The sequence below is a fragment of the Trifolium pratense genome, linkage group LG7, assembly GCF_020283565.1.
Source record: "Trifolium pratense cultivar HEN17-A07 linkage group LG7, ARS_RC_1.1, whole genome shotgun sequence".
In the NCBI taxonomy this organism is placed as follows: Eukaryota; Viridiplantae; Streptophyta; class Magnoliopsida; order Fabales; family Fabaceae; genus Trifolium; species Trifolium pratense.
The window spans coordinates 40410770-40481950 of NC_060065.1; the positions used below are offsets into that span (position 1 = coordinate 40410770).

General features: G+C 32.3%; 8 protein-coding genes and 3 long non-coding RNA genes across 11 annotated transcripts; 5 read left to right on the forward strand and 6 right to left on the reverse strand.

Moving 5' to 3' along the window:
• The first annotated feature begins 2545 nt into the window (after positions 1–2545).
• Positions 2546–4745, forward strand: LOC123898051. The gene is made up of 2 exons (XR_006805194.1): positions 2546–2700; positions 4539–4745. It is a non-coding gene; the product is annotated as an uncharacterized LOC123898051 (long non-coding RNA).
• Positions 4746–12252: 7507 nt separating this feature from the next.
• On the forward strand, positions 12253–13996 carry LOC123897866 (serine/threonine-protein kinase WAG1-like). Its single transcript, XM_045948659.1, has one exon. The coding sequence runs from the start codon at positions 12330–12332 to the stop codon at positions 13776–13778; it is 1449 nt and encodes a 482-aa protein (XP_045804615.1). The 5' UTR covers positions 12253–12329; the 3' UTR covers positions 13779–13996.
• A 2085-nt stretch (positions 13997–16081) lies between these two features.
• On the reverse strand, positions 16082–21527 carry LOC123897827 (leucine-rich repeat receptor-like serine/threonine-protein kinase At1g17230). Its single transcript, XM_045948614.1, has 3 exons — positions 17741–21527; positions 16487–16876; positions 16082–16249 (listed from the first exon to the last, which is right to left on the reverse strand). The coding sequence occupies exons 1-3, from the start codon at positions 20685–20687 to the stop codon at positions 16233–16235; spliced, it is 3354 nt and encodes a 1117-aa protein (XP_045804570.1). The 5' UTR covers positions 20688–21527; the 3' UTR covers positions 16082–16232.
• Positions 21528–28291: 6764 nt separating this feature from the next.
• On the forward strand, positions 28292–28809 carry LOC123898731. Its single transcript, XR_006805408.1, has 2 exons — positions 28292–28565; positions 28661–28809. It is a non-coding gene; the product is annotated as an uncharacterized LOC123898731 (long non-coding RNA).
• Positions 28810–29562: 753 nt separating this feature from the next.
• LOC123899387 lies at positions 29563–32765 on the forward strand. The gene is made up of 2 exons (XM_045950500.1): positions 29563–32388; positions 32425–32765. Exons 1-2 carry the CDS (start codon positions 32075–32077, stop codon positions 32750–32752), a joined length of 642 nt encoding a protein of 213 aa, XP_045806456.1. The 5' UTR covers positions 29563–32074; the 3' UTR covers positions 32753–32765.
• A 3186-nt stretch (positions 32766–35951) lies between these two features.
• LOC123899388 (probable glutathione S-transferase) lies at positions 35952–39571 on the reverse strand. Its single transcript, XM_045950501.1, has 3 exons — positions 39401–39571; positions 37140–38149; positions 35952–36652 (listed from the first exon to the last, which is right to left on the reverse strand). Exons 2-3 carry the CDS (start codon positions 37452–37454, stop codon positions 36308–36310), a joined length of 660 nt encoding a protein of 219 aa, XP_045806457.1. The 5' UTR covers positions 37455–38149; positions 39401–39571; the 3' UTR covers positions 35952–36307.
• On the forward strand, positions 38157–39407 carry LOC123899389. The gene is made up of 3 exons (XR_006805576.1): positions 38157–38435; positions 38593–38633; positions 38740–39407. It is a non-coding gene; the product is annotated as an uncharacterized LOC123899389 (long non-coding RNA).
• Positions 39572–41886: 2315 nt separating the features above from the next.
• LOC123896253 (probable glutathione S-transferase) lies at positions 41887–44204 on the reverse strand. The gene is made up of 2 exons (XM_045946665.1): positions 43723–44204; positions 41887–42657 (listed from the first exon to the last, which is right to left on the reverse strand). Exons 1-2 carry the CDS (start codon positions 44035–44037, stop codon positions 42313–42315), a joined length of 660 nt encoding a protein of 219 aa, XP_045802621.1. The 5' UTR covers positions 44038–44204; the 3' UTR covers positions 41887–42312.
• Positions 44205–46472: 2268 nt separating this feature from the next.
• On the reverse strand, positions 46473–48841 carry LOC123896252 (probable glutathione S-transferase). Its single transcript, XM_045946664.1, has 2 exons — positions 48443–48841; positions 46473–47071 (listed from the first exon to the last, which is right to left on the reverse strand). Exons 1-2 carry the CDS (start codon positions 48755–48757, stop codon positions 46724–46726), a joined length of 663 nt encoding a protein of 220 aa, XP_045802620.1. The 5' UTR covers positions 48758–48841; the 3' UTR covers positions 46473–46723.
• A 5310-nt stretch (positions 48842–54151) lies between these two features.
• Positions 54152–55348, reverse strand: LOC123896255 (probable glutathione S-transferase). The gene is made up of 2 exons (XM_045946667.1): positions 54927–55348; positions 54152–54798 (listed from the first exon to the last, which is right to left on the reverse strand). The coding sequence occupies exons 1-2, from the start codon at positions 55245–55247 to the stop codon at positions 54454–54456; spliced, it is 666 nt and encodes a 221-aa protein (XP_045802623.1). The 5' UTR covers positions 55248–55348; the 3' UTR covers positions 54152–54453.
• Positions 55349–56622: 1274 nt separating this feature from the next.
• LOC123896254 (probable glutathione S-transferase) lies at positions 56623–58639 on the reverse strand. The gene is made up of 2 exons (XM_045946666.1): positions 58197–58639; positions 56623–57160 (listed from the first exon to the last, which is right to left on the reverse strand). Exons 1-2 carry the CDS (start codon positions 58509–58511, stop codon positions 56816–56818), a joined length of 660 nt encoding a protein of 219 aa, XP_045802622.1. The 5' UTR covers positions 58512–58639; the 3' UTR covers positions 56623–56815.
• Between the last annotated feature and the right edge of the window lie 12542 nt (positions 58640–71181).

Consider the following 71181-nt stretch of genomic DNA (forward strand, 5'->3'; position numbering starts at 1 on the left):
ATAAGATGGTGTTGTTTCCCGAATCTGGAGCGAATGCAAGATTGGAGATGGCGTCTACTCCACAAGTGGAAAAGTTAAGGAAGGAGAACGCTCAGATGTTTACGACGTTCTCTACAATGGAAGTGGAAGGAGGAGTTGGAATCATCGACTTACCAATGATGTGGAATTTCTTAAAGGATATCAGCGATATAACGCCAAACGAGAAGTAGAGTTTACCAATTGCCTATCTAATATTCGACTAGTATTGGTGGTGCCCTAAAGAATGTTGCGACAGAGTTGAGATAATTGAAGAAGAAGTTAGAAGAGCCGTTGGAGAAGAAGTTCGTTTTGACCAAATGTATCATCGTGCGGAGCTCCAATGTTGTTGGTGAAGGAGAAAGATGGGAGTAAGAGACTCTGTGTTGACTATCATCAATTGAACAAGGTTGTCACCGAGGACAAATATTCCCTTGCGTGAATTGATGATCTGATGGACCTATTAGTTGGAGCATGTGGAAATGACTTGAGATCGTGATATCCTCATAACAGAGAGGCGTAGCAGAAGCGTGATAGAATAACAGTAAACTTGTCTAGAAAGTGTGCAGTGTTGCAGTGGGAAGCCCCTAAGTCATTAAGCGAGATAAGAAGCTTGTTGGGATTGGCTTACTATCGGAGATTCTTTGGAGATTCTTGGAGGATAGCTTTACCCCTGACGCAGTTTACCCGGAAATGACGAGCTTTCATTTGTTACGAGACGTGTGAGGAAAGTTCCATGAGTGGGAGCAAAGATTGACATCAGTGCCAATGTTAACTTTACCTGACGCGAATGAATCATTGAAGTGTATTGTGATGCATCAAAGATGATCTTAGGAGGAGTTCTGATGCAGAAGGATTAAGTAGTTATGCATGCTCGAGGAAGGTGAAAATCAACAAGAGGAACTACCCGACTAACGAATTAGAGTTGGCAGCCGCTGCGGTCGTGTTGAAAGTTCGGAGACGTTATCTGTATGGCTCAAGTTTAAAGTCTTCGGCGACCACAAAATTTTGGAGTACTCATTTAATTGGAAGGAGTTGAATATGAAGCAGATGAGGTGGTTGAAATTTCTAAAAGGTTATGATTTTGAGTTGAACTACCACCCTGGTGAAGCAAATGTAGTTGCAGACGCGATGAGTATGAGGACGTTGCATATGTTAGCACTCGTGACAAGAGAGATAAGACTAATCGAGGGATTTAGAGACCATAGTTTGGTATGTGTAAGTAAGCCAAGAAATGGGAAACTAGGAATGTGGGGGTTAACCAGTGCTATGTTGGAAGAAACCAGAGAAGGTCAGAAGTGAGACTTAGTCGACACCTGTTTAGAATTAATTAACTTGGGTAAAAGAAGTGAGTTACGAAGTTGCCGAGAATGGGGTCATGAGATTCAAGAACAGAGTTGAATAATAGAAGCCAATAGGATTGTTGAAGCTGCTGAATATTCCAGAGAGAAAGCTGGGATAGTTGCTTGTCGTTGATAGAGTTTCCTTACAATGACAGCTACCATTCTAGCAACGGAATGGAACCATTTGAAGCCTTGTATGGAAAAAGGTGTAGGACACCTTTGTGTTGGAACGAATCAAGTGAGCGAGTAGTGTTGGGGCCTGAAATGATTAGGCAGACTACTGAAAAGGTGAAAAGGATTCAATAGAAAATGAAGGCATCCTAGGATCGACAAAAGAGTTATTACGATCAAAAGAAGAGAGTAGTAGAGTTCCGAGAGGGACATCATGTGTTTATGAGAGTGACTGTGATGACATGTGTTGGACGAACTTTGAAGTCCAAAAAGCTCGCTCCGCGGTTGATTGGGTCGTACTATATATTTAAGAGGATATGGGGCGTGGCCTATCAAATTACATTGCCACCGCCATCAAATCTTCATGGTGTTTTTCAAGAGTTGCAGCCGAAGGAATGTATTTTCGATTTGTTGCACGTGATTCAATCTAATGATGTGCAAGTGAGAGGGTATCTGACCGTGGGATTCGTGTAGTTGAAATTCGAAGATAGAGCGGTGAAACACCTAAAGACCAAAGAAATCGTTACAGTGAATGTAGACTGGGAGGACCTACCAGTGTGGAATGCGACATGGGAGTTGAGAGAGTCGGATGAAAGAATCCTATCCAGCGTTGTTTCCTTCAGGCAATTTTCGAGGACGAAAAATCCTATAAGTGGGGGAGAGTTGTAACGCCCCAAAAATTAGGATTCATTTTATTTAATTATTTAGTTGTTGTGGTGTTGATTGACGATGTTTATGTAGTGTTGATTGACGATGTTTATTTAATTATTTTGTGGCGAATAATTAAATAATAGATAAATAAAAATAATGATGTTGCTAAATAAAAATTAAAAGAAGAAAAAGAAGTAGAAAGTATATATAGAGGTGTTGAGAACATAGAAGGGGTGTGGATAGGAAAATGGTAGAGAAAAGAATAAAGAAGAAAAAACACAATTTTAATTCCCATTAAATCATTTTAAAAATAATAATGCTATTGTCCCTTGTAATTAAATGGTTTAAAGGGGTGGTGAAGTTGAGAAGAGTTGGTATACTCATACAAACAAAAGAAAACAAACATAAAAAAATATAGTGCTAGTGGGTGAGAGAAAAGAGAAATAGCTCATGGCAGAGTGGAAAGAAGCAAAAGAAAGGAAAAACTTAACCTCAATTTAGGGAGTTCACTGCAATCCAAGTAAGGGAGCTTTATACTCTTGAAATTCTGAATTCAATAGGAATACTTATTATTTATTATGTGTGTTCAAGTTGTTGCTCTTATGCATGTGATGTTGTGGTTGTTGTTGTTTGAATTTATTTGAATTTGTAATTTGGATTTTACTATGATGATGATGATGATGATGATGAGCGTTGTTATTTGGATAAAACCGTGCCTTATTGGTTACCGATTATGAGTGAGTTTTGTTGAGTTCATGGTGTTGTGTTAAGTTATAAAAAGAAAATAACTATTTTACTTAAAATATGAATTTTGAGTTGTTAATTCATAAGTTGAGTTTTATATGAATTCAAATGTTCTAATCGGTTTATGAACGTTCTTGTGAAGTTTTTAAATCACTGAGAATCGATTTAGGGTCGTGTGGTTTGGAATTAAGAAGTATTGAATCACAAAAGCTTGAAAACTCACGTTGAATTCCTTTAGTTTCAAATACGATTTGGTCGCCGATTTTAAAAATAAACACTATATATCTTCCTAAAATTGAATGACGATCAAAACGGTATAAAGAACGTCGAATTTCGTAGATTATTAAGGGAGAACGAGTCGGGTCGGATTACCGGGTCGCACGACCCGTTTTGCAGGAAACCGGGTAGAAGAGATGATGAACAGTAACGCGTAGTCACGCCCATTCGCGCGTCTGGCGCGTGTTGGCGCGTGAGGATTCTATGAGACTCAAATGTTTTTAAAAGTTTTATGGATAAATAGAAAATAATTTTCTTGAAATTTTGGTACCTCTTTGGTAATTTTCGGACACCTGTAGCTATTTTTAGTTAATTATTTGGAGTAAAAAGGTGATTAAAAATATTATAATTTCATGAAAATTTCCCAAAATTTTATGTAGGGTATTTTGAATAATTTGAAACCCTTTGGTGTATTTCACTCTCCCTGATTTTATATGCTATTAAGATTTGAATTTATTTCTTAATGTTTATTAATTAAATTGACTTAAAATTCGTACGTTTCGTCGGTAAACTAAATCAAGATGATTTGAATTATGAGTACTGTTGAAAAGGAGTAATAGGTTGTTGTTTTGGAGAGGAGTGAATGATTAATTGAGTTATGGAGTTTTAGTTGGTGTTGTAAACGAAGTTGCTAATAATTGTTGTGTATCGGTGTTGTTTTAAGTCGTTGCTCGTTGATAGTAATTGTGTTGTTTGAATTGTGGTTTTGTTGAATAATGATGTTGAGCTATGTGGTTATAACGATGCTGAATTATCTATTTTAATGATGTTGGAGTTGTGCCGAAATCATGATGTTGTAATTGTTATTGTTGTAGTTGCTTATTGACGTTGTCTATTGATGTTATTATAATGATGATGAAGTTGTCTATCGAAGTTGTTAAATGATGTTTACTATTGACGTTGCTTATTATAACATGACATGCATTCATTCATTCATGTGTTCAATGATGTTGCTTATTGAAGTTGTATAAATGATGTTGAAAATGACGTTGCTTAATGAAGTTGAAAATGATGTTGTTATAATGATGTTGATCCTCCATGATGTAAAACTGGAAATGACGTTGTTATTGGTACCACATGCATGTAGCGAGTCTAGGCGCATTGCATGCATTTTAATTATATTGATCATTTAAATGATGTTGTTTATTTCTCATTATTTAATTGTTAATTGATGATTGTGGTTGACTGATGAATGCGCGCGGCCATCCGCTTAGGTGGTCTTGTTGTTTTCTGATGTTGCTAGTTATTACGTTGTTTTAATTCAGTTACTTTCTTGATGTATTATCGCTCACCTTTACATTCCCCCTTCTGGCTTGGCCCTACGGTGTGCAACCGTAGATTTTCAGGTAGGAGATGAATCATAGCTGATGTGTTCGGATAGCTGTTGTCTTGCTATTTATTGGAGTCGCTCTGTTAGGATGTTGTTGGGGAGAAACTTTATTTAATTATACTGCTAAATTTTTATAACAATTGGACTATGTCATTTGATTCAGTATTTTCAATTCGGACTTCGAAACTTATATTATTTTTCTATTTTCCGCCGCATGATTTTTAATCTTTTGAAGAATTAGTTAATTGGAGTAAGTGTGACATCCTTATTAAATAAATGAAATTAATTTTTTTGAAAATAAAATAAAAGGGGTAAATTAAGGGTGTTACACTAATTCTTTTCTTGTGTTTGTTGTGTCTATGGGATGCATGTGCTTTTTTACTTTTTCCCCAATGTCGGAAATTAACAAAGATATATATGACCACATAAGAATCCAAGAATCATAAAAAATTAAATTCAAGTTTGTAAGAATATAATATTCTAACGAGATCTCACAATTTGAATATTTGGTATTAGTCTGCTTATGTTATTGGACTTTATGTTAATAGTCTAGTCATTGGGTATTATTATATATTGTCTTGCAACCTTTTTAAGTTGTAACGGCCTTAGTCGTTATTTGGTGTTTCTTTCTGAATTTTTATAACAATTATTAATTGACTGAGATAAAAAAGGTTGAATCTTAATGAATTAGCGTCATGACATGGAAGATTCGGGCTAATGCCTTAATCCATGTTCTAAGAATAATACTATATAGTAAAAAAAAGCTCTAATAATAATATTAGAGCAACTTTTACTTGGGATTAAGGTTAATATAACATCAAGCCACATGTCTTTGGGCCATCCCAATATATAAACATACATTATGTCATGCTGAATAAATGGTTGCATTGCATTATATGACAAAACAAAGAAAACAAAGAGTCATCGAGGCTGTAGCCAAATGAAGTTTTAGGATCTTCAACAGGAATAATTTTGTTATATACAAATTTTTTATTGTGACATGAAATTTGATCTAGATGGCTTTGGAATAAAATAAATTTGATCTAATATATATTATATAATATCATTCGTGTATTGATCACCGTTCCAAAAAAAATAAATAAATAAATGTGTAGTGTATTGATCACAATTTGTGTTAACCTTCTGTTTTTAGAGAAATCAATTCTTAATAATTTAAAATTCGGTTGTGAATTATTTAATTTTAAAATTAAATTTGAATTTTTTCGAATGATTATTTTTTAAGAATTATAAATAGTTTTGGATATCACTAAACACTTGCAAGCAAGTTGTTGAGCCATTAATTATGCTCTTAATTTCAAATTACTATAAGTCATGCCAATCCACGTGCTAAGCACATTTATAATTTGCATATGCAATGTTCTAACTATTGAACAAAAGTCAGAACTACAGATCGATATTATTCATATATTCAGAAGACTTTGTATAAAAAGAATCCGATGTCATCTTCATAAAACATCAATTGGATTCATGAAAAGAACACAAGGTTGTTTAATTTCTAAGCAATTAAATAGCAAATTATTATTATTATTATTATTATTATTATTTGGTAATAATCTCCGGGCCCTAGTAATTCGGAGTTTCGGCGATGAGGTAATTAAGTAAAGTTTGACTAAGAAATTGTTCCATCCAAAAATCAAATTCGGATTCCCTCGAAGTTTATATATTGTGACCACTCACCACCATCCGCCTCACCTTTCAACCCCATTATTATGGGTAATGAACCTTTCGAGATACTTTAACCGCCGATTCTCAGTTTGTGATTTTCGATTTGTGTTTCTCTTGTTGTTAGTTTTTTCGACAGCTAGGTCGGTTTGATATGCATTAGTGGGAGATGTTTCACAGGTTGATTTATGGTGGTGCTTTGCTGTCGGTGACCGTTTTGCTTCGACGTGCTCTTGTTTCTGTGGCGACATTGTTATGTTGCTTAAAAAGGTTATGCCTTGCAATTTGGTGCTTTTCTTTAATGGTCGCTTGCTCGAAAGGGCTAGGCCTTGCGAGTGTAGGTGCTTGTTCTTGTTACCGTGTTGGCAGTCGGATTATTTTGCATTTATCTGACTATGGTATTATCTCATTCCAAGATTCTCTGATAATTGTTCGGGTCTGTTGAGAAATGCAGGTTTCATCAAGACTTCAAGTTTCTATCTTTATCATCATTGATTTGAGACTGTTTTCACTATCCTTGTTATTCTCGAATTTGACATTAGACTCATTAGTTGTAGTGTTTTAGCAAAAATTGACATTAGACTCGTTAGTGACATTAGACTCATTAGTTATAGTGTTTTAGCAAAAATATTGGAATATACTACAATGTAATCGTTGAATGTGATATCTATAATTTCTTTTTGCCATAAACTTTTTTTTTTCTCAAAATAAATTCATAATTATATAATTGTGTAATAATTTGTACAAAAAAAAAACTTATTGTTTTTTCGACAATTTTAGAGGAGATCAGATTCCCTAAATAAATTGGAGTTGACTATAATGTGCAAGTCAGGCAAGGGAGCATCGCCCATTCCTTCAATTCAATTTTGTTTGCAATTAAATATTAAGATTTCTTAAATTTAACACAACCCTCATTAATGAAGAGCAGTTGGATCTTATCACTAGGGATGGCGGTTCATAATTTTTGTATACCCCTATTAAAAAATAAATTTATATTTTTTCCTGTAGAGATCACAAAATTAATTTTGAGTGAATTAATTATCTCAAATTAATCGTAGTAAAAATTAAGTTGACGATTGAATTTATGTTTTGATATATTCGTGTAAAAATGAGTTGAATAATAAATTTTACATCTTCAAAATGAATTTTTGCTCTACAAACATACTATCAAAAATAACTTTATTTAGTCAAATAATTTAGTGACTAAAATTTTACTCTTAAAATAAATAAATAAAATGTAAGAGTTCAAACTCCAACTTATATATAAGTTAGTATGTCTATGTTTTGTTTTTCTTCTAATTTTAAAAAAGACAAAGAATAACAATAAATAAAAAATGGTTTAACTACACATTTGATCCCTTACGTTTATTTTAGGTTTCAATTTGGTCCCTTACGTTTAAAAAGTATCAATTTGGTCCCTTACGTTTATTTTAAGTTTCAAGTTAGTCCTTTCCGTTAGTTTTGTCACTAACACCGTTTGAATAGTACACGTGTCAGCGTGTCCAAGTGCCACGTGTCAGTCCACGTATGCAAATTGACTGCCACATGTGATAAAATTGACGTAAAGGACCAACTTGAAACCTAAAATAAACGTAAGGGACCGAATGTATAGTTAAGCCATAAAAAATACACAAGAAATGCCTAATAAAGATACAATGAGTTTAATCCAACCATGATCACAATACTATATAATATATATAATATATACAAGCTCAAGGGAGGAAGGAAGATAATAGAATCTATGAGAAATCTCTAGCCATTCTACAAAATATTCCGATATTTGAAGAAAAAGAATGCAAAAATCTCTTCGCACCAAGATCAAGAGCGTATAAGCTAAAAATCCTCCGAGATACTACCATCCCTACCCGGCACACTAAAAATCAGCTATAAAATACACATACAAACAGCGGATCTGTCCACCATTGATGACAATCAAAACTAAAGTCTTTTTTTCTAATTTTAAATCACCAGCGAGAGATAGATCAAGAACACTGTGATAATTGAATTATGCTAACATGATGAATAATTTTTGTAACCTCCATTATTATTATTATTATTATTATTATTATTATTATTATTATTAGCAGCAATTTTAATAATATTGCTACCAAAAGAAGGTGAGCTCCATTATTTATTAGTGAACTGTGTATTATAGCCCACTCTCTGAAGTAATAATTTATTAAGAAATTAAGGAAAAAATGGAATATTGAATTGTGAATAAGCGACAATGTAGGTCCAATGTTGACCACGTGGCAGACAGCATCACTAATCCCTTTCCTCCCACGTAGGTCCCAAACCCTTCAAGAGCTTAAAACTCTTGTATACTGCCCCACCATATATATCACATGGGACCATCATCGTCACCCATTTTTCTCCTTAATTTTCTACTACCTTATGGTATTAAATTGAAGGCTAATGTTACGGTGGACCACCTTTATAAGTGGTCCATCGTGGATAAGTAATCTATCGAATATGAATTTTATGAAATTTACTATTTGATTGAAGGTTTATATCGTATAGATCATCCATAAATTTTTTAAAATTTTTTGAAAATCATTTGATATGTTATTGAGATCCATCAAGATTTACGTTATTTAATAAACCGTTAATCTTGATGTGTCTCAATAACATATCAAATGATTTTCAATTTTTTTAAATTTTTCTATGGATGATTTGTATGATATAAACTTTCAATCCAAAAGTAGATTTTATAAAATTCATATTCGTTGTAATGTTATTCATGACTGGTCCACTATGCACTTGATGAAGTGGTCCATATTAGAATTTACATAAATTGAATACATGACTTTTAAAGGTATTTTAAGCTGGTGAATACTCCATTACACATATTATGTGAACGTATACCGGTACATCGTTAAGGTGTATACTTTTAATTAGTCCACATGTAATGATAATTTAACATGTAATTTCAAGATTTATTTAAATATAAGTTTTCTAAATTACTCTTTTAATTTACAAACTTATCAAAATGACACCCACATGAATTATTGTAATTTTAGAATCTTAAAACATGTTTCAGTAATTTCTTCAAAAGCTCTATTCTATGTGAAACAATTTCTTTCTCTCTCGTGTGTCTCCGTTCTGTTCTTCAATTTTGGCCTCACTCCGGCGGTGGCATCTCTCTCCATGGAAGAACAACCGCCGAAATAATGCTTTTAGGGTTTTCTTGTTTCTCTTCTATGTTCTTTAATCTTCTATTTTTAGGGTTTTTCAATCTTTGGGGAAATTGGTCTTCTTCTCTTTTCTCTATTTTCTATATTTTGTTGTGTGAATTTGTGGAAGTGATATCATGATTATATATAGAAGGATATTATTTTTGTAAAAAATCAATGAAAGATATTGTTAATTTTTATTAGAAAATTAAGAAAATTAAAGTTGAAGGATTTTGTTGAATTTTGTTCACTGTGCGGTAGAACCGGAAGGGGTCAGGGATGCTGGATTTAAGCTCTTTCTATTTTTTTTTTATTTTAACAAGATAAAACACAAGATTAATATAAAATAGGCTTAAATACAGTTTTACCCCCCTTATTTTGAAAAAAATCGGAATTTTACCCCCTCTATTTCACTAAAACGGTAATTAATCTCTCTATGTAACTTCAAATTTAGTGGAGTTTGATTCTGTGGAAAGCTAACTCAATTACGATCATTTTGGTATCAGTTTGGTGGATTATTGATCAAAATGGAGGAATGGAGGAATGAAAAATAAAAAGGAATAAAAGAAATAGAAGTTAAATTTTTTTTATCCATTTTCACTATATTTCTTCTTCATCTATCCTCTCCCTCAGTGCCTCCATAATTGTCCTCCTCGTGGTACCTGAATATCATCATCTACCAATGGAACCGAAGAAGCTTGATTCAGTATTTTCGGAGTTTTTTTTCCTGTGTGTTTTGGATCGAAGTGATTTTGTAGGAGGAAAATGTTTATTGGAATTTGAATTGTGAAATTTGTTGCGGTGTTATGTAGTAGGAACTTACAGAAGATGAAAAAAACAAACCCTTTTGATTTTTCCCTTTCAATTTTATTAGCAGATTTTAATTCTAATATTTAACTAATTTTGTTTTTATGAAAAATAAAAAATTAATTTCAATGTGAAAAGTTAAATGGAAATGTTAATTAAAATATCCACGTCACCATAAAAGTCTAGACAGCATCTGCCAAATCATCATAAATTTGACATGTCAACAAAAAATTCAATTCAGGGACCTTTTTAAAAGTTTTGAGAATTTGCAGGGACTACAATCAATTTTTTTTTTACAGGGGCTAAAATCAAAACAGGGCATAATTGCAGGGACCATTTTCATATTTAAGCCTTAAATTTTTTAAATAATGACTGGATCTTTTGAATTTTTAATTTGTTATATTGTTATACATTTATTATAAAAAATTTACTATTTAGCCATGGTTAAATTGATCTCAAGTAAAAATATGGATTTACTATGGTTTAGTCGTGGCTAAAATAATTATCTATTTTTTTTTAATACGCGCCCTCCTCTTCGGTTCCCCCTCTTCTTTCTATTTTTACTCTCACTTTCCTGAACTTTATCTTCAACTACAGACACCGCCAATTTTCCATAACCTTCACTCCCAGTTTCACTAAATTTCCTCCCAATTTCACTAAATTTCCTCTCAATTTCTCGAAACATTCACTAGATTTCCATAACCTTCACTCTTCAACGACCAAAACTTTCACTCTAAATATCCTCAATAATCGCTTCCGCCATCGTTTTTCCCTTTCTCACTCCCCTCTCTAAGCTATTATGTGAGCCACCACTTCATATCACAGATATATAATTTTCCGTTCGGATATCACGGTTCGTCACATTCTGATTTCACCAAAATATTTAGTTATTTTCTGTTACAAAAATTTGTTGCACCGTTATCTTTTTAATTAAATCTCTCTATTATATATGTCTTTTTCATCAAATATCAATCATGATAGACATCGTCATTAACTACCACTGTGCAAAAAGGTAACAAATGTTAACCGAAAGGGATGCAACAAATTAGAAATATGAAGAACCTATTTGTTGTCTACAAAATAAATATCCATTTGTCTTGAATTATAAGATTTGTTTTTTTTACACTTATTAAAAAAATAAAACATAATAATTTGATGTATAATTTTTTTTTTGTTTTCTTTGAAATAAGTCATGTGAAGATGTAAAAATAATTTTTATTGATTATCATTATAGGAAAAAAAGAGAACTAAAATTAAATGCAATTTGCAATTAATTTATGAAAATAAGTAATAATAAATCTGAAAAATGATAAATAAAAAAAAAATGTAGTGATCATATACACTAGCCTTTATAGACGCATATGTGATTAATATATTAATGTATTATTTTAATGTGACAATGAAATATAGAAGGGTTATCTTTTATATGGGATAGTATGTTTGAGCAAATGAATATAATGTATTATTTTTTATAGTTATTTTTTCCAACCATAATCATAAGTAAAATTTATTTTTTAAATCTATCAAATAATTATATTTTTTTTGGCTTTCACGATCAGTTTAATCTGATTCAGGATCAGTTCTGACATCAAATAGTTTCAATCCCTTCCTAATCGCAGTTACGGAGAATTGAACCGTGATTCTCCCTACTAAATTTAGCGTCAATCACCACCAAACAACTAACGATTAATAAATCTATCAAATAATTTTATATATATATATATATATATATATATATATATATATATATATATATATATATATATATATATATATATATATATATATATATATATATATATATATATATATATATATATATATATATATGATCTATTTTGATTCATTAAATAACTCAAACTATGTACCAAAAATAAAAATTAATTTAATAACTTAAACTTCAAAATTCTAATTCTAATCTAATAGCTATAGCTCCACTCCAGTTGGTCAACCTAACCTCTGCATCTATCTCTCTACTGTCTCCATCAATAATATGGGTCAACTTATTGAACCTTCTGACCCACCTTCACTCTCTTCCTATCCCTTTATATACTTAAAAAACCAAAACCAAACACCAACGTAGTAACATAACATAACAAACACGTTACACATTTCATTCATTCATCATTCACATCAATGGAAGAACCAACATTTCTATTCCCACCCCCCGATTCCGACTTAGACCTCAGTTTCACCAGCACAACCACCGACCGGACCTTCACCTCCTCCTCCGCTCGCACCAGTTTAGCTCGCACAAGCAGTCTTGCTCTCAGCTTCAACGACCGTCTCTCAACCGCTTCCGCCGCTGCAACAGACACTGTTTCCTCTGCCATCATCCGCCGTCCTCACCGTAGCTCTGATCCAAACTGGACTGCTATTAAAGCTGCAACAAATCTCTCTTCTGACGGACGTCTTCATCTCCGTCATTTAAAACTTCTCCGTCACCTCGGCTCCGGTGACCTTGGCCGTGTGTTTCTTTGCCGCCTCCGTGATTACGACGGCGCAAATTTTGCACTTAAGGTTGTTGATAAAGATCTTCTTACTCCTAAGAAATTCTCTCACGCGGAAATGGAGGCGGAGATTCTTCACGCGCTTGATCATCCTTTTCTCCCTACGCTATACGCGCGTATTGATGTCTCTCATTACACGTGTCTACTTATTGATTATTGTCCTGGTGGTGACCTCCACTCTCTCCTCCGTAAACAGCCGGGAAACCGACTCACGATCTCGGCGGCGCGTTTTTTCGCTGCCGAGATTCTTGTTGCACTCGAGTATCTTCATGCGCTTGGTGTTGTGTACCGTGACTTGAAACCTGAGAATGTGCTTCTACGCGAAGATGGACACGTTATGCTTTCTGATTTTGACCTTTGCTTTAAAGCTGATGTGGAGCCTACTTTCGAGTGTTGTAGTGTTCAAAAACCGCATGTGGGTCCCACTTACTGTTGTTTCGGTTATAACGGATCAAGATCTGGCGATTCTAGTGGGCGAGTCGTTGCGGAGTTTGTTTCAGAACCAACTACGGCGTTTTCACGGTCATGTGTTGGAACCCACGAGTATTTAGCGCCAGAGCTTGTTTCTGGTAATGGTCACGGTAACGGTGTGGATTGGTGGGCTTTTGGGGTTTTCATTTATGAGTTGTTATATGGAACAACGCCGTTTAAGGGGTGTAACAAGGAGAACACACTGCGTAATATAGCATCTAATAAGGACGTGAAGTTCCACGTGGCGGAGAGTGAAGAGGTAGGGATGGCACAAGCGAGAGATTTGATAGAGAAGTTGTTAGCGAAAGATCCTAAGAAGAGATTAGGGTGTGCTAGAGGTGCGACCGATGTTAAACAACATCCTTTTTTTTATGGAATCAAGTGGCCTTTGATTAGGACCTATAAGCCACCTGAAGTGAAGGGACTATTGAGGAGGAAAAAATCGGATACACATTTGAGTCATGTGACTAGTAAGAAGAAGAGAGGATGGTGGAAGAAGCTTGGATGTGTATTGAAAAATAAAGGAGCTAGATATGATTTACTTTCAAACTATAGTAATAATAATCATTATTGTTATGTTAATAATAATAGTAAGGTTAGGTAAATAAAATTGAGCATTGGTTCAATTTTTGTTTTGAATGGTGTTACACGGTACAATCAACATATAGGATAGTCAATAGTGTGACAATAGTTTACAATTTTGGTGTGTAGTTTTTCATGTATACCAAACAGATCCACAGTTTGTATATGAGTGGAGAATCAATATGATGAATCACATTAATAAAACTAGCTAATTCATTTATTTGCTTTAATCTCTCTCCCTCTCTCGACTATTTGAAAATGAATTTTTACAAAATTTTATTCGATTAAGATTTTCATCTTCATACAAATATTTTCGAATCACATAATATCAACCACTTCATTCCTTCTCCTCTTCTAGTTTCTAACCCTAGCCGCCACTTCTCTTTTCTTCTTCTTAGTTTATTAAAGAGGGGTGATATCACCCCTCCAAATTGTTTTTTCTTTCTAATTATATTAAATAAGTGTGATTTTTCACATATTTAATTGTTTTGGTGTATTTTGTTGTCCCACCTTTGTGCGGTGTTGTATTTGGTTATCCCGCCTTTGTGCGGTGTTCCTTTGTTTCATTTTGAAGGATTAATTTCGATCAAGTGCAAATTCATTCAATGTCGACTTTTGTATCATCAAGGCATAGATATTTCAGACACTTCAATATAGCAATATTCGGAGGCTTATGTAACTAGCTGTTTTATGCTATTAACATGGATACTGTGAGTTTGTTCGCAGATGCATCTTTTTGTTTTTAGTGAATTTAAATTTGTATTACATCAATATACTCTGTATCAATTTGAATGAATGAATATCATTTAATTTTATTAAAAATAAAAAAAAATCATCTTCACTTTTCACAATCCAAAATTGTCGAAAATATTCCAACATTTTATTTAGTACTCGTAGTGCTCACTTCAAAATTTGTTTTGACCCCCCACAAACGACTCCACTTGCTAATAACAAGACAAAGTGAAACTAATAACAAAAATTTAAACCCTTAAGTTTCTATCGTATTTCCCCTTTTATGGTTATAGTGAAAAATCAAATTTTTAATTTCGTTTTTATGAACAGAACTGACATGATTCGAGTCGACCTTTTAGACTTTTTACCATAATTTGAATCAACCCCATACCACAGCCAAAAATCGAAATTTCACCGCATGATTTGAATCAACATCACTTGATACGATAAATCACTAGAATTTAATCTCGACCATCACTTGCTTTTTCTGAACCTTTGGGCGTGACTTCCTCCTACTATGCTGAACTTTGTGGAGCTATGCAAGTAATTGAAATTGTTTTTCATAAAAGATGGTCCAATCTCTGGTTCGAAACTGATTCTACTTTAGTGGTTACAGCTTTTAAGAACCCTACAAAACCTGTAGTTTGACCGTTAAGAAATAGATGGAAGAATGTTTTGGTAATGGTTAGAAGTTTGAATTGTTTCTCATATTTGCAGGGAAGGCAATCAGATGGCTGACCTCCTAGTCCTTGCTAACCTTGGATTGTCTTTAGGATCTCTCACTTGTTGGGTGGATTCTCCTTTGTTTATTTCCGATTGTTTGAAAAGGAACAAGCTAGGCATGCTTAATTTTAGATTTTGTTGTTCTTAATGGAGTTTTGGTTTGGTCCCCTCCATTTATGGTTGTTCTTTACTTTTAATATATTTTCGGGTGGATATAGCTCTTTGCTTCCACTTTTTTGGTTAAAAAAAAAACCTCCAAAAGCTAAGAGATTACAGATTTTACCATTAGTGCAAGTGATGGGAAAAGTACACATACATTTGGGGTAATATTTTTAGACCCCTACATTGGTCCTCCTACACCCACATTTTAACAAATAGGAAAATGTACCTCTAAAATACTCCCAAATTACCAAAAAAATTGAGTTTTACATAATTAATGTAAATTCTATACATCTAAGAGATACTTTCTTCTACTATCATGTAAAATTAGAGAAAATATGGAGTGGAAGAGTTGAGAGAATTCATAAAACTGACTAAATGAGATATATAGTTAAATTGTAAAGGGGTATCACTAGAATTTTGTAAATATATGGTGGAGCGTGAGAAAACCAACTAAAAAGTCTAAACAAACATCACCCTATACATTTTCATTCTCCTTACTTTGTCCGATACGAGACTTCTTCATTTCCCATCATTACCCGCCAACCCCGTGTTTAGATCCTCTATAGTCGCTGCGACATGCATACAAGTATACTACAAATGTCTAAGACGAGTAGACTTAGCATAGAAACCTACAATTTACACCAACTTGTGTAGTGTAAAATCATAAAGATAGTCATTGGACATTAATAACTTGCACATGAAGGAAACTTGGTTAGAAAGTGATATTGTGACATTCTTTTTGCTAAAGTTACTTATTCAATTAGATATGGGCCAAGATTCAAACATGTGGAAATGATGCAATATCCAAATAACTCTCCTTTGGACTCTTTGAGGACATAGTGAAGCTTCTTGTAATTCACTACTCAAGACCACCATCTGCATGCACAAACTATGATAAGTCAATATGTTTGTCACTCATTATTTATACCAAATTGTATGTAATTTTGTTTTTGATGCAATCTTATGCGGAATTTTGGTATAATTATAGCCCCGTCCTATCTCTCTGACGACTAAGTAGTCGTTAGATGAATCCAACGATTGAGATTTGACAGGAGGGAATCCAAATCTATAGATAGACAAAAAATTGCTTATTGAACATTTGAGCATTCTAACCTTTTGAAGTAGAACTTTTATCTTCATCAAGTGGAGATTCAGATGAAGGAGTGGTTGGTGATTGGTTGACATATTCCCTAGCATCAATCAACATTGCAATTACCTCTCTCATTGTAGGCCTATTAAGTGGAGATGAACTGGTGCAAAACAGTGCAATTTTAAGTATAAGAGACATTTCTTCCACAGTTTTTTGTTCACTCAAATCCAATCTCTTATCGAATAATTCAGATGTAGGTACTGATGCTTGAATTGATCTTCTCACCCAGTTAACTAAATCACCACCTTGTTCCAATGGTTGAACTGGTGACTTCCCGGTAACTAGTTCCAGCAAAACTACCCCAAAACTATAGATGTCACATTTTTCTGTTACCTTCATGGTGTAAGCATATTCTGAAAATATAAATAAATCAAGCAACAATTAGAAAAGTAGAAGCAATATAGTGACTGAATCGTAGTTCTAAATTGTGTTTGCAGCCGCAGTTGTGCTTACAGTTACAACCAAGGTTTTAAATTGCGGTTGCCATCACGTTTGCGGTTTGGCTGCAAACCTCTATATTGCGGTAATATGCGGTCATTGCAGTTTTAATGCCATTACACAGACTTCAGAGTCCTTTATATTGCGGCTGCAATTGCGGTTGAGGACCGTAATTTAAAACCATGATTACAACCTTGATATTGTGGAAAAATGCAGGCAAATGCTTACAATACATTCACAATTGTTGTTGCAGTTGTTGGTCGTGAGGGGATCCCGGAGGATCATCACATTGGGCGTTGAACAACCACATAAGTGGATTAGAGACCACATCTAACTCAAAATCTTAAGGCATTAGGTATATGGGTTCTCTCTCTTATATGTTGCTCATCATTCACTTTTCCATCCTATGTGAGACTTCTAACTCACTTGACACACCAACAACAATGTTATTACAGAGACATCTAAAATCTTTATATTGCGACTACAATTGCAGTTGCGGAGCACAATTTAGAATTACTTACTCAATAAGTGTGAAAAAATGTACTTAGCCACTACTAAAATCAACTACCTATAATATTGTACTAAACATTAAGTGAATGATAATCTTTTCTGCTAATACAATCTCTTAATATGCTTTCTAGATATTCTTTTCTCAGCTCACTTTATTATAAAAATGAACATCGGGAAGTAAATTATAACTAGATTAAAAATGAGACTCGATTATTATAACAAGTAAAACTACAATTGCTGTAGTACCTTTATATTGAACTTATTCTTACCTGGGGCAATGTAGCCATATGATCCAGCCACAGCAGACATAGATTTTGATAATGAAAAATCAATCAACTTTGCCAATCCAAAGTCTCCAACATGAGCCTGAAAACTTTGATCAAGCAAAATATTGTTCGATTTGATATCACGGTGAATAATTTGAGGTTTACAATCATAGTGAAGATAGCACAAGCCTTCTGCTGCTCCTAGAGCTATTCTATATCTAATGTTCCAATCCAGTTCACATGTTTTTGAACTTGAATTATGAAGCTTTTCACCAAGGCTTCCATTTTCCATGTATTGATACAATAGAAGATTAGAATCCTCATGATAACAAAATCCATGCAGCTTCACAATGTTCCTGTGCCTGATCTTTCCAAGAGTTGAAATCTCTGCGAGGAAGCTTCTGTCGACGCTTGTTCCTTCTCCTCCGCGTGTATTCAGTTTCTTGACGGCAATAACTTCACCATCATTCATAACAGCTCTGTAAACAGTTCCACAAGCTCCTCTTCCTATAAATTCACTTTCTGAAAAATTCCCAGTAGCTTCCAAGAGATCATTGTAAGTGAAGCCTTCTTTTGGAAAGTAATAGCTATTATCTAGAACATGAGGCTTTGTTTGTTCTTCAAGCGAAACAAAAGAATCGCTGCGGCGGCGCCTCATCATAGTCCAACATATACAAACTATGAAAATAAGAGAAACAAAACCAACCACAGCAGAGACAATACTCACTATCTTTTCCCTTGATAAACCGTCTTTCATCGGCTTTGCATGATGGGATGAAGTTAAAGATGGATGACAATGATTAGTACCTACACGGCACAAACCGTTGTTCCCGGCAAAATTTGTTAAATCCATCTTTCTAAATGGGGTTGTGTCAGGAACAGTTCCTATCAGCTTATTGTTAGATACATTGCATACTAAAAGACTAAGCAAGTCACCAATTGATGAAGGAATTTCGCCGACAAGTTGATTATCATTTAAGTAAAGTGATTCTAGCATTTGCAAGCTCCCTAAGCTATCAGGAATTGTACCAGAAAGATTGTTGTGACTCAAGTTTAGTGCTATCTGAATAGCAGAAAGTCTTCCAAAACGAAAAGGGATGCTTCCTGAAAACCGATTTCCACCAAGCTCCAAATCGGTTAGACGATTAAGGTCCCCCAAAGTGCCCGGTATTTCTCCAAAAAGCATATTATCAGAAACTTTTAGTAGCTCCAAATTCACAAGATTTCCAGTTGAATTTGGAAGCATACCAGTAAACTTGTTCCTGCTGAGATCAAGTCTCTGCAGCTGCACACAGTTTCCTAACTCGTGCGGAATACTTCCACTGAAACGGTTGGACGAAACATTGAATGTTACAAGCTGTGACAAATTTCCAATCTCAGAAGGTAGATAACCTGAAAAATAATTATCTGACAAGTGAAGCCTCTCGAGATTCGTAAGTTTACCAATTCCAGGGCTAATCAGCCCGGAGAATCTGTTCTGATGAAGCTCGAGCGCGGTAAGATTATTAAGTTCATACAGTTCAACAGGTAAACTTCCTGTCAAAAGATTATCCCCAAGCATTAACTGCACAAGTGACTTACAAGTTTTCAATCTATAAGGAATATTTCCAAAGAGCCTATTTGATCCAAGGCTAAGGAATTGAAGCTTCTGATATTCACAAAGACGGATCGGTATCATACCGACAAGATTATTTGAAGATATATCAAGAATAGTAAGGTTTCTAAAACCTCCAAGATGAGGTGGAATCACACCTTCAAGTTGATTATCAAATAGCTGCAAATCCTCCATGAGTTTAAGATTTTGAAACTCCAATGGAATTCTACCTGTTAAGTTGTTCAACGACAAATCTAAATTCCTCAGCAGCCTCAAATTTCCAAGCTCCTTTGGAATATGACCCTGCAAATTGTTTTCAAATAGGTGAAGCAAGGTAAGATTAGAGATTTGACCTAACTCCTTAGGAATGATACCAATCAAATGGTTTTCAGATAGATCAATCTCAATAGCATTAGTACAGTTTCCTAACTCAGGTGGAATTGTTCCATTCAACTGGTTTGTATACATGTACAACCTCTTCAACCGCGGTAACCTCCCGAGTTCTTTCGGGACATCACCGATTAATGAATTTTGATGCAAAGCAATTAATTCAAGGCTACTAATATTTCCAATCTCAGGAGGAAGCTCACCAGAAAAAGAGTTTTGCCATAGAATCAAATTAGTAAGGTTCTGAAGCTTCTGAAGCTCTTTTGGAATAGAACCTACTAATTGATTCTGTGCTAACCCTAATGTTTCTAAGCTTTCACACTCACTGATTTCTGAAGGTAATTTTCCCGAGAGACCATTCAAACCTGCCCGAATAACTCTAAGCCGTTTCAACTTACTGATCGATGCAGGAATGCTTCCTGTTAAGTTGTTGCTATAAATCACTAACTCTTCAAGTGATGTTAATTTACCAATCTCTTCTGGTATTTCACCATACATGTAATTTTCACAAAGGTAAAGCTTCCTAAGTGTTTTGATTTTCCAAATAGGCGTCAAAAATGGTCCATGAAACCTATTTGTACAAAGGTCTAAAACCTCGAGTTTATCACAGTTCACAAAACCATCAGGAATTGGACCAGAGATGAAGTTTTTGGAGACATTCAACTCAACTAACCATGGAAGATTACAGATTTTAGACGACAAATTACCAGAGAGATTAAGGTGGTAAAGATTAACAGAAGTTACTATTGAATCAATACAATAAACACCAGTCCAATTGCATGGAGTTAAATCAGAAACATTCCAGTTAACAAGATTATCATTTGAATGCAAAAGTGAAGTTTTGAACTTCAAAAGATTTGAACCCTCTTCATTAATTGAACTTACAAGAAAGATTCCAAGGCTAAACAATAGAATCATGTAAAAGTAAAAAAACACATTTTTTGAATGGAAACTTAATTCCAATGCCATTTTCTCTCATAGACAAATCAACAAACACATAAAGGGTTATCTTAAAAATCAAAACTTAACAAAACAGAAGCAAAATACACAGAAAGTGTGAACATGAGACAATTAAGAAATTCAAGACAAAACAGAAGATGACATAGAAAACTGAAATAGAAACAAAAAAGATACCGTGTTGTGAAAGAAAAAGAGTTAACTTTGGCGGTGAGAAGAAGAAAAATAGAACCAAATTATGAGAAAATAAAATGACCCTTTTGATTAGATAGAAAAATTAAATAGACCCATGAAAGCAATGAATACAGAACAGAGAGATAAGGAAGAGAGAGAAAAATAAAAAGACATAACATTGATTAATGAAAACATGAAAAAAGTTATGATAAAACGTGAAATGATCACAATTATACAACACTTTACAGCAAAGTGTCATAAACATAAACATAGACTAGTTACTATGATGTGTGGCAATGGAAAAATCAGAACCATAATGTGTGGTTTTTTTTGTTTTGTTGTTGCATGAACAGTTACTATTACTATGATGATTTTGTGTTTGACACATGATGGAGTTGACTAAATGGTGTGTGTGTGTGTGTGGAATGAGAGAGAGAGAGAGAGAGAGAGAATAAGGACGTGTTGATTTGTTAGGATCATACAAAATTTCCGCCATTGTTGCTGAGCCTACCAATATGGAAAATATAAACATTATGGGAGATTTTGATTTTGATTTTTATTTTATGGTGTGTTGTTTGAGTCATTGGTGTAATCATTTCCAATATGAATATGAATGAAAGTGTATGAAAGTTAGTGCCATAGTGCCTAATCACAGTTCAATTATCTATCTCTTCTGCAATGCTTTGTTTCTCCACCGCTACTTAAATTCTACTCCCTCGCTTGCTCTTGTCGTTTAGATATATCAATTTTACCATGAATTTAAACACTATATTTTTTCTTTATATATAAGATGAGATGAAGTATAAAATATATCTTACTTTTTGAATACAATATTAAGGTCTTATTTGTAATTTGAATATGACCACAATTATAAATTGTACTTCTTAAATTCATTAAATAAGTGATGTATCTGATCTATAATATAGATTAAAATACTATTAATTTTACTAAAATATTAATTTAGACTAAAACACTACTACCTCCGTTCCTAATTATAAGATCTTGTTTGACCACTGCACGTATGTCAATGTACAATTTTGATCACTAATATATTTAATTATGTATTAATAAAAATTATAAAAATTTAATATTTTGAAAATACTAAAACAAATTGAACAAAATCTTATATGCTAATATTGACATTTATATATTATTAAAAAATACGGTTAAAACAAGGTAAATGGATAGTACATTTTTGTCAAACAGGATCTTATAATTAGGGGCGGATAGTATTATAGACTTTTAAAACCCTCGTTTAACATAATTTCTAAGACCTTAATATGTACTCCACTTTTTAAATTCATTGGATAACTAATGTATCTAGTCAATAATTAATGTCACCATTTTAATAAATTATAATAATATCTTTAGTTAACGAGAAATTACAATAATTCATTAGATTGTTTTCAATGCATCTAAAGTGATATATTTTGAATTGTAAGGGTTGAGTACCCTTTGTACTCCTTATAATTCAATTTTTGCTTATTAAAAAAAAACAATAAAATTACATTAACCAAGACATTATGTTCAAGTGGTTAATGAACGCCCTAGGATAAATCAAGAATTTTGAAATTAATTAGTAATACCTTCGTCCCTAATTATAAGACTCTGTTTGACCACTGCATGTACGCCAATACACAATTTTGATCACTAATATCTTTAATCGTCTGTTATTAAAAATTATAAAAAATTAATATTTTGAAAATACACATCAAAACAAATTGAACAAGATCTTATATGCTAATATTTATGTTTATATATTATTAAAAAAAATACGGTCAAAATAAGGTAAATGAATAGTACATTTTTGTCAAACAGAGTCTTATAATTAGGAACAAAGGTAGTATATATAAATTGAGAATGGATCCTCTCCGGTGGAATTTACACCATAGAGTGTCCAATTTAAATCTCCACCTTTTATTTTTCTTTAACTTTCTCTGATAATACAAATCAATCATCATGATTCAATGGACCTCTCCTATAGCCGAAGATGATCTATTCTCAAATATAAAATTTAGGGTCGTGTTAACTTGTGTCCTAAGGGCACATAAATTATCTAAAAATAGAAATATAACATTTAATGATAGAAAGAATTTAATGTTTAGAGCCTACACCACAAGTTCAATAAAAAAATTTCACATTTATCTTAAGATTAGAGTAGTGTTATGTGCCCTAAGGTTGATCAGATTAGAGTAGTGTTATGTTAGTGTTGAAAGCGGAGGGGTGATACCTATATGTACTTTCACATTAAGAGAGTAAAATTAAAATGAGAGGATAAAGAGTGTGTGTACCCTACATTGATAAGAAGAGGAATATAGCGTTGTTTGTTTCAGCTTTAAAAAAATTGATTTTATTTAATTTTAAAAATTTACAAAGAAAAAAAGGATAGCAAAACATACTATTGAAGGGCGCACGATCTATAACTCTCCTCCCTATACTCCACAACAACCTGTGTTTCCGATGTTGTATAAATTATTGGCCAGTTTGTTTTGGATTTTTTTCAAAAATAGATTTTATAGTGTTACATAAATTTGTGTAAAAAAAATTTACAAAGAAAATTTTTATAAAAACATTGGTTTGGAGTAAAGGGAGGTGAGTTATAGATGTTGCGCCCTTCAATAGTATCCATTTTTTCTTTGTATATTTTCAAAAATACATAAAAATCAATTTTTTTAAAGCTGAAAAAAAAAACTATATTCCTCTTCTTATCATTGTAGGGTACACACTCTCTATCCTCTCACTTTAATTTTACTCTCTTAATGTGAAAGTACTTATAGGTATCACCCCTTCGCTTTCAACACCAACATAACACTACTCTAATCAGATCAACCTTAATATTCTATCCAAATCAGAAGTTAATAGTGCTTTTTGTTTAATTACATTAACAAGGGTGTGTCTCCCTTAATTTAAATATTTTATATAAAAAAATACTATCAATTAAATTAATCTTGGGAGTAGTATGACGTAATATATAAAATGTCACGCTAAATAGTGTTCCTGAGACACTTGTTATTTGTTAAGCATATATCAAAAATGAAAATAAAAGATAAAATTAATGTTTATAAAGTAACTTTTACACTTTTAAGGTGTTAAATGCATAAATTTTAAGATAATTTTTTTTTCTTAATAAGCTTAACTAATATCCAATAATATCCAATAATTTTAAGATAACTTCTTGTTATTGTCATTATTATTATGGTCTTCAATGTGGTACTCGTTCCATAACACTTTATAAGTAAAAATTCATTTTTTAGGTTCATTGTATATTTAATGTATTTGATCCATAATATAGACCAGATACATTAAATATACAATAAACCTAAAAATTGAATTTTTGTTTATAAAGTGTTACGGAGGGAGTAGTTGATAATGGCATAGTCAATATGGCATCATCATCACTAAATATTGTACCAAAAATAGATGTCCCCCCACTTCTACCCATCTTTCATAGAAAGACAGAAAAATAATGCAAATTCCTCATTGGGTGTTTCATATTGTTTTCTTAAAGCTCTTCCACTTTTCTGATATCTAAGTTGACTATAATTTATTTATATATAATTTTTAGTTTAACTTCTCTAATTTTTTCTACTAGAACCCAATCCTTAAAAGAACTTAATACCTGTATAATACAATTCATCATGAATTACTATAATAGTTAGAGAATGCTATTGTTTTTATAAATTTTATTTGTGTGTAATTAGAGAATGATAAAATTTGAAAGAGTTTGTAAGACGTAGCTATGGAATTGTGGCTATAATTCTACTTTTTTTTTAAGATGATTAAGAGAGAGTACTGAAATTCGAATCCTAGTCCCTATATATCATATATAATATGTTTCAACCAATTGAATTATGTCCACTCACAAAGTTCTCATATTAATAGTTATAATTGAACTCACACTCATGTGAGATAGAAATCAACGATCCCCGCCATCTTACCAACCATCTTGACTTCTAATATTTCCAACATAAAAAATAATAAAAAAAAAAAAAGAAAACTACATTTCATAGTCAAGACAACAAAAAGTTTTAAAGAGATTGCACTATAATTTCCCCCAATTAATTTCCTCTTGTGATTCTTTCGAAATCCAGGGTGCCTGGCTTATTCACATGTTAATTGATGTCTTCTATCACTTTGTCGTTATGTTCTCATGAATACTACATGATTTTCCCATTAGCTATATAATTATGGGCATGTTTGTTTTAGATTTAATAAAATGGATTTTTTTCTTTGTATTTTTGAAAATATATTTTTCTAAAATCGTTTTTCAAAATATTACAAGTTTTTTTTATTTGTTTTTTCTAAATTTAAACACTAATTTTGACATCGTATAACATAAACACACATTATTGAAAAATCAAAACATAGTCAAAATCACAATTTTTTCAAAATGTTGTATTTCAAAAATGATTTTTATGAAAATCTATTTGAAATAGCTTCATAATTAAATGATTTTTTGAAATTTTGATATCCAAAAAAAATTTCAATAAAATGATCAAATACCTAAAATAAAATTTTAAGAATAACTATTCAAACCAAATTTTCATTTGAAGCTTTTATAAAAAGTTTCTTTGTAAAAAATTTTTACACAAAATTATTTAACACTTTAAGAATCTATTTTCAAAAAATCTATAACAAACAGGCCCTATTACTACTTAATCATGATGGCCATGATGTGTTGTGTCAAAGAAGATACTCTTTCAAGAAGTTCAACATCGAGTAGTTGGAAGAAAAATAGATAGAAGATTATTATATGGAAAGTTATATTAAGTTTCGTTCACTACAACAACTCTAGTTTTTTGGGTGTATTGAAGCTTAAGTAATTGTGAGTGTTGAGAGGAGGCTTTCCAATTTTTTCGTGCAAAAGTTATAGTTGAGAGAGTTTGCAATATTAGTCCTTGTAAAACATTGCAATTGTGAGAGTTTAATAGGTTACAATTTCGTCTCATAAAAATTACAGATTTAGCAGTAAAATATTATTGTGAGTTGGTTTTTTTTTTTATTGTTTGAAAATTATGCTTATTTTATTTATTGTGTGAAGATTTTTTTCCTGATTATTTTTTCAACAAGTGCCATCAGAGAAAAAAATCCAATCGAGAGAGAAAGAGAAGTTGTACTAACGATTATTTGAAGAGAGGAATTGGTTATGATCTTATTTGTGGTTTTTCTCAAATAGTGTCATGACTACTTTCAAGTTGGATGTTCCTTTGTTTGATGGGAGGATGAACTTTTCCTAATGGCAATGCACAATTCAAGACTAAGTGAGATGAAAAATTTAGTGTGGAGTACAATTCAATAAAAGAAAGAGAGCATAATTCGATCGACACTTGCTCCACAGATTAAAATGACTGTAGTGAAAGAAACATGTCCAAAGAAATTGTGGGATTTGTTGGAATCTAAGTTTGCATCAACTACATTAACCAATCGCGATTGATATAAAATAAATTTGTACTCGCTGAAAATGGAAGATGAAGCTGAGGTAATGTGTTTGAACATATTAGTAAATTCATTGGGTTAGTATCAAGACTTATGAATGCATGCGACAATATCAAAGATGAAGAACAAGTGTTACTATTGTTGAGTTTGCTATCCAAATCTTATAAACCACAACTAGACGTGGTTGTGAAATCATTGAAAGAAAGTCAACAAATGGTGGGTGTTAATAAATCTTCCGAAAACAATTAAATACTAGTAACTAAAAATCGGCAAGAAAACATTATATAGATCAATAATTTAGTTTTTATGTGTCAGATTTTAGTACTATGTTATTTTGTAATCCTATACTCTGGTGAACGAATGACTCCAAACACACAAGGGTGTATTGTGTAGTGAAAAAACGACTAAAAATAAGCACTTAAAAATAATTAAGCCAAATAAAATAAAGTGCTTGAGAATAACTTTAAATAAAATAAGAAAGTACAAAATAAAGTTGCTGAAAACAATTACATAAAATGAAAATAACTTGCACAGAAAATAAAAGAGATGAAAGGGATAGAAAAAGACACAAGAAAATTATTCTGATTTGGCCAAAAACAAAGGGCCTACTCCTATAACGCCCAAATTTTTTGAAAATATTTATTTTATTAGAATTTAAGTAATTTTGATGTGTGTATGTGTAAATGGAATTAATTGTGGGGTAGAAGTATTAAATTAGTGACAGAAACCATAAGATAAATTTATTTAATTTAATAACTAAAATTGAGAGTGAGAAAAATAAGAAGAAAATAAATTAAGTGAAAAATAGAGATTTTTATGAGAAAATAATTGTAACTAAAAATGAGAGTTTTTAGGGAAATATTATGAAAACAAGTCAGTTTAAATAATCTTTTTTTTTTAGAAAAAGAAACCTAATTAAGAGGAAATTAGGATGGCCCAAAAAAAACAAAAGAAAAGAACACCTGAAAACACTCTGAAAATTATATTTAATATTTTTTAATTATTTATTCTGCAGTATATTTTTTTTAAAAAAATTAAATTATTAAAACTCGAATTTTAAAAAAATAATTTAATAATTTAATTATTATTTAAAAATCAATTGATTTTTAAATAATTAAATTATTAAATTATTTTTTTTTAAATTGATACAACATTACTGACGGCTGCGGTTCGCCAGGAATTCACCCTCGAATTCCGTTATTGGCGGCTGCAGGCCGTCACAAATGAGCATCCTTTTTGCTTTGACCGTTGAGTTGTCATGTGCATTATTGGCGGCTCCAGGCCGTCAGTAACGTTATTGACGGTCCTGGGCCGCCAGTAAAGATTACCGGCGAGCATTTTCCAGAGGGCCTTTGGCCGCCAATAATGCATGTAATTTTGACGAAATTTGTGCATTATTGAGGGCTTTTGGCCGCCAGTAATACATTGTTTTCTTGTAGTGCTCTAATCCGACTCTAAAGAAGTGTTAGCGTCGGTTTTTAGCCTTTAGAGTGGACTTTCGTCCGACTCTAAAAACAGCTTTTCTAGTAGTGACGATATTGTGAATTTATCTCATCATTGTTTTCAAATGAGTTTAAAAAAATCGTTTTTTATATGGATGTATATGTATAGGCGATTGAGACTAAAAGTAATTTCAAACTAGTCTATATATTTAGTGATTTAAAAGGCATCCTTTATGCGTTAAAGATCAAGGTATTACAGGGCACACCTCATGCAATTTCCACATTATGTGTTATCTTTTTTTTTTTTTGGTGTATATGTGTTATCTTTTTTATTATTACTATTTTGACAATAAAATATAATCTAATTATACTTTTAAATTTTAATCGTTAAATAAATGTTGTCACATCGTTAATGCATTAATTTCACAACTTATTTTTTTCATAATTAATAATCACCGTGATTTCTATGTTAATAATCCCTATCATGAAAGGCTAAAAGAGAAATAAAAATATATATTGAAAGTTTAATAAAATAAGAAACAGAATAATGAATTTTGATGATCTTCAAGAATTTTATATTAGTTCTTTAACAGTTAAGTAATCAATTGAGTGAGTTAAAGGGATGAACTTCAAGGTGTGTACAACAAAAAAAAAAAAAAAGGATGAACTCGACACATTGACGTTCCTTAGAGTCATTTAACAATAGATTTTTTTCTTATAAAGTGATAAAAAAAATTCTATTTGTTACATATACATACAAAAGAAGAAAAAATGGCTCGAAGTTTATTTTGTGCTTTGATTATATTTCTTTCGATTTTTCTTGTGGTTACTCATGGCGGTAAGTCATTTTTCACACAAATTTTAAATTTCTAATTTTTCTTATTTGACATCACCTTTTAAGAAAATTTATTCTATTCTTATTTGACATCACAGATCCCGAAGAACAAATAGAATTTGTTATAAAAGGTGTTCCCTGTGTTAGTACTTTTGATTGTCCAATAACTCATTGCTACCCTCCTTCAACTCCGCAGTGCATTAATGAATATTGCGGTTGCGTCTAAGTGTAACAATTATGTTGAAAAATAATTACAGTTAAATCAATTTTTTGGTCTAAAAAAATTAATTATCAAATTCTATCATTTGTCAACATAAAAAGTGGCATGTTTTGTATCTACAAGATTTTTTTTACATGCAGTTTTAGTCCATACTATTTTTAAAAACATAGAACTTTTAAAACGAGGTCAATTAAAAATGAGAATATTAAATTTCAAAAGGTTAAAATAAAAATTATAAAACATAAAACCTCACCCTAAAAATCAAATTTTGAGGTTTTTTTTTTACAAATGTTTTATAATATTTTAAACACGTCTCTAAAGTAATCATTCAAAAATGTACATTAGCTTAAAATATGGACTAAAACTGCATGCACAAAAATATTTTAGGACAAAAACATACATTTTTTTATAAGGACGAAAGGTGAAATTTGATAATTTTTTTTAGGCGAAAAGTTTATTTAATCCAGTTAATTATATGTTGCTTTTAATCATATAATTTTATTTGTAAGTCATAATGTATGCATATTGTTTGTGTTTGTCTGTTTGTGGAATTATATGAGATATATTTTACGGTTAAAAATACTTTTGGTCCCATTAAATATACAAATTTACTTTTTTAGTCCTTCTAATTTTATTTTTTTGAACTTTGATCCTTCTAAAATTGATTTTTTCAATTTTAATCTCAACAATTCTTTATAAAAATATCATTAGTTAATAATTTAATTTTTAATCTCTGTTAATTTCTCTTTAACAAATTATATATTAAACTATTAAGACAGAAATTAAATAGTTAAATTATTAAATCTCTGTTAATTAAAAAGTTATATATGTTGGTTTCCAATGCTCCTTCTTTGTAATCTTTAAGAAACTCTCTAAGCACCTTCACCAATTTTTTCATTTGTAAGGCTTTCAATATCATCAAAAACTTGTTTTGCCCAGTCATTTTGCATATACTTCAAGGACAAAAAGAAGAAAAATAATAAAACCTCAAGTTCTTATCCCTCTTGTGGAAAATAGTTATCATTATTTATTCTCTCAAGAAAAAAAATATAAAGAAAACCTTGGTTAGTGTTGAGAGAGTTCGAGCTTGGAGTTCAGGAGAAACAACAGATCAATACTTTTAAGAAAAAAATACAATGCTAAATTTTTTCTAAAAAGTACGCCACATATGATGCATTTCTCAGCTTTCTCTTCTCCATCCCCTCTTCTAATCGAAACATTTTTGAGCCACTTCTCTCATTATTTTATGTCCCTAAGATTTCTTAGTGGTCCCAATACCATAGTTGTTAAGTTACTTTTTGCCATATTTAAGGGTGTAATTCTAAAACAGATCATACAACGAACTAGGACTTGGGTACAAATTTAACGGACTGATTCATTTTAGGGATGTCCTGATTGATATTCTATTTGCACAATTTTAAACAGTGTCAATAGCATGATTGATACTTTGTTTAGCATTTTCTTTATTTTAATAGTGAAAATAGTTTAAACCATTAGATTTGATCTAGTGGTGAAAGATTTAAATAACATGAATAACGGAGTATTATATTCCAATCAGATATTTCACCCCTTTTCTACAAAATCAAAATCAATACATTTAATGATCACAATTTGAACCATTTGATCTCGATTATAAAATAATGAATTAAATATAAATATATTTAGTACAAATAATTTTACTTCCTAAGGACCTATTGTGTGTTGCAGTTACAATTATAGTTTAAAATTGTGTGTACACGTGTTTCATAATCGAAAGGGGTGTTGTTGACCTCAACCGACATCTACTTCTAGGGATATCAAGTTTTCCAAATTGAACTTTGATGAATTCAGCTAATGAAAGAACACTTGTGATGACCAAAGTCAGATAGGCCTAACTCTTTCAAACCACCACAACACCACTTGAAGCTAATTTCTTGCATATCCCATAATCAATTCCCTTATTAGCTCCTATTACTAATGCATACCTAGGAAAACAAGGTAACATTATGAGTCTTTATGAAGCTTGTGATTAATTGTAATATGAATATGTATATAAACTTATAACATAAAATGGTACTACTTTTTGTTGTTTCTGCCATTGCTTTGGAAAGAGTGAAGTGCTAGCAAGTATGAGTATACTAAAATAAAGATGATGATACAACATAAAGGATGAGATGGGTCACAGAGGAGAGATGAAAGTGTGAGATGTTGAGAAAAGAGAGAGCGTACGAGAGAGAAGAGAGAAAGAAATTTTACAAATGAAAAAAAAATCTGACAGAAGAGAAATATATATCTATTTGGGCCTCAATGCATGTGTTCCATCTGTTACCATTATTGAATGAATGGAAGCTTGTATGTGTCAAGATCTCATTTGTCTAGATGAAATGTCAAACCTAGCCAATTGTTTGGATAAACCATCAAATAAACCAGCCATCATACCAGCCAATTGTTTTGGAATACTTTAGGAGAGTGGTTCACACAAGATATTTGGCAAATAATTAGTGGATGAATGTGATTTGCTAAGCCTATAGATGTCTATTGCTAATTGGTCAATAGTGTGACACAAGTGGTGGATACTTGAGTCCTTAACCATTTGGTTCTGGGTTCGATCCCTGGCCAGTGCGTATGGAGAAATATTTGTTGAGAGAGGTCAACCCCTTAAATGAATCTCAGTTACCTCGAGGGGATTAGTCTCTGCAGTTGAGCGCAGAGGATACCTTTCATTTACAAAAAAAATAAAATAAAGATGATGATCTTCATTAAAATGTGTTTGCGAGTATGTTTATATCAATAAATCAAATTGTCCTTTAATAATATTCAATAGTTCAAATCAAAGTTGATGTTCAAACAATATATTGCCGGCCAAAGCAATACATTTTTAATCTATATACTTTTTTATTTTTAAAGTTTTTCCAGATTTTAATTATGTTGTTATCAACAAAATCAATCAACTATTAAGTGGTTAATGAACTTTCCCCGAGATAAATCGTGCAATGATATCCCTCCTTCAAAATCTCTTTTGGTTTGGAGGTTGATGCTTGACAAAGTCCCTACAGATGATAAACTTATGGAAAGAGGGTGTTGCCTTCCATCTATGTGTTCCCTCTGTAATACTACTTTTGAGTCTTCTTTCCATCTTTTCTTCACATGCAGGTTTGCCTTTACTCTTTGGTGTTGGCTAGCTACTGTCCTTAATTTAACTCTTCATTTTTAAAGTATAGAAGATATTTGGAACCTTTGTGAAAGATCTTGGTCCCTTCAGTGCAAGATTGTTATAAAGTCTGTCATTGGTAACATCTTAAATTCAATTTGGATGGCTAGAAACAATGCTAGATTTCATGATAAAAGTACTCATTGGAGAAATGTTGTCTCTTGGATATCAACAAATACTGCTCTTGTTGGTAACAAAACTTCAATGTGCTCAAACTCTTCTTTAATTGATTTCAAAATTCTAAAGCATTTCAATATCAACATACACCCTCCAAAAGTGTTTTGGTTACCTCCTTTGATTGACTGGGTGAAGTGTAATACGGATGGTGCCTCGACTCAAATCTCCTCAGCTTGTGGAGGCATCTTTCGAAATCACCTTGTTGAATTCATTTGTTGTTTTGCTGAAAATACAGGTATTAATACTGCGTACTTTGCTGAGTTATGTGGGGCTATGAGAGCCATTGAGATTGCTACTGATAATGGTTGGAGAAATGTTTGGCTTGAAACTGACTCTACTCTTGTAGTGCTTGCCTTTAAGTCAGCATCTTTAGTTCCTTGGAAGATTAGAAATAGATGGAACAATTGCATGTATAACATTACCAACATGAACTTCATGATATCCCATATATATAGGGAAGGTAACAATTGTGCTGATGCTCTTGCAAAAATTGGTCTAACTCTAGTGCACCTTTCGTTCTGGAATGAATTACCCCAAGCTATATTGGAAAGTTACTCTTCTGATAGACTTGGTAGACCTAAGTTTAGATTTTCTTATATGTAAGGAGGTTTTGGTTTGGTCCCCTCCTTTTTTTTGGTATCTTTCTCTTTTTTATCTATCTATATATTTTGAGGTAGTAGCACTTTCCTACTTCTCTTTTGGTCTAAAAAAAAAAATCAAATTTTCCCGAAAAAATTGAGAACTTTTTTTTCTTGAAAATCGAAACATTTTTCCCCGAAAAAATCCGAAACTTTTTTTCCAAAAAAAAAAATTCCGAAAAAATATCGGAAATTTTTTTTCCAGAAAAACTCCGGAATTGTTTTTATCTGAAATCAAAACTTTTTTTACCAGAAAAAATAGGGAACTTTTTTTCGAAAATTAAAATCGATAGTTTTTTATCGAAAAAATATCAGAAACATTTTTACGGAAAAACCGGGAATTTTTTTTCGAAAAAAAAAATTCAAAATTTTTTCCCGAAAAATAATCGGAAACTTTTATTCCGATAAAAACTCATAATTATTTTTCTCTGAAATCGAAACCTTTTTTCTGGAAAAAATCGGAGACTTTTTTTTTTGGAATAAAATATCAGATCTTTTTTCCCAAAAAAAATTGGAACCTTTTTTCCCGAAAGAATTCCGGAATTGTTTTTTTATCTGAAATCAAAACTTTTTTGGGGAAAAAATCGGGAACTTTTTTTCCGAATAAAATATAAGATATTTTTTCCCAAAAAAAGATCGGAAACTTTTTTCCGAAAAAAACTCTGGAATTGTTTTTTTATCAGAAATCGAAACTTTATTCCCAGAAATAATCGGGAACTTTTTCTATGAAAAGAATTGAAAAAAATTTCCCGAAAAAATATCAAAAACTTTTTTCCCGAAAAAAGATCGGATGCTTTTTATCTTGAAAAAACTTTGGAAGTGAAAACTGAATTTTTTAAAAATAAATTCTGAAAACTGGATTTTTTTTACTAAAAATCAGTATTGAAAAAAAAAAACCAGTTATTAAACCAAAAACCGGTTTTTAAAAGTAAAAATCGGTTATAAAAGTGGTTATGAACATAACCAATTTTATAATTGGTTTTGTAAAAACCAAACCGATTATGATATTTGATTTTAATATCCGGTTATGATATTTAGTTATGGATTGGTTATCAACGGTAATTTTTATTAATCTAATTGTCACATGAAAGCAATCTTATTTTTTGAACAAGTGAAAGCAATCTTATTAGTTTATCTAGTCCAATGGCTATTTAAAATTGACAAATAAAAGTGACGCAAATATGGCTATTTCTTGAGAGTCGCTCCATGACATAGGCTCTGTTTGTTTCAGATTTTTCACAAAAAAAATCTATTTTTTTCCAAAAAAATATCTATTTTTTTATCTTGTGTTTATTTCAGATTTTTTCAAAAATCATTTTAGTAAAAAAATTATTTTTCCATCAAAATGAGAATCTATTTTCAATAGCTTTTATCAAAATTCATTTTTTTTTATCATTCATCATCTCTCACCATCTTAAAAAAATAAATTTTAATGATTGTAAACAAACGGGAAATAGCTTTAGATTTTTTTCAAAATCTCTAAAAAAAATAATTTTCTTGAAATAGATAAAAGCTGAAATTGGCTAGAGAAATCAGGTCTTATATTATTTCTATTAAACTGTCCAAAGCTGAAATTGTGAAAAATACACAACATAGATATAAAATTTGGTGATTTATGTTATGAAGTTTTATATTTGCTATTGTACATTCTTAATTATGGATTAGAAGATTTGAAATTTAATTGGTCCTCTGTTTTTTTTGGCTTATGAAATTGAATTTTATCTTTGTTAATATATTTACTATGAATTTAATTTATATGCACCGTCAGTGTAAAATTATTTTGCACATGCGTCCAATAATATAATGACACATCATGTATGGTAATTAAAAACACATGATGTGTCACATTCATTAAGTGATGTGGCAACGCGTCATTGGATGTATGTGTAAAAAACTTTTACACCGACGGTGCACACCAATTAAACTCATTTACTATTGGGGTTGGGGTCCTCTGTTTTTTTAGCTTATGAAAGTGAAGTATACCATTATCGTATACCTTTGAAGTTTTGTGATTATTGTGCTTTTGGGGTTGTTTTGACTTTTTGTTACCTTATTTTAAGCTTTCAAATCTCCTAGTGCTTGGATCCTATAGTTTTGATGAATTTATTTGAGCTTATTTTAAACATTTATGCGACTCGTACACAAATCATAACTTAATTGATAGAAATGTTGAAATTCCTAAGTTGAACGCTAGGATCGGAGTTCGAACTCTAGTCCCTCCACATGTGTGTGTGAGTTTTTAATGATTTGTCATTTTTGTCTATCTACAAAAAAAAAACATTTGTGCGATTGAGAGAACTTATTGAAGCAATGTATGACATATCTATAAACTGTTTTCAGTTTATGTTTAAAAGCTCTCCAAAATAGCTTATGAAAATAACTAATATAGCTTACGAAAATAACTAATAATTTATAAGTATTTACACTAGTCGCACTTCAATTATAAAGTTTGGGAACTTGTTTAAAACCTTATGTATTATGAAGAGCAAAATGAGAGTGAAAAAATCATTCTCCTTAATGAATCAATGTACATACATGAATTTATAGTGATATACAAAGGAAATTCATTATAGTTAAGATGTACATTAGTGTAGGTGATTGTAGCTTGTATGCTAAGTAAGTAACATTTAACTAATCTTAACTAACTTCATATGCTTCTAGTGTAGTTGTTCCTTTTGAGCTTCTTGGTGTTTAAATAGAAACAATCATAATTGATCTTGAATGTTGGTGTATGATACTTGGAAAAAAAATTGGCTTTCAAAAGGAGAAGAGCATGAGGAAGGGAAGAAAGAGTTGATCTCTATCTTTAAGACACTAGAGGAGAAATTAGGAGACAATCCTTTTTATGGTGGTGACACTTATGAGACGTATGGTAACTTCAAAATGGAAGTGGAGTGTCCTAAACTCAAAACTCATTGTTTGGGCCAAGAGATGCATGGAGAAAGAGAGTGTATATATCAAAAACTCTTCCTAATCAGAAGAAGTTGTATGATTATGTTGTGAGTGTGACAAAAACACTTGGTTTGGATTAAAGAGGGACTTGTTGAATCAAATCAATTATGTAAACCGAGTATTCTCTACGCGCAACTGCAGAGACTAATCTCTCGAGTCTTGTACGACCCAAATGGACGACACTAATCTCATGTACTTTTAATTATTCCTTAAGTATGAATTCATACAACTTTGACTTGGACATTAATAGCTTGGTTAAAAATTACCTTAAACAATATTGCATTGAGAAATATAGAAATATCCATTGAGAAGATCATAAGTAGCAAAACGAATGGCACACCCAAATACCATTTTTGTTCTGCTATTTTTATTATTCAAAAACATGATTCTATAATTTATGGTCCATAACTCCTACAGCAGTCATAAACATCAAGGTTTCTGCATTATTCATTACAACATCACAAGTTTTCACAATATCAAAGATAACAATATAATCATAGTTGTGACTGCGATCGCAACTGCAATTTAAAATTTTATCGAGAAGACACATCCCCTTAGAACCGTGCCTCTAATGTCCACGTTGTGAAAGTCCATTCTCCTCTAGAAAACGTTTCACCTTGTCTTCTTTAGGAATAGACTTAGATACACTCTCCTTTTTAAGACACCTTTTTGCCCAAGAAGTGATATTAGGATATTTTTCATCATCAATGAATTTCCCAGCAAAAGTATAAGTATAGAACATGCAAAACAATGGAACAAGGGCCACATCCACAAAGCCAAAGTTGTCTCCACCAAAATAAGGTTTGTTTCCTAGTTGTTCTTCCAACACTTTAACAGCCTCAAGAAATTCTTTTTTTGCAGCTTCTTTAGCCTCTCCTTCAGCTTTTGAAAACTTAAACCCAATCTCATATATCTATTTTATTCATAGTAGTTAGTACAAAATTCACATTTTCCTAACATTTATTTATATAAAGATAAGAGTTAAAATTGTTTTTTTTTTTAATTTTAAAAAAGAGCAATTTTCGTCTCTTTATTTAGTCCCTGAAAAAGTAAAATAGGGACTAAAATTTAGCAAAATTTATGTATATACTAAATTTGAAAAACTGGACTAAAAACATATTCAATTAATTAAGTTAAAAAAATAAAGTTAATTATGCTAAACATTATCATGGTAATGAAGCACCAGAAGAGGAATTTGGATTTGTTGCGGCAAGCAACCACGTATTCATATAGTCGTGAACATCTATGATTGTTGGATTGAGATCGGTTCAAAAATTTCAATGCATATTTTAATATTGAAATATGGACTGTCCAATCTCGATCCAACAATCATCAATGTTCTCGACTGCATGAATACTTCATTGCTGACCACAACAAATTCAAATTGCTAGAAGAAATACCTTAGTGTCAATGTAGTTAGCCCAAAATTTAACTTGGGCTCTTTGGTAAGGATCAGAAGGAAACAAAGGAGAACGATCATTCCAAACCTCATCAATATATTCAACAATATTTAGTGACTCACAAATGGATTTGCCATTATGAATTAATACTGGTATTTTCTTGTGAATTGGGTTCATTTGTAGTAGTAAAAGGCTTTTGTTGCTGAAATCTTCTTCTCTGTTCTCATACTTAATACCCTTTTCCTCTAATGCAATTAGGACCCTCATGCCATAAGGACTTGGCCAGAAATTCAATAGGATCACCTCATCTGCCATTGCTCAGATAGAAGACTCCAACAAAAGAAAAATCAACTTAGGTGTTTAGGTTTTGGTTGTTAATATGTATAAATGGTTGAGAAGCATGTTAATGAAACAATAAACAATTCATTGAAACAAAGAGGGTGGTTCTTGGACGGATATTTTTATGCATATTGTTTCCTATGAGACAATGTACTTTGTCATATTTCTTGTTGAGAGCACTCTAAATTGCAGTTCAAAGATGATTCTATTTAGATTGTAGTGTAGTATCTATAATCTTGACAATAAGTGTCTAAAATTTTCCACTGTAGATTTACCAAAATGGTGGGTTGCATTTTTTCCAATTTTTTAATCGGTTTTGACAGCTGCCCAGTTAAAATGGTGGGCCAAGTATTTTCTATAATTTAATGTTTATTTTTTTGTCTTTGTTGCAAATTTTGTCATTTTGTAGGAGCCTATACAATAATTGAGTGCACACAAACTTGGAGTGCACACAAACTTTACACCTACACTTATATTTTTATGTTCAAACCTTTGTCTATAAATATCAAAGGATTGCCCATTATTTTTACACATCAAAACTGTCTATAAATACAAATTTTTCTATTTTCTTTCATTTTTCTTTATTTCCATTTCTTCAACAATAACTAAGCAGCAAATATTGATTTCCTTTGTCTTTATTTTTTGCAATGATGATTGATGATTTCTTGAGCCTGAAAATAGAAAACTCATTTGATTAGATCTCATACACAATCAAACTTTTTGTGAGGTATGAATATATGAACAAAGATTGAGACCATGAATTACTTTTCAATGCAATTTATTTGCTTTTATCGAGACTTATATATGAACAAAGATTGAGACCATGAACTATTTTTCAATGCAATTTATTTGCTTTGATTGAGAATTATATTTTGTCATTATGTTTGCTCTTTTTTTAGGTGAGGCTCACTTCATTCAATGATCTTGGTTCGATGATCTTGCTTCCGAGTTTCAAAGGTAAAGAGATCAGTTTTTCAGGAAACTCATTTCTTTCATGAAAATTGTCTTTAGTAATACCCTCTTAAATTACTAACTTCATAATTTTAGTGATGTCCTTTTTACTTCATAATTATCAGAATTTGCAATTTACTAACATTTACTTTTTTGCAAATAGACTATGTAAACATGGGATTACGAAAAACAGTTTATATATAGGTACATATTATTATATATGAACAAAGCATCAGGCCATAAACCATCTACTTATGTTACTTCGTTTGAAATAAAGTTTTGTGATTATGTTTGTTCTATTTTTTTATAGGTGAGCCTCACTTCTTACGAGGATATTGCTTGTCTTTCACAAAGGTAAAAAAATGTTTTCCTAAAGGTATTTATTTTGGTTGGTTTTTTCTACAACAGCATATCAGTACATAAAAATGAGATTGCATATATTGCTTCCACCTTTATAACACCCTCATTCAAATAAGGATTTGAATTTATGACCTTATTAAAAAATTCTTTCAAGGTTACTAATGTGTTGGCAGCTATGGTCAAGGAAGTAGTATTTGAGAAGAGCATACACTACACTACTAATGAAGAGAGCAAAGTTTTGAAGACTTTGACATGTGAATAAAGAAGCAATTTATCATGTCACTTGCTTAAATCAAATTCGGAAAATAACAAGGCATAACCAATCAAGTTCATAGACATATGATGCTAAGCGTATCTCCCATTGGAGCACTTATCAACTTATTAAGCTCAACTAACTCTTACTTTGTTTTCCCAATGGGAAAATGTTTATGTGGTAGGCATGATTATTTCAATTTGAGGATTTTTTTTAAAAGGAATTTAAGGACTGTCTTTGATTAAAGAGTGGTTGCTTAAAATAAATGAACTAAATCCATTAAATATGAACCTTTGGGGTTAAAAGTGATTGAAATATTAAAAGAGCTTTGGCATAAGTAAATGGAGGTGATGTTTACCTTGAGTGCTACTGTGATAGCAGCTATGGTCAAGGAAGGAAGGAGCATAATGATTTGAGAATATCCTACACCAACAATAGAGGGCCAAAATGAATGCAGATTAACTATCTTCAGTGTATCGATGGAGGTGATGCAATGGCAGAACCGCAAAGGGGGAGGATGATTCCAAATACTTTAGTAAAACATTTCAAAGCAAGCAACATGCATACAGAACTTGAAGAACTAAAAGACTCCAGATTTGTGCCTTCGATGATTTAACAGCATCCTCATTTCGTTCTCATAGTTCAACACATTACCATCCACGTTTCCAGAGTAATGTGTATAGATATATTTGTATCTAATCAATAGTCTGAATTTTAGAAGGATTATTAAAATTTAAATTTAATTAATAGTTTAGTAAGTAATGATACATCAACTATAGCTAGACTGACTATGCTGCAATTAAAAATAATGCAATCACTATAGTCAATGTAATAGAAATGTTGGATTGCTTAAGCTCAATAGAACAAAAACAAAAGACAAAAAACTGAATATAATAATAGTGACCTACATTTACATTACTTGAAAAAATCCTTGAAAAATTGGATAATTTTTATTCTTTTGAAGGAAATAAATCAGCGATTGAACATCCATTGAGCTATGAACTATCATTCTCGGGTTAATAATAGGGAACCACAACTTATATTTTATTTTTTAAAAAAGCTAATTTTCTATTGTAAAACATGTTTCTGCAGAGAAGTAGATTAATGGAAATAAATACTACCCTATCACCTGCAGATTTACAAAGAAATTAAAAACAAAAATGTTGTAGATCCAAAAATAAGCACACGCAGTAAAGACATTTTTAAAAAAAAAAACAAAAAGTTTAGATTTTATTACAAGCACATTTACAATATTTTTCGAAAATAACAAAAAAATTATATCCACAAAAATAGAAAAAAGGAACCACAAATCCATAAAACTAGAACCTTACCTCTGTTGCCACTGTCTTAAATCGTCTCCTTAGCTGTCGATAGCTGCATGTAGTGGCCGCATCTCACAATTTGAGAAGTACATGATGGGTTCATGGATTTAAAATCAGATGAAAGACATGTTTTATGGGTGAAAAAGAGGGAGAAGACAAGCGATATACAAGGAAAGACATAGAGAACAATGAAACTATTAGAGACGAAAAATGAGAGTTGTTTTGTGGATTGTTGTTACTCTGTAAAAGCAAATGGAAGAGAAAGGAAATAGGTGGCGGCTGGCAAAATAGAAACCCTAGCCAAATTAATGAGTTCTCAGTTTTGGGCTGTATTGGATAGTCCAAGCCCACAATGCTTATCTCACTTGCTTGATTTTTAAAATGATCTCTTCCGACCTCGTGTTTTTTTATATCTTGAATTTCCAGTTTTGCCCTTGCAAAAAATTTCGATTTATAGAAATCGAAGCTTTGAATTAAACCGTAACCGTACACCGGTTTAATTCTTCGTAAACTCATCCTTTGAGGAGAATATTACTTGAACCGTCTCCCCTTTACAAGTCTACATCAACTCATTCTTTTCACCCCTCAGATGTGAATCTCGCAGCAAAATAATAATAGAGGTTTTTTACTTGAACTGTCTCCCCTTTACAAGTCCACAAGATATTTTTTTTTGACAAAACAAGAAAAATAGTTTTAATCAATAAGAAAAATAGTTAAAATGAGGTTTTTTTGGTCAAGAGAGGACAAACTCACGCTGGATGTCGGGGAAAACGGCAACGTATGAAGAGGGAAAGAATGAAGAGCATTTGCTTTCAGTTAGGGTTACAGAATGAAAAAATGAAAAACACCATAAGCGTAGGATGTCGATTAATGGAAACTTTTTTTTAAAAAAAAAATATATATATATTTAAAAAAAAAAACCGTGCATCGCACGGGTGAAATCACACTAGTAAAGATACATTTTGGTATTTATTTATATTTAGTAAAATTTGTAGCCAAGTAAAAGAGGGTGGTTCTTGGACGGATATTTTTATGACATATGTTCAGAATCTATTTGAGAGGGTTCCATAAAATCATAGACTAACTTTATGGTTTCATACCCACTTGGGTTGGGGTTGGTGCATTGGTATTAGCTTGGAACCTGGGAGTGTGCTCCTCTTGAGGTCTGAGGTTTGATTCTCTCTGCGTCAATTTGGGTAGGCTAATTTAGCTTCTTCAAAAAAAAAAAAACTATGGTTTCATTTTGTCATCCATTAAAATGTGTTAAAAAATCTCACATCAAATATGAGATAACCCAAATATACAAGTCAGTTTTGTAGGATTAAGTTAAACCAAATTCTCAATTTCAGCATGATATCATAGCCTCTTCAAAATCCATTTGGCCCTTCCCCTATCACGTTTACGGCTTTGTAGAGTTGACTTAGGCCAAATTTCCAATTTCAACATGAAGCAAATATCATAATGACAAAAAACTTTTACTAAAAAAAGCACAAATTTGGGAAAAGGATCAGAAACAAAAGACTTACGATAGGAGAAATGAATATAGAGTAATCCAATCCAATTACAAAAGCAACTACAAATGAGAGATACAACTAAACAAAATCACAACCAAAATAAAAGCCACTACTAGAACCTAGACAAACATTTCACTCACAATTTGGTTTTAGAGAATGAAAGATGAAAGAAAGAAAAACATGGAAACCAACAAATGAACTTAGATTAAAGATTAAGGTTTAGTCTAGATTCATTCTTTGATTTCCGTATTTTTTTTCCTTCCACATTTCTTTCCCTCAAACCATCAAGGAAGGTTGACAAATTATATCATGACAAAAACAATTGTCATGTACATACACCATCTAAGTGCCTTTTATTACATAATATCATTATTTTTCTATCAGAAAAGTTAAGAGTAAGACATGTGGAATCAGTTTGGCCAAACATCTCCAACCTATTCAATGCCTATCCTCTTCCTGATCTGCACAATGAAGTCATAGACCTTATCCTGATCAGGAAGAGACTTGGAAACACTCTCAATCTGGATACATCTCTTGGCCCAAGCAATGAACTTGGGGCTTTCCTTCTCTACATTGATGTTACCAAAAGTCTCATAGCCTTTAAACCAAGTGTAGAATGGAATGAGTGCTACATCAACAAAACCCAGCTTGTCTCCTCCAAAATAAGTCTTGTCTCCTAACTCTTGCTCCAACAATTTGATGGCTTCTATGAATTCCTTCTTGGCAGCTTCTTGCTCTTCTCCTTTTTTGGTCCAAAGGTTCCTTCCAACTTCATACATCTATTTGACATTGAGAATTAACACAATTAGATCACAAAGTTCAAAAAACCAGAAAGACAAAAATATCATATTACTTGCTGATAATGACTATACTATGCAGCTTCTGTAAAATCACGGTAGGTCACCATGATTCTAGCATACTCACTGTGAAACCAAACATAGGCTTAGTATTTTTTGAAACAAAAGTGCTCCCTGAGTTGACACATATAGTTAAATCTTCCACTCATACATTGGAGTTGGATATATATCAATTTTATTGTAAATTTTCAATGAGATTTACGGTTCTCCCTGAACTTACATTCAGTTTGCCTCTCCTAAACTAAATTTGATTGCAAATCTTCAATGATGTTTGTGGTTCAACCTAAACTTGCATATGGTACCTATCCTAAACTAATTTTTTTGTTAACAAATAAACAAGTGATGTTCCCAATTTGGATTACCTTCAAAATTCTTTATTGAGATACACATGACTGAATCATATTAAGTTAATCTCAATGTCCAATTCTAGTTTCTTTCTTGATTCATATACATGAAAAAACTTACAGGTAATAATTACGAAAATCGGTTTAAATAGCTATGAATAAAGGATATTAACTCTCCAACACCAATAATAATTTGACAAAATTATATACTTCAATTTTTTATTTTTTTTTTGATAAGCAAGGTTAGTTGTTAGTATTAGAATGTTATGTTAGTTTTTTTTTTCTACTTTGCCAGAGACTTGAACCCTGAACCTCCTGCTACTTAACCCTTAGCTCAACTAGCTTAACCAGTTGAGCTACCTATCCCACCCTACTTCAATTTTATAATATGTGTAAGTGTGTGTCCGACAAATCTGAGGAGTGTCGGTATTTCATAGTAAAATAGTATTTCTAGAAATGTAAAAGGACCAATTTATGCAGACAAAATGTTAATTAAAGAATTAATACTAAAAATGCAAAAGAATAAAACTATCAACAACTAGGGGGAAAAGGGTCTACAAAAGCAATGATGAATAAATTCTATGTAACAAACAACCACTTGCAAATTGCAATGAATCATAGAAAGGGGTAAATTTATATATACCTTCTTGTCAACAAAATCAGCCCAGAATCTAGCTTGTGATCTCTGATAAGGATCAGAAGGCAACAGAGGAGATTTATCATTCCAAACTTCATCAATATACTGAACAGCAATTAGAGATTCAGCAATGGGTTTACCATTGTGAATAAGAACAGGGATTTTCTTATGAACAGGATTCATTTGTAGCAACAAAGGGCTTTTGTTCCTCAAATCTTCTTCTTTGTATTCATATTTGATACCCTTTTCAGCAAGTGCTATTCTGATTCTCATACCAAATGGACTTGGCCAAAAATCAAGAAGAATCACTTCATCGGCCATGGCTTAATTAGTAGTTTAGATTGTTGTTATTATTGAAGAAATGAAATGGATGAGTGTGAATATGAAAAAAAGAAGGGTTGAAACTCTTTATTTATAGAGTGGGGTTTGGAATGTAAAGAAGGGTCTAGAGTAGTGTAGATGTGATGTTAATTAGGTGTGTGTGGAATGGAATAATGTGAGGAAATGCGGATAATCTTTAACTTTGGGAATACGACGATCTTTTTGGGTGAGATAGATTTCTGATACCCTGTTCAACGTATAAGTAAAAATGAGTCAAAGCAACTATTTGGTTAAAGATTTGGATTAAATACATTTAATTTTATTGACCAATTTTTACTTATAATTTGGGATGGAGAGAGTAATTCTTAAAAATATTAGCATTCGTCATTACCGATAGGCATGACAATAAAAACTCATACTAGCAGGTAACCGCCCGCCTCAAGATTAAGTTTGATGGAAAAAATCCGAGTTGATCGAGATTAAGTTTGGATTTGGATTTTCCCCGATTTCAAAAGACGAGGGTGGGGTGGATAATGAGGATTAGATACTCAAACCTCATATGGTATACTCGAACCCGTTTGAATATGAGTTTGAGTTCTAATTTTCATCCCCATTAAAAATTGAGACGAGTATACCCGAACTTTATAAGTTGGATATGGGGAGGACAAAATTCATCCCGTCCCATATTGTCATGCGTAATTCCTTATTTCAATATACTTGTACAACTAATTTGTGACAATTTTTTGTTTAAAACCTAAATTGTTACAATTTTAGAATAACTTTTTTCTTTCGTTTTCTTTTACAAAAACTATTTGTAGATTCTAATTTCAGTATTTTACTCATTCATTTAATTTTAGGGTTAAAAATTAACGGAAGAAACTATTTAACCGACTAAAATAATTAATTATAAAAAATGAAAATAACAAATTAATTAAAAGGCTCGAGAATAATTTAGCAATTGAATATCAATTTTCCATGACCATTGACCAACAAGTAAAATAAAATAGTACTCCTATAGTGTTAGTTAGTCAAACGTGTGGGTACTTTTCTATTTGGATTTGATTCTGCAAGTATGATGTAATCAAGTACATCATAAGATGGTGATGTAATGGGTTACGTCGAGTGCCAAAAGAACAAAGGAACGGGAATTAAAAAATCTTTTATAATTCTACACCAAAAATTCAATAATTTTTTTTATAATCTTTTGGTTCTTAAAGGAAAGGGGCCCTAATAATAGTCCAGAGTTCGGCTGTGAGGTAAGTAAAGTTTGGCCAAAAAATTGTTCTACACAGGAATCGAACCCGGGTTCTCCCGAAATCCGTCCTTTTTTGATGAAGCTCATTAACCACTTGAGCTCAATGATCCGTATAAGAAAAAACACTAGTCTCTAAAGTCTAAATAAACTACTAGTTAACCCTTTTTAAAATTTAGGGAAATTTATGTAATATTTATAAAACATTGAAATTGTGTTTTTTCTTATGAAATTATTATTTTTAAAATACAATAATCGGTAAATAATTTTTTGATTTATAAAATAATCGATAATTTATTAATCAATTGAACTAATGTTCCAATACATTAAAAAATTTCATATGTATAGTAGAAGCTCCCATAAATTTATTAAATAATTAGTATACTTAATTTATATTATTAATTAGATAAGAGACATCAATTAAATGGGATGCAATTTTTTTTAATTTGAAGTATAAAAAAAATTTCTAAACGCCCCACTTTTAAATTCTAGTTGACGTTCCGCCACACAAAGTCGCACCTTAGTAGCTTAATCGATAGTGGAAATGGATTGAACACGTACTTGAATTGGGTACATGGTTCGATTCTCACGGAAGGCAAAAACTCCTCTGGAGAGGAGGATGAAAAAGATGATGAGGTGGTAGAACCGAGATTGCCGAAAATCAAGAAGAACCAGATCTTGGAAAACGCGTGTTATGACTTGTGAAAAAGAAATTCCACAACAGCTATAAATTAATTAAAATGCACAAATATAGAAAATTAAAAGGTAAGAGGATGAATATCCTAATGGCCATAGAGCAAGCAAAGCTCCTACGGAGGCAAGAAGCCAACTGTCCAAAACAAACTATAATCTTCCATAATCCCTATCTCAGTTACTATTTTTCCATAATCCCTATCTCAGTTATCACTCATATATACTTGGTCTCTATTAATGTGCATGCAATCATTAAATAAACAATTACAAATTTAAAGATTAAGTCAAAAAGAAAAATTAAAAAAATAAAATAAAAATAAGTCGGATATTTTTAAAAAGGTAATTCTGAAGAAGAAAAAGATAATTGTATAAAAAAGATAAATTTAAGATTGATGGGCGAAATTTGAAGTGGTATATATACTTTTCCATAAGTCCAATGATAAGCATATTGTAAAAGCTTAATAAAATAAAACATGAGTAACTCAAGAAATTGTGATAAACACTTTTTATTAATTTATCCAAACACTAATATAACGACCTATATCAGTAGAGAAACTCACATAAACTTAAAATAAATAAATTCAAATTGTGACGTTCAAAGATAAACATTCATCATAATAACAAACCACACCATTGTCATGCTTGGCACATCTAAATGGCTTTTATTGTACACAAACATTATTATTCTATCAGAAATGTTAAGCCAAGTGAAATCATTATAACCTAACATCTCCAACATTTCTATTCAATGCCCAAGTTCTTCCTCATTTCTACAATGAAGTCATAGACCTTATCCTGATCAGGAAGAGACTTGGAAACACTCTCAATCTTAATACATCTCTTAGCCCAAGAGAGAATCTTGGGGCATTCCTTCTCTATATTAAGGTTGCCAAAGGTCTCATAGGCTTTAAACCAAGTATAGAATGGGATGAATGCTATATCCACATAGCCAAGCTTGTCTCCTCCAAAATAAGGTTTGTCTCCCAACTCTTGCTCTAACAATTTGAGGACTTCTATAAATTCCTTCTTGCCAGCTTCTTGTTCTTCTCCTTTGTTGGTCCTCCAAAGCTTCAATCCAACTTCATGTATCTATTTTTGACATTGAGAATTAATAGACACTCAATTAGATCATAAAATGCAAGATAAAACAAAACAGCCATAAAGATCATAAAATGCATGATAAAATATATTAAATAGTTTGTATTGTTTAACACAAGTGCTCCTAATTTGAATGATCTTTAATATTCTTGAGATACATAATTTATTCATATTAAGACCCCCTGTTTAGCTTAAGTAAATGTTTATAGTAAAATCACTTAGCATATAAGTGTTTGTTTGTGGATATATACTTCATAGCTTATATTAAATAATTAAGAAAAAGGATTAAACATAAAGCTTTCAAACACAAACATATGCATACAAAATGTAAATTAAAGAATTAATAAAAAAAAAAGTTAGTAGTGGTTGCGGTCATTGTGATTGCTGTGATTCGTATTGCGGTGTGAAACAAGGTTTTAAATTGCGGACCGCATCACCTGATGCGGCCGCAATATTGCGGATGCGGTAGGCACTGCAACCGCATCGGACCGCAATTGCGGTGTGAACTCAAATCACACGTGATGCCGCAACGCAACCGCAACGCAACAGCATTTCACCGCAACACAACGGAGTTTTGACTGCAACGGCCGCAACGGTTCAATCCAATATTCCTTTTTGTAAAAATTCAGAGAATCTCACCTTTATTTTTTCCTTTATGTCCTTTCATTTTAGAGTTTCTGTCTTCTTATGTCTCGATGACTTAAAAATGAATTAAAATTTATATAGAATTATAAGTAAAAGATATATAAGGAATTACAATAATTATAGTATTTTTTCTGTGTTTGTGCGGATAAAAAATTATTTCACGTCGCAACGGCCGCAATTGCATCGCAGTGTCCGCATTAGCCGCAATCGCAATACCTGCGACCGCAACCGCATCCACGACCGCAACCGCAATTTAAAACCTTGGTGTGAAATAATTTTAAATTTTCAGAAACTATATCAAGTGGCACCACTATGACACTATCCTATTTATCCACAATACTAGTCTCAATATTTTTTGTATATATTAATTGAGAGATTTTTAAGGTAAGATTTTTCATCAGACATAATGAAAATTAAGAATCGGGTTCATCAATTTTAATTTTTGGTGAGAAGATTTGAACAAACATGGCCTAAATTGTCTAATGCAGTTTCTAATACGGTTATGATGTAGTTGTACACGTGATTGAAGATCACACTGCAATTGCGGATACATAGCACAATTTGAACATGCTAACAAAACCATAACTATGCAGACCTCAAATGAATAGAACTTTCATCAACTAGTGAGAAAAGGGACAACAAAAGCAATGATATTGAAATTCTAAGCATCAAACAATCACATACAAATGAAGCATATAAAGGGACAAATTTATATACCTTCTTGTCAACATAATCAGCCCAGAATCTAGCATGTGCTCTTCCATAAGAATCAGAAGGCAACAAAGGAGATTTATCATTCCAAACCTCATCAATATACTGAACAGCAATAAGAGATTCAGCAATCGGTTTACCGTTGTGAACAAGAACAGGGATTTGCTTATGAACAGGGTTCATTTGTAGCAACAAAGGGCTTTTGTTCTTCAAGTCTTCGTCTTTATACTCATATTTAATACCCTTTTCAGCAAGTGCTATTCTGATTCTCATACCAAATGGACTTGGCCAGAAATCTAGCAGAATCACTTCATCAGCCATGGCTTAGTAATAGTAGTAGTTAAGAGAAAATATAGTATTGTTATTATGGAAGCAGAAATGAATGGTTGTGAGAAAAACAAGAGTTGGAGCTCTTTATTTATAGAGCGAAGTTTGGAATATTGAATCATTAATTTATGAGGAGATGTAGACAAATGTAACTTTACTACTGCTATGGGAAAATATTGCAAAACCAGTGTGATTTAGTGTAAAATTAGTAACGGGAGTATGGATCAAACTCTAGACCACTTGTCAAATAATCGATTATCCCAAAAGGTTAAGCTGTTAGGATAGAGCTACATAATAACCATTGTGATTTAGTGTAAAATTGGTTAACAAATGTTGATTTTTATTTAGTCTAAATTTAGATTAGATAAGTATTAGTTTTTATCATTAATTTTTACTTATATTTTTAGAAAGAGGGAGTAGCTTAAAGCTGTTAAGTTAGGAGATAAGCTAGTTGATTGAATTGTATTATTTGATAAAATTAACCGTTAAACTAGTCTAATGCATATAATTTATATTTAATTTTTTCAAATAAAACAATAAAGTATAATTAGAAGAAAAATGATAATAGATAAGCTTTAAGCTGAATGAATTAGATTATTAAAATAAAGGCTAAAAATTAGATAATTAATCTCATAACTTATTTATTGGTTTCATATTAGTATTTAATTAATTAATGTTACTAATTAATTCATTAACTAATTAACGTTACAAAAAGTGTCAATATCAAACTCAAACCGAATTTCGAGCTCTAACTTATATCAAATCAAATTAAGCTCAGATGAACTCGATTCAATTTATTTTCAATTCTATGTATGCTAAACACTACTCCTATAATTTTGATCTTGTGTCATACAATAATAGGTCCAACTCTTGTTCTACTTGGGTCGGTTAAATGGCTCTATATGGAGAGCAAATTCTCTCTATTGAAATTTTCTACGGTTAAATCAGAGTCTTTTTTTTTTGATAAGCGTTAAATCAGAGTCATTAATTGAGTATTATTTATTATTGGAAAATGCTAAATAGTGCCCCCGGGGCATTGGTTAAGCATGTTAAAATGAAAATTTTGTTTCGAAATATGTGCATTCAATGTCTCAAAAGTACAAAAAGTTGTCTTTTCAATATAAATTTTATTTTTTATTTCTTTTTTAAGTATGCTTAACAAGTGCCCCGGGGGCATCGTTTAACATGACCCTTTATTATTTGTGGTCAATTCGAACAGGCTCCATTGAATTATGCACCAGAAAAGAGGATATGCTCCTCGATATGAATATCAATATCAATCTTCCATTTATTAAAAAGTTTCATATCAGATGTAAATCGATCAGAACGAGAGTTTATAAGAAAAATACAATTTTCACTTTATAATCGGTTTTATAAGGATAAATTATGTCTAATATTCAATTCTAATATGATATCAGAATTTATAAGTAAGTGACAATCATCACTTTATAAATTGGTTTTGTAAGGATGAATTAAACTCAATATCCAATTTTAAGAACCTTTACCAAAAAGTAAATTAAAAGTAAAATAAAAAATACCAGTTTTTTGTTCAAATGTACGGTACTACTATCCACGTCAGTTTATTTATGTGTGTAAATTTCTTTTGACAATCTTACATGGTTGTGCACTTGTGCTGTGCAAGTGTGATGTAATGAAGTACATCATAAGGTCGATCAATTTTGTAGTATTCAACTACTCAACGTGATGTAATAAGTTACATCATATGCCAAAAGAACGGGAACAAAAGAAATTATTTTCATTGGTATGCCTGCTTTAGGATATACTTTTTAAACCTTTTATATTCAACCGCTTTAAAAAGTGTTAATTTCATTAGAAAAGTATTACTAGACGTTGGTCATTTTTTAATAAGTAAAAATTATGTTGTCTATGTTTTTGGTTATCCTCTATTAATTTACTCTCATTTATTTTTATTGAGTTTTAAATGGAGTGGTTAAGTTCCACAAGCGGTCAAACATGAGAAAGTGTATTCTGACAATTAACATATGTTTTTATATCATTTCTGTTTGACACTTTTACCTTTCTTGCACCAGATGTTGCGCATCTTTTAAAAAGAGTACAACATAGCAATGTCTCTGCTAGGTCTATGGATGTAATTTTCAAAAGAATTAATTTTGCCATTTAAAAAGGATTAGCGGCGTAGCTTGTTGCCTGTTTGCTTTTCACTCATGTGTAATTATTTTGGATATATATATATTTTATAAAAAGAAAAGAACAAAATTGGGAGTTGGTGCGTTAGAACGGGTTGTTGTGCAAGTATACACAATCTATTGCGGCAAGTAATAAGAAAAGTATCGATCCCACGAGGATTGCTTAAGGGAGCCTTGTCTCATCAATTTCACAATTAGATCTAAGCTTATTAGGAAAAAACAATTAAACATCATTTTGGGTAGCAACAGTAAAGTAAAAGTAATGATTAAAAAGAGTTTGAAATCACAAGTAAGAGTAGTTGCATTTATGATCCACTTAATGTCATTTGATGTTATGTGAGTGATATGTGGTGCCAAGACTACTTTGAGCAAGCTTACCTAAGGGTGCATGTCTACAACGTTATATGATAAAACGGCGGTTAAGGCGATTCCTATGTCTAGGTTCACACTTAGTTCGTTTTAGTTCAGATTAGTCCGCTTCATTCTCACTATATCCTTAAGGCTTATGTCTAAGTCCTTTAAGAAAGAGTTTTGCGTCCATACCTTACCATATTATTTCTCTAAATCCATTCAATACTAGATATCTCATGACAATGAACTTGTGTTTAAATCTAAGGTGATCAAGCAAAGCTAAAAACATATAGAATTAATTCAAGAGAAATAAAGTAGCATAAACAAACACACATCACATCACATGAATAACATTGAAATCAATTAAGCTTCACATATTTCCAACTATAGAGAGTTTAGCTCATATTGAGCTGAGTAACCAATACAACCATTGAAAGAGATTTACAAATCATATTGAAAAATAAACCTCCAGACGACGGAGGCGAAGCACCGGTTATCAGATCTCAGAGTTGCTTCTGCTCTTCACTAGAACGGCTGCGCTTGACAGTACAGATGATGAGTGATTCGATTCCCTCCAAGATAGATCCCAAAATTAAGTCTAGAGGCCCCTTTATATAAGCATCAACATTGGAATTTGGGCCTTTTGATGAGTGGAGTAAGTTCAGCCCACTAACCAACGAATATTCCCCAAAGTAGTCAATACACTAATGGTACTGTACTACACTAGAAAATAGTCAGACTGTCTTTCCCCCACTATGCAGCTATGCGTTCAACTATTCAACTCTGACGTGGCCAAGTTTGACTCACGCTTTTGACTCCAGTCATCAAATTGTACGGACTCGGTATATCTTGACTCTCATTATCATTCATTAGCTCTGAGACATTCTTCAACTTCACTCAATGGTCTGTCTTGACTCCTTTTGTCAATAGAACTACTCTCTTTTCATAGAGGATTACATTAAAGCCTAAGTACATCAGTAGACTCAAAAACATAATAAAATGTCTCTAAAGCAACTGTAAATCACCATCTGGTCAGGTAATAATCAAAGTAACAGAGACAACTAACATCACATAAAGTGAGTTATCAAGATTACACAAGGTATTGAATTAGTAGACATACATTGCTTGGCATATTGATGCAAAATGTGCCGTGAGAATTAAGTTGGTGGTTGAAGAGCTTCCTTGTCAACATGGAAGTTGAACCATAGTTTTCAACCTATTTTTCAACACGTGAAAATTCGTGAAGTAGTTTAGCTTCAAGTGTTGTATAATCTTTATGATGGAGTATGATAATTCTTCCGAACTATGAGTGTCAGTGATGACAATGGAAACATATGTATTTTTTTTAATCATTTTTGAGATAAATGTCTCGCTCTCTTGTGATCATGAAGCATTGATCCTGTTGGGAAAAACAGGCATAGAAAAAATAAATGAATGCAATCACAACACAAGAATATAATACGAAAACTCCAAAATCGGTGAAAAAACGACCGTCGTTGTCAAAACCGACAACCAGAGAATATTACTATGTGAAAATTGGTACAACACAAAGACTACCATCAACCATCCCACGGCCCCCAGTACACCCACACTCTCCAAAGAAAATAGTACCTAACTACATCTCACAACACTCTAACAAAAGAGTACAAGAGAAAAATAAAGAAGTCAGATATAAGCTTAAAGTGCTACTGACTGGTGCATTGAAAACAAAGAACTTGAGGTCTCTATGTATAACATTGAGCTCCTCCAGTACTCTTCACTTTTCTAAGCAATGTGAGACTTCTCAAATATAATTTCCTTGACCTTTTTTCCTTCATTAGCCTAGCAATGTGAGACTTACATTGCAATCAACCCCAACAATCTTCACCTTGATTGTAATGGTCTTCAATCTTCATTGTCTACACTGACAATTATTATCTTTTACTTCCATTGTCTAGACCGACAATCATAATTCTCATTGTCTATACCGACAAATTAAATTATCATACTCCACCATAAAAAATACACTGCACTTGGAACTAAATCTTCCCAAGATTTTTCTTCACTTGGAACTAAACCATCTCAAGAATTTCAACATCCCGAAATCTAGCTGAAAATTTATGGCGCAACTTCCATGTTGGCTTTCCCGAAAGTTCATCAGCCACCGAGATAACTCACCAAATACCTTGCAATAACTTGTCCTTTTCCATGGTATAACAGAAATACCATAAGGACACATACTGCTCCACCATGCCTAGAACACCTCGTGTAACCCAGATTGCATTAACACATCCCTGACTTATTTTCCACAAGTCAAACATCAATTTTCTCTAACCTAAACTTCACAGCGGAACTCCCTCCTCATGAATCAAACCAAAAGCTTTGATACCAGTTGTTGGAAAAAACATGCATAGAGAAAATAAAGGAACACAATCACAACACAAGAATATAACGTGGAAACTCCAAAACCGGAGAAAAAACCACGGCCGTTGTCAAAAGCGACAACCAGAAAATATTACTATGTGAAAATTGTTTCAACACATTGAGCTCCTCCACTCTTCACTTTTTTAGAAATGACTTATTAACCTAATACATTAAGATTTTAGGTGATAACAAAAGTAAGAAGTTAGTTACAAATGACTCTCTTTTATCTATATATATTCGAAGGAGAAATAAGCTAATTTGGATGAGTTTCTAATTACTTGTTTAACTAACTTTTTTTTTCTTCTTTTGAAAACTCGTTATCCAATTTAAAACCGACTTATCTGAAAAACATCAATTTCACCGTTTATATATATAAAAAAAAACCATTTAAAGTCAAAGCATTTAATCTATATGATACACATGAAAGTGCCATCGAAAAGAATTTAAACCTAAAATCTTAAAAAAAAATCTCCAAAATCTCAGTTCTTCTCAATCAAACCAAACCATGGGAGATAAATATCCACCGTTTCCAATTACAAAAATGAGATTGAACATATCACCAAATAACATGACAATCAATGTCAACATACTAGTAGTGTACAACATGTAGATGATGAGTCAAACAAAGTGATTAAAGACCCATTACAATTCACAAGTTCATCAAAACATTCCCTACAAAAACCACAAAGTTTGGCACATGTAAGTGCCTTTTATTACATATTTATTCAATCAGAAAGGTTAAGACACATTTAACCTTACATCTCAAACCTACTCAATACCCATCTTCTTCCTGATCTGCACAACGAAGTCATAGACCTTATCCTGATCAGGAAGAGACTTGGAAACACTTTCAATCTTTATGCATCTCTTAGCCCAAGCAATGAACTTAGGACACTCCTTCTCTAGATTGAAATTGCCAAAAATCTCATAGCCTTTAAACCAAGTATAGAATGGAATAATTGCTACATCCACAAAACCAAGCTTGTCTCCTCCAAAATAAGTCTTGTCTCCTAACTCTTGCTCCAACAATTTGATGATTTCTATGAATTCCTTCTTGGCAGCTTCTTGCTCTTCTCCTTTTTTGGTCCAAAGGTTCTTTGCAACTTCATATATCTACGTAACATTGAATATATAACCGGTTATAGAATTTCACATCTCATCATTCATATAGATATGAAAAAACTTGCATGTAATAATTTAGAGGGTTAAACAAGAGAGTTTTTATATATGTATATATATACCTTCTTCTTGTCAACAAAATCAGCCCAGAATCTAGCTTGTGATCTCTGATAAGGATCAGAAGGCAACAGAGGAGATTTATCATTCCAAACCTCATCAATATACTGAACAGCAATGAGAGATTCAGCAATTGGTTTACCATTGTGGATGAGAACCGGGACTTTTTTGTGAACCGGGTTCATTTCTAGCAACAAAGGGCTCTTGTTTGAAAGTAAGTCTTCTTCTTTGTACTCATATTTAATACCCTTTTCAGCAAGTGCTATTCTGATTCTCATTCCAAATGGACTTGGCCAGAAATCAAGAAGAATCACTTCATCAGCCATGGCTAATCACAAGTTTGAGAAATGTGAATTACTAGTGACTTTCCTCTGTTTACTATTTTTTATTTTTATTGTTTAGTCAAGAAGGAAATTTATATTAAAATCAACAAACTTTTTACTTTCATAAAGTTAAATCCACATTTTCCAACAATATATTTTTATTTTTGCTATTTTAATTAGTACTCTTAAACACTAATTAGAATTTGCCTTATAAAAAAGATACAAATAATAAATTAACGAGATTCAAATAATAAATAGATTTTACTAGTAAATTTTATTAGTCTTATTTGTATTTATCTATTAGTCTTATTTGTATTTATCTCTTTATAAATTGACAATAAACAATGGTAGTAAATGAAACATGGTTAAATAAGTTTTTGTTCACCAATCGTTAGTTGGTTTAGTGGTGATTGACACTAAACTTGGTAGGGAGGACTACGGTTCGATCCCCGCAACTACGATCGGGAGGGGCCTGGAACCACTTGATCCCAGAACTGACCCCGATCGGAGATTCAACTAGTGGTGAAAAACATAAAAAAAAATAATTTTTTGGTCCTCATAAATATCTTAATTTTTTTTAGTTTTAATAAATTATTTTAGCAATTTTTTATCCTTCAAATATATGTTGTCACAAATTTTTGTCCATACTTTTATGTGAAATCTTGTCTACTTTCAAATTTTTTAATTGTTTTTTATTCATATTTGTAATATTATAAGAACATCTCTTATAAAAATTTAATTTTTTTTAACATAAGATGAAAAAAAAACTTAAAAATTCATATTAAATTCATTCATTATTAAAAAAAATTAAATTTTTATAAGAGACATTACGATAATGTACTAAACATTACTGCGGAAAAATACAAAATTTCAAAAAATATACATGAATTGAGTAAAAATTAAAGTTGGATAAAAAATAAAATTTAAAATATTTTAAGGATAAAAAATATAAGTGATGTAAGATTGAAGAAAATGGTTTTTACTCTTGGCAATGTTAATGATTTTTAGAGGGATATTTATGTGGATATAATATTAATAATAATAATTTCACTGATAGTTAGTTGATCAAGGCTAATTGAGAGTGATGATTGGTGCTGGACTTAGTAGGGAGGACCGCAATTCAATCTCTTGCAACTACGATCGGGTGAGAACTCAAACAACTTGATGTCAGAACTTATATCCGAACCAAATTACGTGGTGCAGTGAACCGGTATCCCCAATTATTACTGAATCTCTCACATTCATCAATGAAAATGTGTGAAATAGAGGAAGCATGAGAAATCATTCTCTTAGTACTATCATTCTGCTTAATCCTATCAGTACTTTACCATAAAGCAACAAAGCAATCAAATAGACAAACAATGAATAACACCAAGCATAGCAAGCAATGCATAAAAAACTCGATTAAAAGACCAACAAAGAGATCAAAGACCTATTACAATATTTCACAAGTTCATCAAAACCTTCCCTACAAAAACCACAAAGTTTGGCACATTTAAGTACCTTTTATTACACAATTATTCAATCAGAAAGGTTATGATTTAAGAAACATTTAACCTTACATCTCAAACCTACTCAACACCAATCTTCTTCCTGATCTCTACAATGAAGTCATAGACCTTATCCTGATCAGGAAGAGATTTGGAAACACTCTCAATCTGGATACATCTCTTGGCCCAAGCAATGAACTTGGGGCTTTCCTTCTCTACATTGATGTTACCAAAAGTCTCATAGCCTTTGAACCAAGTGTAGAATGGAATGAGTGCTACATCAACAAAACCAAGCTTGTCTCCACCAAAATAAGTCTTGTCTCCTAACTCTTGCTCCAACAATTTAATGGCTTCTATGAATTCCTTCTTGGCAGCTTCTTGTTCATCTCCTTTTTTGGTCCAAAGGTTCCTTCCAACTTCATATATCTATGTAACATTGAGAATTGACACAAAATTAGATCATGAAATGCAAGACAAAAAAAAAACAACAGCCACTAAGAACTAATTAGAATGACTATGCATTGGTTCTTGTTATTAATGACTATGTATGCTAAAAGTAAAAATGTCAAATAGTTTGTATCGTTTAAAGCAGGTAGTACCGGTCGGTAGGCTAAACAACATTGAAGGAGTTTTATGTAGAAGGTTACTAGTACCTGATAATTAATTAGTTTAAATTCAACGGGAAGGTAAGTAAAGTTTGATAAAACCCGTACCTGCATGTATGCACCCAAACCCACCCCGACTTCAATGGAAAAATCCTGGAATGGACATTCGGGTTTAGGTTTGAATTTTTTCGATTTCAATAGAAGGAGGCATTTAACATTTAGCAACCCAAACCCACCCGAACTTTGACGGAAAATCCCAGAATGGACATTCGGGTTTTGGTTTGATTTTTCTTCGATTTCAAAATATGGAGACAGCACCGATAATAGGGACATCGATAACCACCCCAAACCCGTTCCCAAATCAGCATTTTTTATATCAAAATTTTATTTGTATTTCTCTTATAAACCATTAAACAAACTACAAAATTGTATTTGTTTCCTTTATTTCTTTTGATTTTTCATCAGTATGATTTTTCATCCCTGTCAGAGATTGAAATGGGCACAGGACTACCAAACACCCACCCGCCCTCTTGTCATGCCTAGTTACAACTCATATTAAGTTAAGCTGAATAATCAGTTCTAGATTTTCTCTTCATTCATATAGACATGAAAAAACTTGCATGCAATAATTTACAGAGAGGTTAAACAAGAAAGTTTTCAGAGATGTGAAAGAAGCACAAACTTATGCAGACAAAATGTTAATTCAAGAATCAAAACTAAAAAAGAAAAAGAATAAAACTTTAAAAAGGGAAAGCATCAACTAGAGGGAAAAGGGTCTGCAAAAGCAATGATGCATAAATTCTAAGCAACAAACAACCACATGCAATGAATCATAGAAAGGGGTAAAAAATTTATACCTTTTTGTCAACATAATCAGCCCAGAATCTAGCTTGTGATCTCTGATAAGGATCAGAAGGCAACAGAGGAGATTTATCATTCCAAACTTGATCAATATACTGAACAGCAATCAGAGATTCAGCAATGGGTTTACCGTTGTGAATGAGAACAGGGATTTTCTTATGAACAGGATTCATTTGTAACAACAAAGGACTTTTGTTCCTCAAATCTTCTTCTTTGTATTCATATTTGATACCCTTTTCAGCAAGTGCTATTCTGATTCTCATACCAAATGGACTTGGCCAGAAATCAAGAAGAATCACTTCATCGGCCATGGCTAATGAGAAGTTTGAGAAATGCGAATAACAGAGGAATAATAGAAAGTAGTGGGTGTGAATAAAAAAGAAGGGTTGGAACTCTTTATTTATAGAGTGAGTTTTGGAATGAAAATCGTGTGTATGGAATGATAATTACTTTCCTCTGGTTACTGCTCCTCATCGTTTTTAAGTGTCGTTTTATTTATTTATTTATTTATTTATTTTTAGGTTTTTACCATCATTATCCGACATACTAGGCCGCATAATCTGATTCGAGGATCAGTTTTAGTATTAATTGGTTTCAGTCCCCTTTCTTTCGATGGTACAATGGTCATCTCTATTAAGTTCAGCGTCAATCATCACTGAACCAATTAACAATGATATTTTTTTTAACAAGCCAATTAACTATAGGTTAAGTGTCGTTTTAGATCAGAACACATATGTTAATGCACAATTTTAATCATTAATAATATATTACTCTCATCCTTAAGTATAAGCAAAAATGTACATTTTAGATTCATTTAAAAACCCATATATCCGGTCTATAATATAGGTCAGATACATTAATTATTCAATAAATATGAAAAGTTGATTTTTTCTTATAAATAAGGAGTGAGAAAGATTTGCTTATGCACAACACTAAAAATGATGTGTTAGACACACATACATAATTTTAAAGAGTTGAAAAATAAAATAATTAAATAATATAAGATGATGTGAGTAAATTATTTAAATTTAATTTTTATCTTTTATATGTGCGCGCCTAAATGTATTATATTTGGATTCTGCATAAGTAAGAATTAGTCATCATAGAGGGAATAGTGTAGTAATAACTAATAAATCAAAGTCAAACTTCCATGAAATATGTCTATGGAAAAGTGATGTGGTGTAGACAATCCTAACTTTACAACCACTATGGGACAACAACCTTGGGAAACTAGATTATTGTATACATTTTTCCCACACGTGTAAGATTTTTCTAGAGATTGTAAAACATAGGAGTATGTGAATTATTTTAACAATTCTACGACATGTCAATTTAGAGTTTGATTAAAGTAAATAAAATCTATTTAAAAGTTATTCTTTTTAAAAATTGAATCGGTTCATTTTAATGATTTATTTTAGAGAAAATTTATTAATATTTGAGTTCAATTATTTGATTAATTGAGTTTAGTGACTTGTATAATTATAATTTATTTGATAATACTTTAAATATAATTCATGATATTACTGTGTTTTTCAATTATCGTAATTTTTTAATAATAATCATTTTATTGTCTAGTCATTTAGTGGTTAGACTCCCACATTTTAAGTGTGGAGAAGTTAGAAATCTGAAATTTGAATTCAAGTTCCTCAAATAATATGTATCTAGCAGTTACCAATTGAACTACACATACAAGACATTTAAAATATTTTTGAATTGAAAAGAATTTGAATCCAAATAAAAAGATATAAATTTTATTTATTATAACACTTTTATTAGTGGAAGTTATGTGAGTTGAAAGAAAGAAATCAAAATAAAGTTATAAGTAAAAAAGACAACTTTTTAAAATTTCAAGGTATTTGAATTCATTACTTTTAAGATTATACTAGTATACTTGCATTTCAATACATACATGTAATATTTCTACAACATTTCATCATCTACTTACTGAATTTTTCTACCTTCTTTGTGTTTTCACATAAAAACCACGAAGGAAATCTTGAGTGATCACAAAAATTTAATCACTTTATTTGGTCACTAACATATAATGTCAAAACAAGAGGCGTTTCTTTAATGAACCTGATTAGCACCACTGGTTGATGGCAAATTTAGAAGGAGTTAATGGTAGAAAAGATGAGATAATGTGGAGTTTAAATTTTGGTTTAATTTTGGACAAAATCTGGTTTGCGGTTTAATTTTGGTTTAAAAATAGTCAAAAACATTCAACACTACTTTTTCACTTCCTAACACTACATCATTTTCTATTTCTTCTACCTAATCATTCAACACTCATTTAACTTTTATCCTCTCCAATAATTTTTCCATTCAACACTTTAATATAGTCTTGAGAGCTTTTGCTCCATCTCTTTCACGAAAAGAAAAAACATATATTTAATATAAGATAAAAATGAATTATTAAATAATATATATTTTTAAAATAATTAAACGATACGTAATAGATGACAAAATATTGATGACCATATAACTATATAAGTATTTTTCAAGAAAAAAAATAAGTATTTTTCAAGACCACTTTCCTTTTGAAAATCCAATATTTTCTTTACTAATAATATAAAAATAAAATTGGATTAAAAAAATAATAATATAAAATAAAATTGTGTCAAAACAAAAATAAAATATGTGGAAGATACTAGTAGTAGTAGGCAGTAGCCAAAAAGACAGTAGCACTTTACAAATCAGTGTTTGGGCCTGGGGGGCCCGTGATGTGTGCTCTTTCTCTGTGAACAATTTTTGAGCTTTGCAAGTGATGTAATTGACTCCTTCGGTTACGATTATAAGTAAAATTCACATTTTAGATTCATTGAAAAAGTAATGTATTTAATCAATAATATAGATTAAATACATAACTTTTTTAATGAATCTAAAAAGTGATTTTTACTTATAATTATGACCAGAGAGAGTAATCAGTTACACTTACAACGTGTACTATAATATATGAACAAGAATAAAAAAAATTGCCTTCTTAACTAAAATGAGTACTCAATAAATGTTAAAGTAAAAGTTTTCCATGAAATAGTGACTTATAATTTGGTATAACATTTTTTTTAAAGTGATTTATAATAGTTTTTTCTCAAAGTGACTTATAATTTGACATGGTGGGATTAAATTTTGCCCCTCAAAATGACTTATAACTTGCCCCTTAAAAGTTTTTACAATGTGACTTTCTGTTATTTAGCCACATTGAAAAATTAGTAAATTAACATATTAAAATAATTCATTACAAACTTAGAAAACTCACAAAGACATTTTTTATTTTCTTTTTAAAAAAAGTTTTAAATTAAGATAATTATACTATATATATCCACTAAATAATAGACAAAATCATACTAATCCCATTTGTAGTAACAACAATAATAGATTCATATAGCCACAACATGTTACTAACAACAATGCATTATTAACTTCTTTATCACTCTTCCAATTTTATTCCAAAAAATAAGCTCTACAATCACCAATGTCTCCCAATAGCAAGTGATTCACCATCTATCACAAACAACTCTACCAAATTATGCATAAATTTTTTATTATTAGTCAGCAAAGACAAAAAAGAGTTTTCCAAAGAGTGCCTCGACTAGAGTTGCCTAGATAAGTTATAAATTAAAGTGAACGATGCTACAATGGTATTATAATGTTCTGTGTAATTTTAATTGATTGTAACACCAATAGTCATATGCAGTGGTATAGAGAGGGGATAATGAAAGACAAAGGTCGTGTCCGGTACTTGGTATGGTTGGCAACCACTTGGAATATTTGGAATCTTCGAAATAAAGTTATTTTTAAGGGCAATATTCCGGATATTTCGTCGTTATTGGAAACAATCAAACTTCATTCTTGGTTGTGGTTCACTAGTCGGTATGGGCGTAGTGAAGGTGTGAAAACACAAGAAGGGGGGGGGGGGGGGGGTTGAATTGTGTTTTAGCTAAGATAAAACTTTTTCAAGTTCTTAACTCAACTACGTTAGCAGCGGATAAATAACACAAATAAAAGCAAGAGAGAGAGATCACACAAGCAATTTATACTGGTTCCTCTCACAAAACGAGAGTAGTCCAGTCCCCTTGCACTTCCAAGGGATTTCACTATAATCACACAAGATTACAACTGCTCAAGCACACAAGCAAGAGACTTCTCAACAATGCTCAAGCACACAAGCTTAAGACTTCACACTTAAGCACACAAGCTTAAGTTACCTCAAGTAAAAGTAGAGTATATGAAAATATACAAATGCTCTTAGATGAACCTAAAGAGAGCAAATACAAATAGTACAGAGTATTTGACTAAAGTGCAAAAACACTTAACAGAGGTTCAGAGCTTGTATATCACAGAGTTCAGAGTTTGTTCAGCGCACGTTCAATTCTTGATAATTGTTATTTTTTGTAGCTGAATCTTCTTGTATATATATCACTAGAAAAGAGTCGTTGCAAAAAGAGCCGTTGGAGTTGATAATCTTTTGTCTTCAAGCAGTCTGTCTTGATGCAGTTTGGTTGTATCCAAAACTAAGAAAGAGTTTCAGTTACTTTGACTACTGCAGAGTAGACTTTCCTTATTCAGCTAACAAAACTGAAGACCCACGTTCTCAAGATAGGACAGACAAAACGAGAGTAGCTGAACTGATCAGGCTTGAAAGGTCCTTTTCTTCATTGGTAGAAGAGTTGACTAGCAAAGGGAATCTTCACAGCTTTCAAAGAGATCTTCAGAGGTTGATGAAGCTTGTAGACAGACAAGAAGTTCTGAAGTCTTCATCCTCTGAATGTTGTAACTTCTGAAGTCCAACATCTTCTGAGCGCTTGTGAACTTCTGAATTCACATCCTCTGAACTTCACTCAGAGCTTAAATGATGCTTATATCTGCGCACTTAAAATAAATTTTTAGTCCATTCAATTGTTAATTAATACTTTGTTATCATCAAAACCTTTAAAGATTTAGGGGCAAACATTTTTAAATCAATTTTGTTCCAACAATCTCCCCCTTTTTGATGATGACAAACATAAGTATTAATTGACAATTGTTGTTAAATTAACTTATCATGTTTCTCTTAGGTTTATGAGGTTTGCAAGCTCTCCCCCTAAGTCTCATAAGGCTAAATTAAAATTGCACTCTTAACTTATCCTTACTTATGAAATTTATTTTAGTTTCAACTAACTTAGTCTCCGTATTAAAATACGTAAAACAACTTAAAAGTAACAACTTTTAATTTAACGGATAAAGGCGAGATAAAAGGCGTGGTTTCAGTTTTGAAACTTATCACTTATCAATTAATGCGTAACTACTCCCCCTTTTGTCATTATCAAAAAGTAAAAAAAATTTATATAACCAAGACAGTCAAAGAAGAAGAGTGGTTGTTACAAAGGTGAATTAATTTCAAAAACAGAAAACAACGCGCGTAAGGGTTTATAAAAAGGAACAAGTTAACATGCCCGCTTCACGTAAAAACAAGAATAAACAAGTGAAGCAAGAGAGATTGGGAATAATGAAACGATATCGCAGAGTTTAAGAGAAAGAAAGAAGACGAAAAACGCGAAGAAGATGAAAAAGATAAAGAAGACAACAAGATACCACAAGATGCTGAGATTATAATCATCTCATCAGATTCTGAAGCTGAAGAGAATGAAGATGATGCTGACTATGTTGAGTTCTTGGCTAGCTATGTTCCAGAAGAGGAACAAGAAGAAGAAGAAGAAGAAGAACCAAACCCAGATCCCATAGAAATTTCATCAGAGGATGCTGAGGAGAAATCTGAGATTTCGTCTGAGTATTATCCATCTGATTAGGATTAGGTTGTCTTTTTCTTTTTCTTTTTACCAATGTACTCAACATGGTTAAAGCATTAATAAAAATTTTCGTTTTAAAAGCATCTTGTGTTCTTATGGTCTTATGTAACATAGAAAGTTTGCACACACAAAACAAACAAAACATATAACAAATCACATAATCAAGAAAAACAACCATAGCTTAAAAGAAAATTGTTTAGAGAATAAACAGAAAATAAAAAGAAAGCTTAAAACAAGTGCAAAGAATCCTAGGGTTTCTTAAGAAAGGCTAAGAGTTGGTCGAATTTATCATTCAGAGATCCCACGTTGGAAACCAGTCCATCTACTTTGGATTCCAAGTTGAGGTGAGCTGTTCTTTGCCTTTCCAAACCTTCTTGCTGCTCCCTCAGAGCTTCTTGAAAGATCTGCAACTGATCAGTAACCATAGGAGCTTGATCTTGAACCAAAGGCACTTGTTCTTCAACCAAAGGTGCCTTGCCTTTATCAGAGGGTTCACCTTCCTCTGGATAGTCAATCATCAGCACATCCTCTTGATTCTGAGAAGCCAGCACATCATCTTCTGAAATATCCTCTTGGTGCAACTCATTTGCCAACTGGGCAACTCTTGCAGCAGCTTCTTCTAACCTATCAGACTCAGACCTCTGATCTTCAAGACTCTGAAACAGCTTGGAGTCTATCCAGATGACTTTGAAAGCGTTCAGACGTTGTTCAGTATCAGCAAGTGCTTCCAGCTTAGCACGTTCAGATTCAGCATGATTAAAAGTGGTTAACCTTTTCAATGCAGCCCTAGCCATACTCTCCCTCATGAAACTTATCACATCCAAGTCTCTTCTTCCAACTACAGCCTTAATTTTCTCAGCAGCACCATCCAAAGCATTGCAAATCCTTGCCTTAATGCTTGAAACTTCCAAATCCACATCAGAAGGACAAACCAGAAACTTGTCCTTTAACAAGGATAATCTAACCAAGTCATCATGAAACTGAGTGGATAGATTACAAAAAGGGTTGGATGATGAGGGTGAAGGATTGGGAAAGGTAGAGAGGTAGGGTGTTTCATTAGCAGGGTTGTCAATAATAACAACTTCTGCCTCTGAAGGCTTGGGGGCACAAGTATGAATACGCTCAGGAGAAGCATGTTCAGCACTTGGGTTAGAATGGGGTTCAGGGGTTGGTTCAGATGATGAGATGTCAGAAATTGATTCAGGGTAAATATGTTCAGGAGATGGTTCAGGAGATTTGTGTTCAGCTGTTGGTTCAGGAGATTTATGTGGAGAGGGTTGTTCTGTGGGAGAGATTGGTTTAGTGACAGGAATAGGTGATTTTGGTTCAGATGATGGAATGGTAGGTGTTTCTTTTTGGGGTGGAGGTTGAGGTGATTTAGGTTTGGGGGGTGATGAAGGTTTCTGGGTGAAAGTTTGATTGTTAAGAGGGTCTGGACTAAGATGTTTTTCTAGTTCAGACAGAGGGTTATCAGAGGTTGGAATATCAGAGGTTGGTAAAACAGTTCTGAGAGGTTTGGTGTAACCTATTCCAATCTCATTTTCATTAAAGATGAACTTGGTAGACTTACCTTTACCTTTAGGAGTAGGAGCAGGTCTTTTCCTCAAACTAGCAGCCAAAGTCTCTTCATCAGATTCAGTCTCATCTTCTGACGTAGATCCTTCAGATGAACTGTCTACTTCAACAACAACAGGCTCTTTTGAAGCTCCTTTAGCAGCCTTGGTAGCAGATTCTTCATGCTTCCTCTTAGTCCTTTGCTCAGCCATAGATTGTTCAACTTTAACTTTCTTCTGAGCCAAAAGATCTGGCTTAGGTAGATCATCTTGAGCTTCAGCCTTTCTCTTTGGTTTCCTCTTAGGATTATACATGTTTACAGGAGCTGGAGGAACCATACTTCTATCAACAACAAAACCTTCTTTTCTGAGCACTTCTAAGTAGTCCTGAATCACATGCTCAGCATCAGCTTCAGATATAACTGGGTAGCCTTCTATGTACAGACGATCTTCAAGCCTAACAGTGAACTCTTGTGGGGGAGCAACAGGCTTAGATGCAATCAAACGCATCTTGGACAGAAAACTAGCGTTCAGAATTTCTGGATAAAACTTCTTCTGAACCAGTTCTGGGTGGAATTTCTGCAAGTTCTGAACCACATGACCTTGATAAAGAAGATCTGATAACAACCTGGGATAAACTATAGTAGTTTTCCTCTGAGACTTACTCGCAAAAATTGCTTCACAAATTCGTTCAAAAAAGTAATCTCCAAGATTAACTCTTTTCCTTGTCAGAAGGAAATATAACAAATGACGATGCGTCCAGGAGATTGTATCAGTCCCTCCAACTCTTGGACTGATAGAAGAAAGGATTATCTTGAACAAAACTCTGCACTCGTCAGTCAATCCTTTGACTTTCCCTTTCAGCTTGAAGTCAGTGCAGATGAGATGCAGAAGATCATCTCTATATCTGGTATCCTTTTCAAAAGCATCTAACTCTATCCCAGAGTTAGGTAGACCAAGAAGAGCATTGAAATGAATTGGTGAGAAAGCCATATTCATCCCACAGATGTTAGACCTAATCTGAACACCTGTATATTCCAGCAAGCCCATTTCCTTCCTAGTTTTACCCTTTAGACTAGGATTCCTCTCAATAGCAGCAATCTCTTCCTTCTTTGCTTCATGTTTATCAAACACTCTTGCTTTCATCCAAAATTTCTTAAGCAAGTCCGGGTAGATAGGACCGTTAAGCATGTCGAAGTACTTATCCCATCTTTGTGATGTAAAGTACTGCTTAACTTCAAAACCATTAGCAGACAAACTATTAAAGTCCACAATCTTCTCAGACAGAAAGCAGAGTTCAGATTCAGGAAACTCCATTTCGTTCCCAACGATCTGAAGATTCTTGAACATGAACGGAGGAATCTTTGTTGAAGAAGATGACGAAGGTCCGGCCATTGTTGGAGATTAGGGTAGGGTTTGGAAAACTAACGAGAGAGAAAGAAAGTTTGTTGGAGGTTTAGAGAGAATATGAAAGTGTAGGTTGTGAGAGTGAATAGTGTGCAAGTGTATTGTGTAAGTTTATTTAAATGAGTACAGTTAACACACAAATAGCAAATTTGGGAAGTTACGCTAATTGACAGAAAGTTGAATACCAAAAATCATCATTAACCACCCACTACCTGACACACGTAGACCACGTGCAGAAATTTACTCGGTAACTGCTATTTTAATGGACAACTGTTCAGCAGTGAATACTAAACGTTTCCCACTTAAATAGTTCAGAGCCTCTGAGTTATTTAAAATTCACTATCAGAGTCAAGTACTTCAGAGTTTGTGTTTCAGATGTTCTGAATCATAAGTTCTGATATACATGACCTCTTACACTTTAAAGGCCAAAAAAAAAAAAAAAAAAAAAAAAATTTTCATTCAGAGATTGAAAACATGTTCAGATGTTTCTTTATAAAATCAAATCTTTCAACAGGTAAGGCTTTAGTAAATATGTCAGCCCATTGATTTTCAGTATCAACAAACTTAATATCTATAATGCCTCTCTGAACATAATCTCTGATAAAATGGTGTTTAATTTCAATATGTTTGGCTCTAGAGTGTAGGATAGGATTTTTAGATAAATGAATGGCTGCAGTATTGTCACAATATAAAGGAATATTGTTACTGCTTACCTGATAATCTTCTAACTGATATTTTAACCAGAGTAGTTGTGTACAGCACTTAGCTGCTGAAATGTATTCTGCTTCTGCTGTAGACAAAGCTATAGTAGTTTGTCTCTTACTAGCCCAGGAGATAAGGTTTTCACCAACAAATTGACAATTGCCACTTGTGGATTTTCTTTCAATTTTATCTCCAGCATAGTCAGCATCACAGAATCCATTTAGCACATAATCATTGGATTTCTTATAGAGAAGTCCAAGATTAGTTGTTCCTTTCAGATACCTAAAGATTCTCTTTACAGCAGTAAGATGAGATTCTCTGGGATCTGACTGGAATCTTGCACATAAGCAAACACTGAATAAAATATCTGGTCTAGAGGCTGTCAGATAGAGTAAGGAACCAATCATACCTCTGTAGACCTTTTGATCTACTTTTCCTTCATCATCTGACTTGCTCATGTTGGTAGTAGAATGCATAGGAGTGTTCATTATCTTGCAATCATCTAGATTGAATTTCTTCAGAAGTTCCTTGGTATACTTTGATTGATGAACATAAGTTCCTTCCTTCTTCTGATTAATTTGAATTCCAAGAAAGAATTTCAACTCTCCCATCATGCTCATTTCAAATTCATCCTGCATTATCTTAGAGAAATTCTTGCACAAAGCAGCATTAGTTGAACCAAAAATAATATCATCAACGTAAATTTGAATGATTAAAATGTCTTCTTTGGTTGTCTTTCTAAAGAGTGTGCAGTCAACCTTTCCTTTCTCAAAACCTTTTTCAAGAAGGAAATTACTGAGTCTATCATACCAAGCTCTTGGAGCTTGTTTCAGACCATACAGTGATTTCTTCAGTTTAAAAACATGTTCTGGGTTTGAGATATCTTCAAAACCAGGAGGTTGCTTAACATACACTTCTTCAGAAATGAAACCATTTAAGAAGGCACTTTTAACATCCATCTGATACAAGGTTATTCCATGATTAACAGCATAAGATAGAAGTAACCTGATAGCTTCAAGTCTAGCAACTGGTGCAAAGGTTTCAGTATAGTCAATCCCCTCTTGTTGACTATAACCTTGTGCAACCAATCTAGCCTTGTTTCTTACCACTTCACCTTGTTCATTCAGCTTGTTTCTGAATACCCATTTTGTTCCAATAATGTTCTTGTGTGAAGGTTTAGGCACTAGAGTCCACACATCATTCCTTTGAAATTGATTCAGCTCTTCTTGCATTGCTACAATCCAAGCATCATCCTTCAGAGCTTCATCAATCTTTGAAGGTTCCATCATTGAGATAAGACCAACTAATGATTCCTCATTTCTTAGTTGAGATCTTGTCTTCCTTGGACTATCCTTGTTGCCTAATATCAGTTCCTCTGGATGTGATGACTTGTATTTGAAGGTGTTTCTTGGGGGTTCATCATCTTCAGACTCATCAACATCAGGTTCAGCAGATGCTTCAGCTCTTTGTTGTTCAGAGTTTGTAGGAACTATTGTATTCAGAGGTTCTTCAGAGAATGGATGTTCTGTGTAGTTTGGAATATCTGAATATTGATCCTCTGATACCTGAAATCTAGACAAACCTTCCACAAGCTCTGACACTTGGTCAGGCTCTTTGTCATCAAATTTGACATGCATAGTTTCTTCCACAGTATGTGTTTCAGAAATATACAGTCTGTATGCTTTTGAGCGTTCAGAATATCCTATAAAGATACCCTTGTATCCTCTAGCATCAAATTTCTTTAGATGGACTTTGTTGTTTAAAATGTAACATGTACATCCAAACTGATGAAAATAAGAAATATCAGGTTTTCTTCCTTTGAACAATTCATAAGCAGTTTTGTTCAACTTAGATCTGATATAGATTCTATTTTGAACATAACATGCTGTGTTTACAGCTTCTGCCCATAAAAACTTTGCTGCATTAGTTTCATGCATCATGGTTCTGGCCATTTCTTGCAGAGTTCTATTCTTCCTTTCCACAACCCCATTTTGTTGAGGAGTTCTAGGAGAAGAGAATTCATGCAGAATGCCATATTTTTCACAAAAGTTTTCAAAAGGTTCATTTTCAAATTCTCCACCATGATCACTTCTAACTTTTAAAATAGTGTAGCCTTTTTCATTTTGAATTTGTTTGCAGAAGATGCTAAACTCATCATAAGCTTCATCTTTTGTTCTTAGGAATTTTACCCAAGTCCATCTACTGTAATCATCCACAATTACTAATCCATACTTCTTTCCATTGATAGAGGCAGTGTGAACTGGCCCAAAAAGATCAATGTGAAGAAGTTCCAATGGTCTTGAGGTAGAAACAATGTTCTTAGGTTTAAAAGAAGATTTTGTAATCTTTCCTTTTTGACATGAACCACAAAGTGTGTTTGAGTGATATTTGATTTTAGGTAAACCTCTGACAAGGTCAAGCTTGCTAAGCTTAGAGATTAACCTCCAGTTAGCATGGCCTAACCTCTTATGCCAGATCCATTTTTCTTCACTCAAGGTCAAAAGACACATCACTTTTTGTTCATTCAAATCAGAAAGATTAATTTTATAAACATTGTTCTTTCTCAGACCTTTGAATATAATGGAGTTATCAGATTGTTTAGACACAGTACATGATTCCTTATTAAAGACAACTACATAACCATTGTCGCAAAATTGACTTATGCTCAAATAGGTTATGTTTGAGTCCATCAACTAACCAAACATCATTAATAGATAGGGAGGAATTACCTACTGTACCTGTACCTATTATCTTTCCTTTTTGATTGCCTCCAAAGCCAACAGATCCTCCTTCTTTCATAGTCAGCTTAGAAAATAGTTGTTTGTCACCAGTCATATGCCTTGAACATCCACTATCCAGATACCATGAGTGTTTCATGATATTTCTTTGAGTGGCAGGCTGTATGAGAAACAACTTTAATCATTGCGATAGAACTCTTCATCACAGTTAATGATAAAGTCATCCCAATATTCTTCCTCTTCATTTATCAAGTTCTGATTGTTAACTTGAGAACTTGTCAGCCATTGGTCTAGGACATAAGCCCTTCTTCCTTTGCATAGGACTTGTTTCCATACTTTAGGTAGGACATATCCTTTCCTAGTTGGTAAATCTGAATGATACATTATTTCTGCTTTTGGTACCCATCTTCTGGGTCCACGCTTGTTAGTCCACAAATGCTTACTGTGTTGTTGAGTGTGAGAGAAAAATTTTGGTTTGGAATAATAACTCTTTTGAAAATGTTTCTTAGTTTGAGTTCTGTTATTATTCCAGGACTTGGATTGTTTATGCTCCCAGAGTTTGTATTTATTACCAATCCATTGATTTGATTGATTATATTTACTGACTCTAGAATCATAAATAATCTTAGTCCTATGTTGCCTCTGAGGTTTGAGGTTTGACTTTCTTTTAAAAACTTCTGAGCCTTTAGGTTGACTTTTCTCAGGAACTAGAATTCCTCTGATTCCAGAAGTTGAAGCCTCAGATTTTGAAGCTTTCAGAACATCTGAACTAATATTATCAGGTTCTGAATAGCT

Excerpts from the sequence above, each read along its gene's own strand:
- LOC123897866 (XM_045948659.1), top strand. The coding sequence starts at position 12,330 with ATGGAAGAACCAACATTTCTATTCCCACCCCCCGATTCCGACTTAGAC.
- LOC123896253 (XM_045946665.1), bottom strand. The coding sequence starts at position 44,037 with ATGGCCGATGAAGTGATTCTTCTTGATTTTTGGCCAAGTCCATTTGGT. Across the intron at positions 42,658-43,722 it reads CTGATTTTGTTGACAAGAAG|ATGTATGAAGTTGGAAGGAA; the intron begins GTATATATAAAT and ends AATGTCAAATAG.
- LOC123899387 (XM_045950500.1), top strand. The coding sequence starts at position 32,075 with ATGGCTAGAAACAATGCTAGATTTCATGATAAAAGTACTCATTGGAGA. Across the intron at positions 32,389-32,424 it reads TTTGCTGAAAATACAGGTAT|GAGAGCCATTGAGATTGCTA; the intron begins TAATACTGCGTA and ends ATGTGGGGCTAT.
- LOC123896252 (XM_045946664.1), bottom strand. The coding sequence starts at position 48,757 with ATGGCTGATGAAGTGATTCTGCTAGATTTCTGGCCAAGTCCATTTGGT. Across the intron at positions 47,072-48,442 it reads CTGATTATGTTGACAAGAAG|ATACATGAAGTTGGATTGAA; the intron begins GTATATAAATTT and ends TGTCAAAAATAG.
- LOC123897827 (XM_045948614.1), bottom strand. The coding sequence starts at position 20,687 with ATGGCATTGGAATTAAGTTTCCATTCAAAAAATGTGTTTTTTTACTTT. Across the intron at positions 16,877-17,740 it reads ATATGGCTACATTGCCCCAG|AATATGCTTACACCATGAAG; the intron begins GTAAGAATAAGT and ends TTATATTTTCAG.
- LOC123896255 (XM_045946667.1), bottom strand. The coding sequence starts at position 55,247 with ATGGCTGATGAAGTGATTCTTCTTGATTTCTGGCCAAGTCCATTTGGA. Across the intron at positions 54,799-54,926 it reads ATTTTGTTGACAAGAAGAAG|ATATATGAAGTTGCAAAGAA; the intron begins GTATATATATAC and ends AATGTTACGTAG.
- LOC123899388 (XM_045950501.1), bottom strand. The coding sequence starts at position 37,454 with ATGGCAGATGAGGTGATCCTATTGAATTTCTGGCCAAGTCCTTATGGC. Across the intron at positions 36,653-37,139 it reads CTAACTACATTGACACTAAG|ATATATGAGATTGGGTTTAA; the intron begins GTATTTCTTCTA and ends TGAATAAAATAG.
- LOC123896254 (XM_045946666.1), bottom strand. The coding sequence starts at position 58,511 with ATGGCCGATGAAGTGATTCTTCTTGATTTCTGGCCAAGTCCATTTGGT. Across the intron at positions 57,161-58,196 it reads CTGATTATGTTGACAAAAAG|ATATATGAAGTTGGAAGGAA; the intron begins GTATAAATTTTT and ends AATGTTACATAG.